At 35.0% G+C, this 72,089-nt stretch overlaps 1 protein-coding gene across 1 annotated transcript; it reads left to right on the top strand.

The window, feature by feature from the left end:
• The first annotated feature begins 26,660 nt into the window (after window positions 1-26,660).
• Window positions 26,661-64,219, top strand: LOC149556802 (calcium-dependent protein kinase 13-like). The gene is made up of 8 exons (XM_089831345.1): window positions 26,661-27,749; window positions 28,200-28,323; window positions 28,592-28,735; window positions 28,985-29,137; window positions 50,914-51,029; window positions 51,156-51,323; window positions 63,329-63,559; window positions 63,697-64,219. The coding sequence occupies exons 1-8, from the start codon at window positions 27,252-27,254 to the stop codon at window positions 63,856-63,858; spliced, it is 1,596 nt and encodes a 531-aa protein (XP_089687471.1). The 5' UTR covers window positions 26,661-27,251; the 3' UTR covers window positions 63,859-64,219.
• The last annotated feature ends 7,870 nt before the right edge of the window (window positions 64,220-72,089 follow it).

Raw genomic sequence — 72,089 nt, 5'->3', positions numbered from 1 at the left:
AGGCCTAGTCCTAGCACATCCAAGGCAAATGAAGTTGCATCATATGGTGATATCAACTTGGATGAGGTGATTGTGTTGTGAACATTTTATCATGCAACAATCACTATTGAACAAATGAGCATACTTTAGGATGCTCTTGCGAGAAAAAAAAACCAAGAACTACTCAGAAGGGAGCATAGGAAGAAGCAAGCATTGCAAGATATAAAGGAAATATTTCTTGATGCATTCAGCCTACCTACACCTACAAAAGACAAGCCTATCATGCGCAGTTGGCAAATATAGTAGACTAGGTAAATGATATAGACCTAGATTCAAATGTTAAACTACTTGAATGGTCTAAGAGGAAATTTCAAAACCAAGTCAATGAAAAGATATCAAGTGCCATTACACTTCATCAGGTTGAGTTAGCAACCAAGATTGACAATGTAAAGAAAGTTTTAGAGAACATTTTCTCACTTTACACCAAGTTGTGTGATACAACTCTATTCGCACAAGAAGTGCAACACCATATTGCAAATTTTGGGGGAGATATGAAGATGATAGGTACTACTGTACCCAATTCTCCAGCTCAGAGTCAAAAGCACTTCAAGAATTTGATGAATTCCCAAGGTCAGTTGGTAGCCCTGCATGCTCAAGATGAAAATATTTGGGCTACACTAATAAGCATCCAATCCATGTTGACCCCACATATTGACATATTACATAACAAACTAGCCTTTGTAGAAATAGTGGTGAAGAAAGATCCCCATCTTTCTAGACATGAAGGCTTAGTTCACCTTATTGAGTTAGCAATCCAAATCAAATCACTGGAGGTACCTAGTGATAACTAGGATGCAGTTTTGAAGATCATACTTGAGGTCCATAAACCTTTCTTGGACAAACACACTATATGTGTATAACCCTTTGACGTCAATGTTAAAAAGGAGGGAATAATAATTTTTTGGGTTAGGAGTAATAAGTTTTTGAGAGAGACAATGACTCCAAGGAAAGAATGAATACAACTTTGGGGGAGACCAAATAAAGGAGGAGTCAAAGACAAAAATAAAGTACAATACAATTCAAAATATGCATATTTTCTCAATAGGAGTATAGGTTCAAATTCAAAATAACACAATCAACTTAGGGGGAGTTATAATATTTTGAGGTATGATTGTTAAGTCAAGTTTTGCAAAATTTTGAAATTGTGTACATATGTTGAATAAAGATAGTGAGTATCTGAGTTATGCTCATAAGCTAAGATCCTTCATGCATGACCAAGTTTTTTTGCCACTCATGTCAAAGAGGGAGATTGTTAATCTTATATTGGTTTTGACATATGAGTGTTTATACACTTAAGTCATTTACAAGTTAGAACTCAGTTCATGTCGAACAAGTAATGCATGCCAAGCATAACATGTCAAATAGTGCATGTCGAGTGAGATACTTAGTATGTGTTGAGTAAGCAATTAATGTTAAGTCACTCAAGTGCTAAGTAGATAGATGATGTCGAGTGATTTAGATGTCAAGTAACCAATGGATGTCGAGTTGTTTAGATGTCGAGTTACAACATTGAAGTTGTAGTTGATGTTGAGCATTAGGGACTTCAAGTGTCTAGGAATACAATTTTGGCATAGTTTTTTTTAATGGCACAAACTACTATGTGAACCATTTTGGAGCTAACTTGAGGATTTTTTTGTGATCCTAGATGATAAAAATGAATCCCAATTGAGAATCTCTATGCATAACATGTAGCCAATCAAAAAAAGGGGAGGATTAAGTACCAATATGGGTGAACCATTATTTTTGATTCATACCTAACCCTAGGTCACCTAGGTCTTCTTAAGGAGGACAAACCCTAAACTTTTTAAGGAATGTGGAAGGAGTGAAGAGAGAAGTTTTCATGTGCAAAAATGAGCATTCATGGTGGCTAAGGTGTTGTGAATTGAGATACATTGTAGAATAAATTAGAAGAGACTAGAGAAAAGAGGTTAGAGGATAGAAGAGATACATTTGATCAAAGGAGGATCAAGAATATATGCAAAGATGTGATCTATTATCTAGTAGCAGAGTGCTAACCACAGGATCATTGCTGAGACATTCTAACAAGTGAATCAGTTAAATCTCCTAATAGAGTAGTCTTAACAGGCTATTGTAAATCCTTTAACAGGGTGCTTACTTCATTGTAAGTTAAAGTCCTTTTACTAGGCATAGTTCTAACAGGGTATTGAAATCCTTTAACAGGGTAAGATCTAATAATCTTGTAAGCCTTTAATAAGGCAGACCTTTCACAAGGTAGATCATGTTTCATGATAAAACATTATAACCTTCATTAGATACACTTTATTACTGCAGTAGTGGAGATTTGTGGGTGTCATCCTCAACCCACTTTTAACTTCACATTGGATGGTTTCTGGGTAACTAAATATCTTGTGTCATACATGTGTTGAATGTTATTTGCTTTCATACTATGGATGAATATGTTTAGCTAGTTATTTTAGTTTACATGCAAATTGTGAGATGGATGTGTGGTGAATGAATTTATGGTTAAAGTTTTGAAGGATTGATTCACCCCCCACTCCCCCTCCCAAAGTTTACTTTCCCTATTGTATTTCCAAGAAGTCAATCTGAATTGTTGTCTTGTTGGGCTTTCTAGGGAAATTAAATTCAATAAGACTAAATATTCAAATTTACATAAGAATTTAATAGTTCATACATCATTAAGGTGGTAACAATTTATCTCAAATGGATTTATTGTTTGTCTCTGAGGGTTACTTTAAAAATTATGAATGGTTGATAGAAAAATGATAAAGAATCCATTGATTAAGGCACTGGTCTATTGATTGCTGATTTGAGTCTTCATGCTAATTGCAAAAAGGACATATATCCAAGTAAAAAAGGTCATAAAATCTATTATATATTTATATATTACAACCATAAACATTTATCAACTTTTAAAATCCCTTAAAACACTCAAGTCCATAAAGTTATTTGTTTGAAAAAGCCTCTAGAGTGTGAGGTATAGACCCACCAGCCTTGGTTCTGCAGAGCCAGAATTGTAGAGGTTCGCATTCATTTAGAGTGGGACCTATCAATTGGAAAATTGCTATTAGGATTTCCCATAACTAGATCATCATTCCATAGGAAACCTAATCTGCTAATTTGGGCACCCGCACTATGAAGTTGATAGTTGCATCCATGTGGGATACAAATCAATAGTTAACAAAAGTTGATGTGACAACAAGATCAAAATAAAATAATAACATATTTAAAGTGAAATGAAGAAAATGTATAGCAATTGCCCTGGTAAATTTGGTTAACAATACAACTATATGTAAGTGACCATTATGTATTTTGTGACATAAGAGTTTGATATTAATGGATTGTAAGATCTATAGATGTTATGTAAGAGGCAATCTATGAGATGATCCAAGTTGCTCAAAATAAAACAAAAAAGGGCTCAAGCATATTGATGATTTCATTGTAAGGTTGCAAGGTGGTCATAATGCATTGTTGGTGCTTGGATTATGGTTTCTGTGTGACTTTGGAAGGAGTACCATAGTCACTCCAAAATTGAAGTATGCAAAAAATACTTCAAAAGCAATTCTCAATTGAATAAATCTTAAATAGATTACAGAAGAAGTATGATCATGAACTATGACATTGTTGCATATGCAAGGATTGGGTTTCCATGATATTATGAGATAAACATGCTGACCAAAATTAATTTCTTGTTGATTTTTTATAATCATTTTGCATTGGTCAAAATTTTGACCAACATTCAACGTCAATTTCAACCAAACTAGCATTGAATGTATGAAATCCTCAGCGAAACTTATTTTGCATTGATCAAAATTTTGACCAATATTCAACAATAGTTTTAGTAAGACTGGGGTCGAATGTTTGGCATTCTCATCAAAACTTATTTTGTATTGGTAAAATTTTTGACCAGCATTCAACATCAAATGTGTGGTGTCATCGTCGAACTTAATTTTGCATTGGTCAAAATTTTGACCAAATGTATGTCAATTTATTGATCAAACTAGTTGATCATCTAAGTTTTGACCAAAATATTGTGACAAGAGTTTTGGTTGATGTTTCAACCAATGTCTGTGGCAATTTTGACCAACTGCCATCAAAAAATGAGGACAATTTTACTAGTGGGAGAAATCGTAGCTAGGAGAGAGGGAGCCCAAACTAGCTTTGTGCAAGCTTGGAGATAAGGTTGGCACCATTTCCTTGTGGATCTATGTTATGTAAAAAGTTGTTCATAATGTATTTCATTCTTTGAGTAGTGTAAAAATAATAAGTCTTGTGAATGTGCTTTGTGATGTATTTTGGTGTGTGGAAGTATCTATGTGTTCATGTGGGCTTCTTGAGTTTTTCTCTTTCTTTGCTTTTGTGTATGGGTGTTTTCAAGGTGAGCCTCACCCTTGGGAGGGAAGAGAACCTTTTTAGGTGAATGGTGTATGGGAACGCATTTGGGTGGAAAGTCTCTCCTTGTAAAGGAGAGGCATGCCATATGGATGTTATGGGCCCCATATGCCACATTTTCTTGGAGGCCATAAGGGTTGTGAATGAAAGACTTGTGAAGGCATGTGAAAGTGTATGTGGAAGCCTTGTGAAGGCATGTGAAGGGGTATGTGTAGCCTTGTGAATGCACACACTATTATTCACTAAGTGGATTCCCCCCATTTGTTCATTTTCATCTCCACCCTTTGAATAAATCAGTAGTGATCCTAAGTGTAAGCCTTAGTTGTGAGTATTGTGTAGTTATGTGACATTGTGAATGTTTTGTAAAATTTGGTGTGTAATTATGTATGTGTAAATGGACACAAGATATGTGTTCCCCCACCTAACTAAGGTTCTCCTAGCTTGAGGGTGGCCTTGAAAAAGCATATCACTAGGAGATGAGCTTCCATGGGCATATTTGTATTTGCATTGAAGGTTACTTATGGAGTCCATAGAGCTTGGAAGTAAAGATTGTTGTTATCAGTTCTAATTTTGTGCAAGAAGGTTCAACCATTATGTTATGTAATGTACATGGGAGAGTCTTCCATTTAAGTGTACCCTATTGGAATCTTTAGAACAATTGAGAGGGTGGGGGAGAGGGGGTGGGTGAATCAGTTATTCAAGGTCCAAATGTACAAATAAAACTTTTCAGTACTTCAACTTATGCATGCATTGATCATTCAATATCTTAAGCTTTTCTATATTGTTATCCTAGATCAAAATAACTTTGCAAAAATGTAAAGATGAAATACCACAAAATAAATCACACATTTTCACAAAAGGATTTAACGTGGAAACCCAAATTTCAGAAAAACTACTAGTAACATGCTACCAATTTTCACTCTTCTAAAGTGAGCTCTGTAAGGAGACAACCCTGTTAAAGGTTACAATGCACACTGTTAAATATGACCTTCAATAAAGGATTTCAATCACCTTGTTAGGAGTTAGCCTTGTTACCATACTTTAGAACATTCCATTAGAATGCCACCCTGTTAAAGGATTTACTTATGACTATTAGGTCAACCTTAGTCTAAAGGATTTATCCAGACTGATACAATTATTAGAAAGTAACAAAAAGAGTTGATCTGATAATAAAACAACTCAATTGTAGATTACATATCTCACATTTAGTCCTCCATTCTGCTTGGTATTCATCCTCTCTAATTGCTTGTTCACCCTTCAAGCCTTCATTTCCTTAAGCCTCTTTCTTGGTATGTCAACTACAGACTCTTTCATTCGGCCACCAAATGAAGCAAAACCACAAGATACCTTGTCTCTCTTTGGTTTGCACTATGACACTTTGCTTATGGCCTGCTATCTCCTTAAATAGAGAATTTTGGTCTTTTTTTGCTTAACCACAATCGTCCATCTTAGGGTTAGGTATGATTCATTGAATCTACCCATCTTTTCATTTTGCTCCTCCTAGAAACTTACTCTACAATCCTCTTCAAATTCATCTCAAAATGGTTTATCTTGAATTTCGTGCCACCAACTCATCATACTTATCTTCCACACGCTTTACACAATTGAATAAATCAACTTTGTTGGCTCAGATTTGTCAAATCTTTGATCAAACTCATTTTTACTGGCACTTGATGATCCAGGTGGATCTTAAAGACCTTAAAAATTCAGCCCACTTAGAATCTCCCAAAATTGGCATCAATGCATAGAGCATGAAAAAATATTCATGATGCAACTTGAAGCATGTCAAAAGGGGTTTGTTTTCTTGAGATATGCTTGACAAAATAGGAGTAGTAGAGGTTGACCAAAAAGGTAAAATTTGACCATATCCAAAGTGTTCAATAATGGGTTTTAAATTAAAGAGCTCATTGAGAGCTTTCCAATGGTGTTCATTTCATCAAAAGTGGAGTTCATATGTGAAAGTTGCAGTCATTTGAAATTGGAGGAAAAATGCAAGTTTTGATGATGTCATCATGATATCATCATCCTTATTTTATGCTCATAATAATATAACAAGTTTTAAAATAACGTATACTCCTAAATATAATATGTGGTTAATATGAACCATATATTATTATGACTATTATTTTATAAAAAAGGGGATATATATTGTTATTTGTTAAGGGATTGGTTTATTTTGTACGGCTTAAAATTATAAAAGCCAAAAGGGAGGTTATTTACTTGGACATGATTTTGGATGGGTTATTATATTTTGGGTATTATAATGTAAGTCCAAAATTATAGGGGCCATTCTTTTCAAGGAAAGTAGTAAAATTTGGAGATTTGGGTTATTTGGTTATTTTAAATAAGGAAAATAGTAATTATATTGGTTATATGGTTTTAAGCCAAATATAGCCAATATCAAGTATAAAAGGAGAATTATTTTCCTTTGAAAGACAAGCCTAGAGAGGAGAAAACTCTAAGGAGAAAATTCTTGTAAGAAGATTGAGAGTATTCTTATTTCTTAAATTCTTGGAGAGTTATTTTACTCTTGATAAAGAGTTTTGAGGAAGTGGGAGTTTTTCTTATAAGTAAGCTAAATGGTCTCCTGAGATAAAAACTTGGTGAGTTCCTTGAAAGAGTTTTCATGACTTTTAAAGTCATTTTTGTAAAGGCTTAATGCCCATTGAGAGAGAGTTGTTGTTTTATTGCTTAGCATTGTAAAAAGTGGCAAAGGAGCTATGCACGAACATGTTGCTAGCAAGATCTTGTCATCGTAGTGTGGAAGCAAGAAGCAGATTGTAACTCCATGGAAGACTATGGTGATGCATGAGTTTTGCATCATAATAATGGCATCAATCTTGTGAGTTTGTAGATCCAGAGATGTAGCCAGAGTCTGGTGAACTCTGAAATCAAATCTTTTGTCTCTTGTTCTTTTTGATGAATGTTTTGTCTACTTAGTTATTTTTCACATTTCTAAGTATTATTTACTTAGTTCACAAGCAACATCAGTTACAATCTTTCTATTATATCTATATCCTAGTGAATCTTGAAATTCTAAGTGATTCATAACAAGAAGTTTACAAATCACTTGAGAATAACATGTTGTTTGCTCGGCAATCACTATCTTCTGATGCTCAGCTTCCACTCTTTTCTTAGTTAGGCTTGGTAGACACATTTCTTTACTTAGCCTTCTTCTAGTCTTTTCTCAAGTATCCTTTCATTATAGCCTTAAGTAGATAAACAATACACTATATCATCAAAGTCTTGCTTGGTCTTAGTGCTCCTTTTATACACCATATAACTCAACCTTTCTCTAGGTTCTCTTGTTATCTTTTCTTTTAAAATCCTCTTCATCAATCAATCAAATGATAGCATTCAAATGAAAGTAAGCAATTGTCTCACCAACAAGTATTAGGTTTTCCATTAGTGACAAAATAATGATTATTTCATGATAGGTTTCATCAATCTTCTATTTTTCAACAATCTCCCTCTTTGGCATTGATGGTAAACCAATACCAACAACAATGCCAAAAAAAAACTTAATACCTTTTACTAAAATCTCTCCCTCTGTCAATATGTGTTCCTTCCTCTATATATTCTGATCTTTTCCTTAGATTTCTCCCTCATCTAGTCTTGTCCCTCTTTGACAATCTTTCTCCTTCCTTCTCCGATCTCTCTGATATCTCCTTGATTTCTCTAATATCTTCCTCTTTGACAACAATGCCAAAGATTTGTCATCAATACATGCAGATATAATCAATATAGGTTTCCCTTTTTCACCTTGCATGTGACTGTAAATCTTTTTTTTTCAGCTCCTTCTTTACTTTAGGTAGGTCCTAAAGTAAGATCCACTACATCAAATTGCAAAGTATGTCATTCAACTCAGTTGATGCAGGGCACTACTCTTACTTCTTAAGTAGATTTGGATATGTGTATCACCCCTAACTTACCTCTAAGATATTCATGTGCATCCTTAGGTAAAGCATTTTTTAATATATCAGCTATTTGTTCTTTTGTATTCACATATTCCATTCTCACTTCTTTGTCTTGAACCAATTCTCTCAAGTAATGATACTTGATTTCAATGTGCTTTTCCTTTGTGTGCATCATAGGATTCTTAGATATGTTTATAACACTTGTATTATCATAGTAGAGTATCACAGGTTTAGTGATTTCTTCATTCATTCCTTTATGTTATGGTTTGATCCATACCACATTTCTAATTCACTGTAGTAGCCACATATTCAACTTTAGCAGTGGATTGTGAAATACAATTATGTTTCTTGCTAGTCTAAGAGATTAATCTTTTTCCAAAGAAAAAGGCTCCTCCAATTGTACTTTTCTTGTCATCAATGTTTCTAGCCCAATCAACATATGAATAGGCTCTCAATTCAAACTGGTCATTTTTCTTGTAGTATAGACCATAGTCTTCTATCCCTTTCAAGTATCTCATAATCCTTTTAACAACCCTTAAGTGATTCTGCTTAGGATTTGCAAAAAATCTTGCAATAATCCCAACATCTAGTATAATATTAGGTCTTCTATGAACTACATATTGCAATTTGTCAATCATGGACTTGTACAATGTTTGATTTACTTTAGCAGAATCACCAATTTTGGATAGTTTGTGTCCTGTCACCATAGAAGTACTAATTGGTTTTTGAATCTTCCATATCAAAAGTTTTTAAGATTTCCTTCACATACTTGGACTGAGTGATGTAAATACCATATTTCATTTGATATACTTGTAATCCAACAAAGAACTTTATTTCTCCAAACATAGACATCTCAAATTCTTCCATCATTTCATTTGAAAATGTCTTACACAATGTATTTTGTCCTCCAAATTTGATATCATCAACAAATATTTCAGCTAGTAAAATTACTTTACCTCCTTCTATCTTCAAGTACAAATTGGTGTTGTCATTAGTCTTCTCAAAACCAATCTTCACAAGATAGTTATGTAGTCTTACATACCATGCTCTGGGAGCTTGCTTCAAACCATATAAAACTTTGTGCAATCTACACACCATGTTATTATTTTTTAAGATCAAAAAATCCTTCAAGTTTTTCAATGTAAATCTCCTCTTCTAGCATACCATTCAAAATTGCTGACTTAACATCCATTTGATAAACTTTGAATCCATTGTGAGTAGAGTAAGCAAGCAGAGTTCTTACTCCTTCCAATCTTGCAACTAGGGCAAATGTTTCTACATGGTCAATTCCCTCTTCTTGTGCATACCCTTTGCAAATTAATCTTGTCTTATTCCTTGTAACTTCACCATTCTTATCCAGTTTGTTTCTATACACCCACTTGGTTCTGATAACATTCTTGTTCTTAGGTTTGGGTACTAGTGTCCAAGTTTTGTTCTTCTCAATCTGATCAATTTTTTCTTTCATGGCTTGATCCCAGTCTTCATTTTCTAATGCACCCTCCACTGATTTAGGCTCATGCATGCTTAACAAACATGTGTCATTTCTCAACCTATTCCTTGTCATTGGTCTATCTTGTTTATCTCCAATGATTTGTTCAACAAGGTGACATCTTCTGACATACTTTGACATCCTTGGCTCTATTCTCCTTTCTACAATGGGTCTTTCATGAAGTTCAAGTTATGATTCATTGTGCACTTCTCTATCAGGTAACTTGACATTCCTTTAATGTAATCTAATCTCAGTATCAAAATGTAACTCAACTTCAGATTACAACTCAGCTCCTGAATGCAACTTGACATCCATTGTATATGACTCAACAATCACTGATTCTTGTTGATTAGCAACTTATTTTGTAGAATTATCAGCATTATCAGACATGTCTTCATAGTAGTACATAAAGGTTTTATAATTCCCAGGTTTCGTCTTTTGTTCATCTTCATGTATTTCTATATATTCATCAAATTTTACATTTTACATTTCCACAACTTTGTTAGTGTTAGTATTTAAACACTTATAAGATTTTCTTCTTGTGGAATAACCTAGGAATATACCTTCTTTACTTTTAGCATCAAGTTTACCATTTTTATTGTCCTTAAGAATGTAACACTTGCTTTGAAATACCTTAAAATATTTGACATTGGGTGAGTATCCATACCATAATTCATAAGGTGTGAAATTTGTACCTTTCTTGACTTGTACTCGATTCAAGGTATAGATAGTTGTATTGATAGCTTCTCTCTAGTATTTTAAAGCAACATTCTTCTCCATCATCAATGTTCTAGCACAATCCATCACATATTCATTCCTCCTTTCAGCTATCCCATTTTGTGGAAGGATCCTAGCTGCAGAAGTTTGTCTCTTGATTCCTCTGTAATTGCAAAATTTATTGAATTCATTTGATGTAAACTCTCCACCTTTGTCAGATCTTAGATATTTCAAGATTTTACCAGTTTCCTTTTCAACTTTAGCTAGATACCACTTAAACATTTGAAAAGCATCAAATTTCTCTCTCAAAAACATAACTATCACCATTCTTGAGTAATCATCAACAAATAGGATAAAATACTTGTCACCTTTGTAGCTTTTCACATCAATTGGTCCACATAGATTAGTATGAACTAATTTCAAAATTTATTTTGAAGTATGAGTCTTACTCTTAAAACTAGACTTTGTCATATTGCCTAACTAACATTGTTTGCAAATCACATTATTAGGTTTCTTGAATTTTGGAAAACCTCTGGCTCTTTTCATCTTACTGATACTGACCAAATTGTCAAAATTTACATGACATAACCTTTTGTGCCATAGCCACAGATCATCAAATTGTACAACAAGACAAGTAGCATCATTCATGTCAAGAGAGAATAGAATACCTCTTGTCTGATCTCCACTTCCAATTAGTTTTTCATCAGTGTCATAGACCTTAGCCTTCCTGTCATCAAATTCAACTTTACATCCTAAACTATTCAACTATGACACACTCAAAAAATTATAGTTAAGTCCTTCCACATAGTAAGCATTATCACACATGATATTTTCTGTCAATCTTATTGATCCTTTTCCTTTTATTAGACAAGGTGCATCATTAACAAATCTAACACTATTTCCATTGTAATACTCAAGGGTAATGAACTTACTTTTGTCTCCAGTCATGTGATGTGAACATCCACTATCAATTATCCATCAGTCACTTGTGTTCACATAAGATATCAATGTGGTTGCCTCATCTTCATTAGAATCATCTTTCATAGCAACATAGACAACTTCATCATCATGATCACCAAATTCATCATTTGATTCTTCTTCAACAATGTAACAAGTTTTCTTTCCCTTGTCTTTGTAGCCTTTGTTACTCTCATCTTTTCTACCTTTGAATTTGTCATCATTGATATTATTCTTCTTCTCAATACACCTTGTTGCAATATGACCAACTTCATGACAGTTAAAACATATGATGGGTAACTTACCTTTGTATTTTCCTTTGCCTCTACGAAATCTCCTAGCTAATAATGCTTCCAATTCTTCTAGATCTTACTCATCTGTGTCACTATCACTAGCAACATGCTTGACCTTTTTCTTTCCTTTAGGATCTCTTAGTAGATTTAAAAATAGAATCAATATTCTCAAATTTGAAATTATCAAAATTGGAAAGTTTAAAAGTAGTGAGTCTACCAATCAGTCCTTCAAGGGTTAGATCACTACCACGACTATACCTCAGTTCTTGTATAGTAGAGACTCTAATAGCATAGATAAGCAACAGGGTTCTCAACACTTTGTTGATCACAATCTCATCTTCAATAATTCAACTTTCTCCTCTTATTGCATTTACAATATCTTTGATTCTTGCACAATATTGGACTATAGTCTCACCTTCTTGCATTCTCATTTCATCAAATTTTCCTCTTAGACTTTTTGCTTTGGCTCTCAGCACATTCTTGTCTCCTCCATAGATCTTTTTAAGGGCATCCCACATTCCTTTAGAAGTGGTACATGTTTTGATGTCTTCAAACTCTAAATAGCTTAGAGTAGATGCAATCTCCAACATTGGTTGATTGTTTTTTGCTTTTGTTTGAGTTGTTCAATAGTTAGGGCTCCAATTGCATCAACATGTTTAGTGGTAATAGTTGACTATGCATAATCCCCAAGTCCTCCTACATGTAACTTCATCAAACTTTTCTATGTAGGAAGGTTTTCCTTGTTTAACTTGGGCACCTCCTTTCTGTACATCTTGATCTTTAGCTTTAAGTACCTTCAAACTTTTTCCTTCACAAGCACCAAACACTTTGATACCAATTGTTGGAATGTTTAAAATAACTTGGGGGGGGGGGGGGGGGGGGGTTGTGAATCAATTATCCAAGGTCCAAATGTACAATTAAAACTTTTTAGTACTTCAACGTACACTTATGCATGCATTGATCATTCAATATCTTAAGCTTTTGCATATTGTTGTCCTAGGTCAAAATAACTTTGCAGAAATGTAAACATGAAATACCAAAAAAAAATCACACATTTTAACATAAGGATTTAACATGGAAACCCAATTTGGGAAAAAACACTAGTAATATGCTACCGATTTTCACTCTTCCGAAGTGAGCTCCATGAGGAGCCAACCCTATTAAAGGTTACAATGCACACTGTTAAATGTGACCTTCATTAAAGAATTTCAATTACCCTATTAGGAGTAAGCCTTGTTAGAGGTATTTAGAATATTCCATTAGTATGTCACCCTTTTAAATAATTTACTTATGATTGTTAGGTCAACCTTAGTCAAAAGGATTTAACCAGATTGATACAATTGTTAGAAAGTAACAACAAGACTTGATCTGATAATCAAACAACTCACTCATAGATTATAGATCTCACGTTCAGTCATCCATTCTACTTGGCATTCATCCTCTTCATCTCTAATAGCTTATTCACCCTTCAAGCCTTCATCTCCTTAAGCCTTCTTGCTTAGTATGCCAACTATAGACTCTTTCATTTGACCACCAAATGAAGCAATACCACAAGACATCTTGTCTCTCTTTGCTTCAAACTATGACACTTTGCTTCTAGCCTGCTATCTCCTTAAATAGAGAATTTAGGTCTTTTTCCACATAACCACAATTGTCCATCTTAGGGTTAGGTCAGATTCATTGAATCTACCCATCTTTCCATTTTGTTCCTTCTAGAAACTTCCTCTACAACCCTCTTCAAATTTGTCTCAAAATGGTTTATCTTGAATTATATGCCACCAACTCATCATATGTATCTTCCACACACTTCATACAATTCAAGAAATTAACTTTGTTAGCTCAGATTCATCGAATCTTCAATCAAACTCATTTTACTCGCATTCGACAATAACATGTTGTTTTCTCAACAATCAATATTTTCTGATGCTCGACTTCCACTATTTTCTTGGTCAGGCTTGGTAGACACATTTCTTTACTTAGCCTTCTTCTAGTCTTTTCTCAAGTATCCTTTCATTATAGCCTTAAGTAGATAAACAATACACTATATCATCAAAGTCTTGCTTGGTCTTAGTGCTCCTTTTATACACCATATAACTCAAATTTTCTCTTGTTATCCTTTCTTTTCAAATCCTCTTCATCAATCAATCAAATGATAGCATTCAGACCAAAGTAAACAATTGTCTCACCAACAAGTAGCAAGTTTGACATCAGTGACAAAATAATGATTATTTCATGTCGGTTTCATCAATCTTCTTCATATCAACAATCTCCCTTCAACAAACTTAGTGTTTTTTTGGCAAGGGTTAAAGAGTCTTGTTGCAGATTTATGTCAAAGAAATATAATAATGGTCGTGTTATTCCTTTTATTGAGATACATAGTTGCGGATTTATGACTATAAATGTTGGTTTGGGTTTACATTTAATAGTGGCTATAACTTGATGTTGTTGTAATGAAAAGGAAAGAAAATAAAGGATTTCTATTTTGAAAATGGGAAAATGTAAAGTGTAGATTTAAAATAGTTAAATTATATTACATAATAGATCTTTGTATTTTGAAAATTTGGAAAAAGTATAGAGTAAAAATTGATGGTTATGTTTAATGTTTATATATTATTGAATATCTTGTCAGGCATTCAAGTGATTGCTTATGTGTAGCATAGAAATTTAAAGCATAGAAAGTTAATTAGGAGAGAAGTGAAATTTTTGTTTAATTAATTTTTGTATTGCAAGAGAAAAGTTGAGAAAGGGAATGGAATCATGGATTGTATTTAAATTTCTCAAACTTGTAGTACTAAAACATTAGAAGTGGAAAAGGAAAAACTAGTGTTTTTGGCTCTTCAATCCTTTGGGCATTACACATATGATATCTTCTCTCCAATGTCAACTTGCACATCCACCTCTAGCTTCTATCTTCAAATTCTCTCACCTTTTTCAATCTCCATTATTTATGATAGAGGATGGGTTTCCTGCCATAAAATATGTAAGCAAGGTTTTATTGACATATCTACATTATCCATTATTTCATAGAAACTAAAAAAAGTGCCCAAGTTGTTTTCTATAAACTTGAATGTTTTAGGGTCCCTATATTTGATGGAGGAGCATCCTGCAATAGTCAACAATCATATATGCAGGAGCAATGAGCTTAGATATGTGTACCTATGGTTTGCACAGTTGGGGATGTGTTTGAGGTACATTTGGGAACCTTTTCCTAAGTGTGCATAAAGTTTGGAGTGATCATCTTGGATTTAGAGCCTTTTTGGTGGCTAATGGTAACATGTTCTTGATTTCCTAGACATACTTTGAAGATTGTATTCACAAGCTTTGATCCAAGGGAGTTGGCATGTGTGCTCTTGGATTTGGATTGCTAGATGGCACGTAGACCTATGCCTATGAGTGTGTACTTGTATTTTGTCTTATGAGTTAGTTATGATTGTAAACTTGGGGCTTGTCCTAAGTATTTAGTTATTTCATGTATTTAATGTATGTTGCCAAGCTAACTTGTGGCTTGAGAGTTTAGTTATGATTTTAAACTTGGGGCTTATCCTAAGTATTTAGTTATTTCATGTATTTAATGTTTGTTTCCTATCCAACTTGTGACTTGAGAGTTTATTTAATGTAGGGGTTTATTTAATTTAAGTCACTAGGCTGACTTGTGGCTTGGTTAAGTATAAGTAGAGGGTCTTGCAATGGCTAGAATCATTCAGTTCAAAATGGAGTAGCTAAGAGGAGTGAGGTTTACCAGAGCTAGTAGTTGAGTGTGGGCTTGGAAAATATGAAGGTTTCTCAGTGGCTTGTGAGCACAAGTTTAGATTCTTCTTGGGGTTTTCTACCAAATTGTGGATTTGGGCTAGCTAAAGGTTGAACCATGCAAGGTCTTGCAAAATTGTTATTGTAATTGCTTACATATTTGACCAAAACCCATAAGGCCTTACAATTAGGCATGTTGGATGTTAAACCATTTATTTTATTATGAGAATTGACATTATTTTGGATTTAAATCTTTGTTTTATTGTTTATATTCCACCATGTGGTTAATTTTTGGGGACTAGGACATCTCCTTTGGGGATCCTCCTGTCTTGTACTACATCAAGTGGTATTAGAGCTAGTTGATCTTGTCAATTTATTGCTTTGGATTTGCAAAGATCTTGGAAGATGCCTTCAAGAAGATTGGATCCTAGAGCTATTACAAATCTTTGTGATGCTATGTAGACTAAGATTTTAGAGAAGGTTAAAGTAGATTTTAGATCTGAGATGGAGCTGATGAAGATTAATATGATCATTGAGATCATGAGAGCTATAGATGGTATACCTAGGAATATACGTAATGAAGATGGATATGAGGAGTCTATTGAAGACTTTGAGGTTGTTGGATCTAGTGGAGAAGACATAACCAATCACATGGAGAGACCCATGGAAGATAGAGTTGGTCAATTGGATAGATCTAGAGCTTAGTTAAAATTGGAGCATAAGATGAATATTTCTAATTTCTCAGGTACTCTGAATCCTGAAGACCTGATTGATTGGATTAGTTAGTTGGAAGACTAATTTGATTTAGAGGATATTGGTGGCCCACTCAGAGTAAGGTTGGCAAAAAACTAAGCTAAAAGGACATACTACGTTGTGGTGGAAATAATTGCAAAGAGATAGATAAGAAGAAGGTGAAACAAAGATCACTAGGTGGAGATTGATGGTGAAAAAGTTGAAGACTAATTTCATTCTTGATGATTATAAGCTTGAGTTTTTTAAAAGATTACAAAATTTGAAGCAAAAAGATATGAATGTGAAGGATTATATTGAGGAGTTCTATAAGTTAACAAATCAGTCTAGACATGGAGAACTATCTAAGGAAAATGTGGCTAGATATATTAATGGTTTGATATTTAATACTCAAGATGAGATTGGCATGCTTAAAATTTATTCAATTGAGGATTCTTATTAGATGCTCTAAGGGAAGAAGAAAAGTTGAAGAGAATATATCAAGGTAATTCTTGAGGGAAGGAGAAGCAAGTGACAGATAAGAAGATTTTTGAGGATGAACCAAAAGTTGTTGAACAAAGGAATAAAATAGATAGGGGTACATTTAAAGGTACTTGTTTCAAGTGTGGTGAAGGACATAGATCTTTTGAATTTCCCAATGTTGATAGGAAGGTTGGTGATAAAAGAGCTTCTATTGTACATTACAAAGCCCTCCAAAAATAATCAACAAACTTACTATCTCCGTTAGAAATAATACTTCTTGATAATCCATATAGTCTAACAATCTCTTTAAAGAATATCTCAGCAACATGCTCGACATTTGAATATATCTTCTTACAAGGTATACAATGAGTCATCTTAGAAAGTCTATCCACAACAACTATAGGATCATACCCGTTCACTATTTTAGGCAATCCAAGAAGAAAATCCATATTGATGTCACTCCAAGGTTTCTCAGGAATAGAAATAGGTGTATACAAACTAGTATTCTGACTTGTTCCTTTTGCAACTTGACAAAATCCACAACTCTTTACAAACTTCTGAACGTCTTTATACATCTGAGGTCAACAATACTTTTCCTTTGACAAACTCAATGTCTTATCAATTCCAAAATGTCTAGCCAAATTCAACCTCATAGAACTCTTAGGAATACACAATTGAATACCTTTAAATAAAATACCTTCTTGAATAAAATATTCATCAAACTTACTTGGTTGTTCTATCAAACTAGGTGCTCTACACTCTCTCCACATCTTAGAAAAATTAGGATCAGTATCATACAACTCTTTCATCTCATCAAAACCAAGAACTTCAACTTTCATTTCGGTTAGCAAAGAATGTCTTCTACTTAATGCATCAACAACTTGATTAGTGACTCCACTCTTATGATTAATCACAAATGTAAAACTTTGCAAATACTTAACCCACTTCACATGTCTCTGATTGAAATTATGTTGACTTCCCAAGTACTGTAAAGCTTTATGATTAGTATGCAACACAACCTGCTTAGGAATCATATAATGTCTCCACCTCTTCAATGCTTGAACAATAGCATAAAACTCTTGATCATACACATAATACATCCTTTTAGCATCATTCAACTTCTCACTAAAGAAAGCAATAATTTTACCTTCTTGACTCAATATAGATCCTATTGCACTACCACTTGCATCACATTCAACTTGAAATACCTTATTGAAGTCAGGCAAAGCCAATATAGGTAATTCAACAACCTTTTGTTTCAAAGTCTCAAAACTGTTGTCAGCTCCATGTGTCAACTTGAGTTCTTATTTATCTCCTCTCATTGTCTCAGTCATAACATTACAAACATAACTAAAATTCCTTATAACCTTCCTATAAAAATTAGTCAAACCATGAAATGATATTACCTCACCCACATTCTCAGGTGTAGGCCACTTCAAAATTTCTTTAACCTTCTTAGGATCCATCTTCAAACCATCAGCTAAAATAAAAAATCCCAAATACATAATCTTCTCTTGCATAAAAGAACATTTCTTCAAATTAAATATCAACTTCTCCTCTTTCAATCTACACAATATTTGTCTATTATTCTCAAGATGTTCTTCCTTAGTCTTACTAAATATCATAATATCATCCAAATAAACAATCACAAACTTACCCAAAAATATTTTGAGAACTTCATTCATCAACCTCATGAAATTACTAGGTGTATTAGTCAAACCAAAAGGCATTACCAACCATTCATACAAACCATCTTTTGTCTTGAAAGCAATCTTCCATTCATCACCTTCTCTGATTCTGATCTAATGATAGCCACTCTTCAAATCAGTCTTGGTAAAATATTTTGCTCCACTCAAATAATCCATTATGTCATCCATCCCCGGCATAAGAAACCTATATTTCACTATGATCTTGTTAATAGCTCTAGAATTAGTACACATTCTCCATTCTCCATTCTTCTTAGGTGCTAATACGATAGGTACAACACATGGACTCAAAAATTTTCTAATCAAACCTTTTTACAATAACCTATGCACTTGTTTATTGAGTTCTTCATTCTCAGTAGATCTCAATCTATACGATGCTTTATTTGGAAAACTAGCTCTAGGAATCAAATCCATACAATGACTTATACTTCTTACTAGTGGTAAACCATCAGGTATATCCTCTGCAACAATATCTTTATACTCATTCAATAATTTTGTTATTTCTACTGGCACTTAGTCAATACTACCAGTTTCTGTTGTCACTCGGTTACCACTAGCTTCTGCTACTTAGTCATTACTTACTAGCACTCAATTAGCACTATTTTTTGATACTCAGTTGCTACTAGCACAACTTGGTCTCCTAGGAATTATAGCAAAACAAATTTGATTCTTCTTCATTTCCTTTTCAAATTGCTTTCCCATCTAGACTTTCAATCAAAGGCAACAATATTTTCTTTTTCCCATTCACCCAAAGAGTAAATTGATTCAATCTTCCATCATGTATAACATATCTATCATATTGCCAAGGTCTACCCAACAAAATATGACAACAATCCATAGGCATAATATCACACAAAACCTCATCAAAGTAATGTCCAAATTTGAACTTCACAAGGCATTATTCACTTACCAATATCTTATGCTCATCTTTGATCCATGAAACATGATAAGGTTTAGGATGCTCCAACCTCTGCAGCTACAACTTTGTAACCAATTCTTTTGATGCCAAATTTGTAGAACTTCCACTGTCAATGATCACCTTGCAACATTTTCCATCCATCTTACATTAGGTCTTGAAAAGACTTCTCCTTAGGATAGGTTCATCATCACTTCCCTTATTACATAAGGTTCTTCTCACCATCAACTTTTCTCCAACCTCGGGTCCACTAGGTGAAACCTTAGTGTCTCCTTGAACCACAACATTTCTGTTACCCTGCCCACTTTCAAAGGATCTATGCCCTTCTTTACCACATTTGAAACAATTACCATGAAAACCACCTCTAGAATAAGAATTACCTCTTCCTCGGTAGGAATCACCACTTTTCCACCCAGTCTTGCCTTTATCATCATTCTTCCATTTAGATTTTCCCTTATCTTGCATATAACTATCATATCTTCCACCTTCTCCATAAGATCTACCTCTGTCTCTCTGGAATCTATCACCTCTACCTCTTTGTCTTTGTTCATGCTTCTTTGTCAAGATTTCCTCAGCTTTCAACGCATATTGATATGTTTTCCCACACTTTCTAATTTCACAAAACTTATCTCATCTTGAATTCCAGATCTTAATCCATTTATGTACCTTGCAATTTTCTTAAGATCATTATCCACATGTCTAGATTTGATGTCCAATCTATAGAATTCCTTAGTCTACTCCTTCACAATCATGTCTCTTTGTCTCAAAATTTTCATCTTTCTCAACAAAATAACTTGGTAATCAACAGGAAGGAACTTATTCTTTACCTTGTGCACCATCTTTGCTCAAGTCTTGATCTTTTTCTTTCCTCTCCTTTGTCTACCAATTTGCAAATGCTCCCACCATAGTGAGGCATGCCCTTTCAACCTTGTAACTGCAATCTTCACCATCCTATTATCAAGAGTGTTTCCATACTCAAAGAACTTCTCCATTTTAGAGATCCAATCCAACACAACATTGGTATCCAATTTTCCATTATAAGGCTTCTACAACAAGCTTTGAATTTTCTCTAGACAACACTCTCAACAACCTTGCCTCATCTTGATCTTCTTCAGGCTCTGGATTAGGGTTTGGTGTTGCTGCTTCATCATCACTCACATCATGAAAATGTGCTCCTCTTCTTTGGGTTGTCTCTACAACATCTAATTTGGCTACAATTTTTCTCAATGTATCCAACACAACATTATCTACATGTCCTCTACCTTGAACCATCTTTACAATCAAGCTCCTGCAAAATCGTAACCCTCTGCAAGTTATAGGTCAAATTTGTAGATCTGCAACCCTACAACCCAAATCAACTTAGGGTTCTACACGATCCAATCTCCAAAAGGACGAACCTCTGCTACCACGTGACGTAGGGAAAGATTGAGATAACCAGGGCCAAAGGAACATCCAACTATTCAACCACCTATGAGAGTAAACAAAATGAAAATAAACACCAAACAACATCAAACTCAGGAGATAGAAGAAGAAATGCCTTCATATATTCATCAAATAATTTGATACATGCCCAGCTGTAAGGCCTTCTGGTTTACGTCAAACATTACAATCAAATTCAAACTTCAATGAACAAACTTCACATCTTAGCTTGCTTATGCTCCTACTGCTCTTCTACCATCTAAATTTCATACCTAAGACTCTACCAATGACCTCTTTAAATACATGTATGACCACAAGTCGACCTGTTGTAGTTAGAAAAAAAAACTCTCATATTAAATGCTAGAGTAAGCCACAAGTCGACTCATAATAGATACCTATCACTAAATTAAATGTAAAGGTAAGGTCCAACAGTAAATCACACACAAACAAATCAGAAAATGAAGAATCCAACAAAATGTTGCAACTCAACGAATTCAACAACACTCGACAACCAAAGAAACTTGACAACGCTCAGTAACCAAAGGAACTCGACAACCAAAGAATAACTTGGAAACTAAAGAAAGCTCGATGACCAAAGGATAACTAGACATCAACTGTTAACTTGATAGATATAGAGAATTCAACAACCACTACAAACTCGAAAACTACTGCAAACTTGACAGCAACTGCAAACTTGTCAACAACTAAGAAACTTAGCAATGCAAGACATTGCAACTCGACAACAGCAAGAAAGAAGGAAAATATGCAAGATAACAATGCGACCCAGGATGCTCTTGCATCAAGGTATTAGAAACTTATCAAAGGAGAAATCTGTTCAAGACTTGTTGTAAGTCTAGAGGCAATTGTTGGAATGTGATTGTGGATGGCGGTAGTACTGATAACCTAGTTGCTGAGGAGATGGTTCAAAAATTTGGTTTGAAGAAGGTGAGACATCCTTGTCCTTATAGGATCAAGAACATGCTTTGGAAGTGAGGGATTGGTGTCTTGTTGATTTTTTAGATTGGGCAGTATATTGATTTGTTGTGTGATATTGTGGACATGAATAGTTGTCACATATTATTTGGTAGACCTTGGCAATATGATTGCAGGGCAGTGCATGATTGTGTCAAGAATGTGTTTACTATTAAGAAGGGTGGTAGGAAGCATTCCCTAATTCCTTTGTATAATGAAGAACTTGGTTGGAGGAACTTGAGTTTTAGTAGGCAAGTTGAGTTGACGAATTCTCAAGGAGTTAGAGATCAATGTGGAAAGAAGACATGTTGCACACCAAAGATATATGTGAAGATGAAAGTTGCATGAAAAGAGTTACAAAAGTGGAACATAGGCAAAAGTGCACAAGTGGATAATGTGGAGGACATGTATATGAAGAACTAGTTCAAGGTTTGTGTGGTAAACCCCAAAAGATGTTCTTTTACTGTTAAAAACATCTTTTCTTCACACTTGGGGTGCTTGATGTAGGAGCATCCTAGGGTAGTCAACAATCCTATATGCATGAGAAATGAGCTCAGATTTGTGGACCTATGGTTCATGCAGTTGGGGATGTGTTCGGGGCACATTGGGGAACCTTGTCCTAAGTACGCATAAAGTTTGGAGTGATTTTCTTGGAGTTAGAGCCTCTTTAGTGGTTATTGGTAACATGTTCTTGATTTCCAGGATAGACTTTGGAGATTGTATTTGCGAGCTTCAATTCGAGGGAGTTGGCATGTGTGCTCTTGGATTTGGATCATTGGATGACATGTGGACCTATTCCTAAGAACATGTACTCTTATCTGGTCTTATGAGCTAGTTATGATTGCAAAGTTGGGGCTTGTCCTAAGTATTTAGTTATTTCATGTATTTAATATCTATTGCCAAGCGAACTTGTGGCTTGAGAGTTTATTTAATGTAACTTGCTAGTTCGACTTGTGGCTTGGTTTAGTATAAGTAGAGAATCTTATGATGTCTATAATCATTTAGTTCAACATGGAGTAGCTGAGAGGAGTGAGGTTTAGCAAAGCTATTAACTAAGCAATGGCTTGGAAAACAAGAAGTTTTCTTAGTGTCTTGCGAGCACAAGTTTAGATTCTTCTTGGGGTTTTCTACTAGATTGTGGATTTGGGCTAGCTAAAGGTTGGATCTTGCGTGATCTTGTAGAACTGTTATTGTAATTGCTTATGTATTTGGTCATAACCTAGAAGGCCTTACAACTAGGCATGTTGGATGTCAATCCATTGATTCTACTATGAGAATTGGCATTATTTTGGATCTAAATCTTTGTCTTATTATTTATATTTTGTTGTGTGGTTAATTACTTGGGGGCCAGGACATCTCCTTTGGGGATCCTCCTCCCTTGTATTACATCAATATTCTTGTCGGAGGCCCACTAGTTTAAGCCACATTATCACCTCTTTCAATTTTTCCGTTGTAGGATTAAAATTTGGGGACCAATCAATAAAATATAAACCCTTTCCTTCCAAAACAAAAGACTCACTATTAAAAATCCAATCCTTATCATGGGCGACTGAGAAGATGACCAAAAAGAAACCATTGGACAATGTTTTGATCGTGCAATCTTTTCCTAAATGACTTTCACACCATGTCCTAATTTTGTTGAAAGAGGGACACAACCCCACCCATTTGAAAAAGGATGCACAAGCTTTCAAAAAGTTTACTGATTCATCCGATTCCATATTGTCAATCAACACTATTATCACTAGTTCATGCACCACATTCAAATTTTGAATTGGTTGAGCCTCCTTGCTAAGTTTCATTGGCTTAGGGCACCAAAACTTCTTTTCAATATGTGAAAAATTAGTCTTCACATGTGTTTCCTGTAGAAGAGGAAAAAAAAAAAAACTTGAAAAACCCCATTTGCGATTTCAAGCCGCTCCTTCCTTCTATCCTCATTCTCCCTCCATCCTTTGCTTGATATTTCCACTCTTCTCTACCATTTGAATATAGATGGTTGCGTCTGCTAAAGGGTCATCGCACACACAAGCTGCGGCTATAATTCAATCCCCCATGTCTTCGAAAGCTATAGTTTTTCTCCCTCGTATATCTGCATTCTCGCTCCCCCTCCATTTTTTAGTATTTAAAATCTATTATTTGATATTAAATATATTTGATTAAAGATTAATAATATTATACTATTATATATAATTTAATAATATTATAATATAATTTAATAAAGATTAATGATATTATATTATTATATTTAATATCTTTTATATTGTGTTACTTCTAGTGTATAGATGAAATATATCAAAAATATTTATTTTAAACACTTATTTTCATTAAATTTTCTTGATATAATAGACACCTAAGGATACATCACTACATATTTATTTTATTTTATCTATTAGCCATATCTTCTTTTAATCTTAAATGGATCTAATTGTCATATTTTCCTTATCTCAAATGCATTAGTTGAAAGATTTCAGATATTTGATATGCTCTCAAATATATAGCGTAATAACAACATTAAGACAAACATTTGAACCACATTGTTTACAAACAAATCTATAATATAACAAGGGGCGCATGCGCCAAAGTTCTTGCCTTTATGATTTTATGGTTGATTGAAGTAGATTTTGGTTAAAATATAATGTATTTAATTTAATAAAATAAAAAATAAATAGTAATGAAAAATATAACATTATAGTGTTAAATAAATTAAATTACAAGTATAATTAGTATATTATTAAATTATATAACTGCAATGATGTATATTAATTAAAATAGTAAAAAAATATATAAATAAACATTATAGTATCATGCTAAATTAAAATTAGATGACATCCTAAAGAACATTTATCATACCAAAGATATTTATCAACTAATTATACATGAGATATAGATAAAATTGTATAATTTTTAAAAAAGAGAGTTAAATTGATTAATTTCAATTATTAAATTGTTTGATATACCTTGTTCAAGTGATAAATTCATCCAATTGCAGAAGCTGGACAATATTCTTAAGGTTAAATATAATGCATAAAAAAAAAACCATAAATTAATTTAAAAATAACATTTATGCTTTAAAAAAATCAAACACACTTATAATAAATAAAGTTGATAATATACCAAGCGAAATAATTTGAACTTTGTTAAAATTGATACAAAATTAATATTATGTATTTTAAAATATAAATTAAAAATATCAATATAGTAAAAATTATATATGTTAAATAAATTTATAAGCTAATAAAATTATATATATAAATAAAAAATAAAACAAAATGTATTAAAAGTATTGGTTTAGATATGTAAAAATAAAAATAATTAAATTCTAATTTAAACTTATATACAAATTAAAATTAAAATAGATATGAAATTAAACTATATAAAAAATAATTTTTGAAAATTGACAATTTTAAAAAGTTAAAATGTCTATATTTGATTAAAATATCTATATTTGAATAACATTTTACAAATTACAAAGATAAATATCAATTAAAACTAATTGTCTTTTAAAAAAAAAAAGTTTATCCATTTGTCACAAATGTGGAATAGATAAAATTGAAATTAATGCATTCATTAATAGAGGTGTTAGAAAAATGCTTATTAAAAAAAAAGTTTATCCACTTGTCACAAGAAAAGATAAGGTTGCAATTAATGCTTGCATTAATAGAGGTGTTGAAAAAAATAGTTGTATATTTTATGAAGAAAATTGAATTTTTTCATTGTCTTTTTCATCATGAACCAATAAAGTTTTAAAAAAGTTGTATTTTTCAATTTAAAAAAAAATGCAAATTAATAAACTTTTTGCAAACATTGGTATATCAATGAAATTTTTAGATTATAGAACTAATATGGAACTTGGTGATTCCATTAGTTTCCTACCAAAGGCAGGAACTAAAAAAATTTGCACCTTCTATATTGACAACTTAAAATATGTGCAATGAGGAAAGTTATCCATACCAATATTTGAATTATAGAACTTGAAGAAGTGATGAAGCATTTGGAGTATCACATTATATGTTTAAACATGTTATGCATGCTACTAGAGAACCATAAGTAGTTGGAAAAACTCCCTCAATGATTTGATGAATAAATATGATGTAATAAATAAGAAATAGAATATAACTATTTAATTTTAATACATAATTTATAAAAATTTAATAATAATTTACATATCTTTTAGAATTGAATTATTTCTTTTTTGTGGTTATTTTCTTTAATATTTTTTTTGATGTAAAATATAATTATTAATTTAATATTAAAATATATATTTAAGTTTTAAATATATTTAAACTAAATGATAAATTATTTAAATATAAAATATTCATAATAATAAATGATATAATTTACAAATTGTAACACTTATCAATTATACATATTACAAACACTATTATAAAATATAATTAAAAAATAATATTTCTTAATTTATTTTTACAAAAGTAAAATAATAGTAATAATTTGACTACATTTATTAAAAAATCAAAGTTTAAAAAAAATTAGAAATTCAAATACAAAGATATAACATATTGAAATTATATTGTTAGTAAGAATTAATATTGATTAGATATGTTGTGTGAGGTGGAAGATAAAATGATTTTAAAAAAATCTTATGAAGAAATGTGGAAAAGATAAAGTTGTAATTAATGTATTTATTAACGAAGTTAGAAAATATTTGTATTTTTGTATAAGAAAATTAATTTTCTCCCCCACAAAAAATAATAGTATGAACCAATAGAATGGATGAAAAATGTGATTTATAAAATAATGAAAAATTAGAAAATGATATAAACATTTGAAATTTTATATAATGTTTTAAATTCTTTGATTTGATTGGTCAGTGCTAATGCATATTAGAAGTGACATGAATGCATTCCTAGGCAGGAACTAATAAACCCAAAGAACGCACCTCGGAGTGTGGACGGGTTTTGCGATAAAATTGAGATCCCAAAAATTAAAACACGTTCCGTGATTGCTTCTCTATGACGATAGGATGGACAAATACAAAATTATTTCGAAATCTACAAGGAGGTATAGTCAATCTGATGTAAATGGCGACTGATTTTCAAAGTCCAATCGAATGTTCGCCCATTTGTCGTAATCCGGATTGGAACCCATCTAGTGAGCTCACATTTCGTTGAATATTTCAATCAGAAATCTATCAATGCGCCCACTTTATGGCTCTGCAAATTTGTGTTCTCGAAAGACCAAGTTACTAAATTTTGTGGGTCGTTGTTCAATGCGAATTTGAAGCCGCTCGCTCAAATTTTGTATAATATCTGTTGACATGGGCTACTGCCGTGGTCTTTTATTGGGTATCTGCTTTAACTTCAGTTTCAATTGAAATGGAGATGTACTAGGAGAGTAGTTTGGGAATGGGCGGCAGGGCGGCTCCTGTGTAGCTATTATTTTTCGTATTTTTCTCCGAGCTTGCCAGATTCGAACCCGTTATCTGCTGGCGTAACAACCCAATTTTGTTACAGGACGCCCCAGTTCTGCTTTTTATGAAACATGGGTAATTGCTGCACATCTGGGGGTGATAAGAACACTAATAAGAACAGGAAGAAGAAGAAGGATATCAAACCTTCGATTAATGGTCGCAAGGATAACAACAATAGGCCAATTTCTGTGTTAAAAGGGTGCTTGCAGCAGAGCATTGAGGAGAAATATGAATTGGGCAAAGTGCTTGGTCAAGGGGAATTTGGAATCACCTACTTTTGTACAGATAAAGATACTCAGGAATTACTCGCCTGTAAATCCATCTCCAAAAGCAAGTTGAAGAGTAAGGTCGATATTGAAGATGTACGAAGAGAAGTGGCGATCATGAAACATTTGCCCAAGCATTCCAACATTGTTTGTTTAAAGACAACTTGTGAAGATGACAAGGATGTTCATTTGGTCATGGAGCTCTGTGAGGGCGGGGAGCTCTTTGACCGGATTGTTGCCAGAGGACATTATACTGAGCGTGATGCTGCTTTACTAACACGAACAATTGTCGAAGTTGTGCAGGTAAATTCGCTTTACCTTGCCGAAAAACTAGGCCAGTCAATTCTCTTTGGGGCATTTATTGAATTTTGATATTAATAAATGTTTTTTGATTCTTGTATCGTGGTTGATATGTTCTTGCATTTCCTTCAATTTATTTTCACAAATTCTATTTAAAATTGAAGTTTTGCCTGCTGTTCATGTTCTTAGCAAATTTAAATGTTTATTTGTTTGTTTGATACAAACAAAATTAACCCAAACTAATACGTAATGGGCTTGAAATCAGAACAATCTTTTCCACTTAGACAGGTGAGGGGAATATTGTGGAGATATATACGCCCTTTGCTTCTCAGAGGGCGATGATCTCAATTTCGATTTTGCTGGCCTTCACATCTTGTGATAGAACACATGTTCAGAGATAATGATTTTATTTTTTATAACTCATTACTATAATAGTTTGGTTTTTGACTGCAGCTCTGCCACCAACATGGTGTGATCCACAGGGACCTTAAACCAGAGAATTTCCTGTTTGCAAACGCAAAAGAGAATGCACCTCTGAAGGCCATTGATTTTGGATTGTCTGTTTTTTTCAAGCCTGGTAATTTAGTGCCCTAGATACTTGGATGCACAACCTTTGTTCATGCAATAATGTTTACAGCGGCTACCATAGGAGTGCCGCATCTTTTCTTGTTTGTATGATCACTGTATAATATTTAATTATTGAAGTTCCAGTCTTTTCACAAGCCTTCAGATATAGTTTACACAGTGGAAGGTTTCTTGCTTTGCTACGAAATTTTAATTTTCAATCACCTTTGCTCGATAAGTTGCATAAGCTAGTGTGGTGTTTTGCTTTTTCTTTGTTTCAGGAGATAGATTTTCTGAGCTAGTTGGCAGTCCATACTACATGGCACCAGAGGTGCTAAAGCGAAATTATGGTCCCGAGGTAGATGTGTGGAGTGCTGGTGTCATTTTGTACATTTTGTTGTGTGGGGTGCCACCATTTTATGATGGTATGCGTTCTTGGAAATGATTGAACACAGCTTGACACATGTATCATCTGAATCTTATTGGGAAATGACAATGTTCCTTTCCTCTCCATTTCTGTTTTTAAATTTTTTTATAATTGGGCATTTTGATTATAAAATTAAAGCCTTATCTTGATTGATCAGTCTTACCATGTGGCTTAGTTCATTTTTGTCTTCTAAACTCTTTAAGTAGCGTGAATTTGAATTTGAAGGTTCTTAATTGCTTATTTGCAGAAACAGAGACAGGCGTTGCTCATGCCATCATTCGTGGGAATCCAGACTTTAAAAGAGATCCATGGCCACAAGTTTCCGAAAATGCAAAAAATTTGGTACGGCGGATGCTAGAGCCTGATCCAAAATCTCGGTTAACTGCTCAGCAAGTACTTGGTATGCTTAAAGTCTCGGACAAACTTAGCTAGGTCATTGTTCAATATTTTTGCATATGAATAGATTAGTTTCCAAGGCCTTAAGATCTATGCATTTTCACAGTTTTTGTTCAAATGGCTAAGCGAGTTCTTGGTTTATTTCAGTTTACAAGTTTTTTCGACGTCTTGTTTTAGATTGTATATCTACTTTTTTGTAAGGGTTTATGAGCTATATGGTTAAAGAACAAGTCAGAGTGTGACTCTATGTAAGCATTTAGACATAACTTTACCTTATGTATAATAAGGCATAATAACTGTTATGCATAATAATTGGTCTGCAATCTATCCATTTTCTTCTTTAGCTTTCTCATCTTGATTATGGATCACAGGGTGAGATCCGAAACATGGTGCAAAAAAGAGCACACAATATCCCAGAAATAACTATGGGCAAAAGTGTTATTGGTTCAGCTGAATAAGGATGTGTTTGGGCTTGAAAAGGGTGCATAGCAAGAAAGTGGTACCACTTGTTTGCTTGTAAGATACTTAGCTTTTTTCTTAATTTTGAGATGGGGGGTTTCATTTCTGAGACGTATTTAGATGACTATTTAGTATATATTTAAATTTTAAAATATAAATAGATTTAAAAAAACTTAACAAACTAAAAAATTCTGAAATGTTAAATTTTAATTAGTTAATAGGCTCTTTCAAACTTTTGGCATGGGGGATGTGATTTCTAAGGCAGATTTTTTTCGCAGAAGTTTTTGATATGAACAGCAGCAAAAAAAACAGGTGCTGGCCCGAGGTACAAATTAACAGCAGATTAGAAACCAATTAAGAGCCTATTAACTACAACTAGAGAAACTGAGAAGTTGAAGAAGATATACAACATCCAGTGTTAAAATATGATAGTGTTGGTCATTATGAAAGGATGAATCTGATAACTGTGTATGCAAGCATGTATACCAGTTCACCATGTGAACTGATATACATGCATGCACACACAAATATATATGATCTATGTAACTATCCTTTCCATCAGTGATCTGACTGTGCATATTTTGCCAAGTATGAAATCTGCAATTATCTCTTGGAATCATGCATTACCTTGCAAATCGATCAAGCATTGATAGAGTATATAATCATTGCTTTATAGAGATTGATTATGATTTGTTATCCAAACTAACACTAATAAGATTGGTGTCAAAATTAGTTAACTGCTAACACTCGATTAGGATCGGGGCTTTTGGAAACAATTCCTATTGAATCGTCATGTCTCTTTATACCAATCAGACATGACTGCCCTTTGGTAGGGTTATATGGATAGAATCGCAAGAGATAGGGACCATTGAAAATCATAAACAGTACAATCTCTGCCATCAAACTTCAGAAGAAAGCAAAATATAATCTTCAGAATTCATATCTCAAATCTGAACATAAATTTAATTTAGTGCATACACAATTTAGATTGCTGATACCTACACAATAAGACAATCAAGATCAGTAATCTGGAAGTTGATTAAATTACAGTCTGCTACTGAGTTTACCAGTACATTTACATGGTATCAGAGCCAAGTTAGTAAGATCAAAGGTAAACTTGAGAAATCAGACTACCTACTCTGATAAAGTACTGTCTTACTTCCATCACTCGGATTGACAAATCCAATCAGATTTGAGGATTGCCTTGAGGGTGCCAACAACTTCATAGCATGGAAATTGAGAATCATGATGATATTAGATGAGAACAAAGTAGATTCATATGTGAAAGATAAAAGGACAGAACTTGAGGATGAGCCAGAAAAATCCTAATGGATTGAAAATAACAAGAAAGCTATGAAATTGATAGTGGATTCTGTGAGAGACCACATAGTACCCATATTGGCAAATTAGACGACTGCATACCTCATGTTAAAATCTCTAGAGAACACCTTTGAGATAAATAATACAGGCAGAACCCTTGCACTCAAAACACAGTTGAATCACATAAGTATGAATAGAGGAGAATCTGTGAATGCCTTCTTCATGAGAATAATAGAATTAAGGGATCAACTATCAAACATTGGGTATGAGATAGAAAGCAAAGAATTATCCCTAATAGCTCTAAGCAGACTATCCAACTCATGGGAATCATTCAAACAAGGTATATGTGCAAGGTCAAAACTCCCAAAGTTAGATTGCCTAAGATCCATCTGTCTACAAGAAGAAGCTAGATAGTTACCAAAAGTAATCAAACAAAAATCTATAAATGAAGACCTTGACATTTTGAATTTCAACCATCATAAGAAAAGGAAGAAGAAGAACTTCAAAAGGAAGAAAATTTGTCATGGAAAAGGCAAGCAAAAGAGAGATGCTTCATAAGTCTAGTGTTTTGGATGTGATGAATATGGACATTATGCTGTCAAATGCCTTGACATACTTAAGAAACAAGCATCCTATGCTAAATTTAGGAAAACAAATACAAAAGAGGATCTTGAGAAGTTCCCATTCTATTAAGCACTATTAAATCATGTATCAAATAAAGTCAATACTTGGGTGATTGATAGTGGGTCATCTAGACATATCACTGGATTCAGAGAACATCTAGATACTATGGTTGAAGAAATTGAGGAAGAGGTAACCATCGGAGATGACTACGCACATCCTATAAAAGAAATGGGTACCTGTAACATCAAATTAGATTTGGGCATCACTATTCAACCTAGTAGCTACTTAGAAGATAATGGATAAAGAGTCACTTTCATAGATGGAAAAGTCTTGGCATGGCTAAAGAATGCTATTTTTAAGAAGGCTAAAGCAATAGGTATAAGACATGGATACTTATCAAACTCTGCATTGAGTCAAAACAAGCACTCATTCATGAAACCTATGACTTAATGAAATTTGGCATAGAAGATTAGGGTATATACATTTTTGAGCCCCAACATTTATGGAACAATTAGTGACAAGGCTTCCATAATGGAATATGTAAGGGGTGTGCTTTAGGGAAGAACACTAAAGGATCCTTCCAAAATAGTTTGAGAAAAACTAAAAATGTATTGGAATTAGTCCACTCAAACTTATGTGGACCTATCTCAACCCCATCTATGGGAGGGTCCCTATATTATGTAATTTTCGTGGATGATTTCTCTTGAAAGACCTGGATCTACATCTTGAAATGTAAAGAGTTAGAAGAGATTCTTAAGAAATTCAAAGAATTCAAGGCCCTAACAGAGAACTCATCTGGAAAGAAAGTTAAAACCCTAAGAATTGACAATGGAAAAGAATTCACTTAAAAAATCTTTAAAGAATTTTTTATTAATGCCAGGATTAAGAGGGAGTTCAGTATACCCTATAATCTTGAACAAAATGGAGTGGCTGAGAGGAAAAAGAACCATTGTGGAGGCTGCAAAGTCAATGATGTATGACCAAAATCTTGAAACTTCATTTTGGGTAGAAGCTTCAAGAACAATTGTCTACATACAAAATATATGTCCTCACTCACATCTTGATAATAAAATACCAGAAGAGGCCTTCACTGGGATAAAATTTTATATAAGCCATCTTAGGATATTTAGGTGTTTTATATATACATACATGTACCTAAAGAGAAAAGGGCAAAATTAGAACCTTCTGGGAGAAAAGGGAATTTTGTAAGTTATAGTGAAACTTCTAAAGGCTACAGGATATACTTACTTGAACAAGGCCAAGTAGAGCTGAGCAGAGATGTCACCTTTGAGGAAGACATTGCCTTCAAAAGTTCAAAGAGCTCAGATGATTTAGAAATTCAGGACTCAGTTGAGAACATGGAGGAAGAACGTACTTCTGAGCCTCAGAGGGAGTAACTAGAAGAAACTTCTAATGAAAACCAAACTGATCCTGAAATTTAGAGGGAGCAAAATCAAAACATTAACAAAAGGAAACAACCACTTTGGACTAGAAAGGTTTTTGAGGAAGCAAAAAACTTTGCTGCACCAAAAGGCACTTTTAGAGAGAGTAAGAGGTCTAACATATTATCAAACTACGTAGCTCTAATGAACAAGATTATAAACTCAGAACCTACTAGTGTAACTGAAGCTCTTAAACACCAATTATGGAAAGATGCTATGAAAGAAGAGTAGCAATCTATTTAAAAAAATTATGTGTGGGACATAGTACTTAGACCTGAAGGGAAATCCACTGTCTCCTCTAAATGGCTTTTCAAAATTAAACATGCTGTAGATGACAGTATAGAGAAACATAAGGCATATTTTGTTGCAAGAGGTTTCTCACAAAACGAAGGAATTGATTATGAGGAGACATTTGCACCTGTTGCTAGATATATGTCCATTAGAGCAGTTGTAGCCATTGCTCTAGCTAGGGGCTGGGAGATACATCAGATGGATGTAAAGATGACATTCTCGAATAAGACTATCAAATAGGAAGTCTATCTAGAACAACTTGACGGTTTTGTGATTCATGACGCAACATCCCATGTATGCAAATTGAAAAAATCCTTGTATGGACTCAAATAGGCTCCCAGAGCCTGGTGCGAGAGAGTTGAAAGCTACCTTACGAGACTAGGTTTCTCTAAGAATGATGTAGATTTAAATCTCTACTTTAAGATTATTAAAGGTGACATGTAAATATTTACTTCTAAATGTTAATGACTTGCTGAGTACAAGAGAAGATCACCCTATTGCTCAATGCAAGAAGGATTTGGCTTCAAAATTTGAAATGAAGGAGTTGGGTATCCTACACTATTGTGTCGGATTGGAAGTCTGGCATGAACCTTATGGTATCCTTCTAAATCAAGGAAAATATACCATTGATATTCTGAAAGATTTGGAATGCTAAACTATAGGCCTATGTCCACACCTATGGAGACAAACTTACATCAGTTGAAAGAGGCAACAATTGAATCCAGATTTGCAGATCCTACCCTCTATAGACAAATTATCGGATCTTTGATGTACTTGGTTAACACACAACTTGACATTTTCTATGCACTAAATGCCTTGAGTCAGTTTATGTGTGAACCACGTGAAATACACCTTGTTGCTGCTAAACACATTTTGAGGTGCCCATAGGGTACTATTGGATATGAGCTCAAATATAAGAATGTTGATCTAGGCTTACATGGGTACTCAGATTTAGATTGGGCCATAAGTGTGACTGATCAAAAGAGTACGTTTGGATCTTTTTGTTTGGGATCAGCCATGACCTCTTGGATAAGCAGGAAGCAATCTTCTGTAGCACAAAGTTCTACTGAAGCAGAATACATTGCAGCTGCCATGTGAGCTAGAGAAGCGGTATGGCTTCAAAAGTTGATTGTGGGATTATTTGGAAAATTCTTGAAACCTACTAGTATCCATTGTGACAATCAAAGTTGCATCAAGCTCTTAGTGAATCCTGTTTTCCATGATCGATCCAAGAATATAGAGATCCCTTATCACTACGTGAGGGATATGGTTAAAAGTAAAGCAATTTAGTTGGAATATATTTGTACAAATGATCAAACAACAGGCATCCTTACTAAGTCTCTCTCCAGAGTTAAAGTGGAGCACATTAGAAAGAAACTTGGTATGGTTGAAATGTAATTTATTGAGACTAAATCTCAAAACTTGTTCTATTTGTACTAATATATATATATATATATATATATATATATATATATATATATATATAAGATGTTTAATGTGTAAACTCTTTTGTCATATGTGTCTCTATGACTTTGTGGGCCTCCCTTGTGTATATTATTGAAAGGTGATGGTCTTTCTAATAATGTACACTTGTATTCAACATTGTAAGGTGGCAACTTTACAATGTTTACTATCATGACAAACATCATGCTGACTTGATATCTGTTGTGGATCAATTTTGTCTTTATGAGATAATCATGGTGGACATTATGTAATGTAATGTCTGTGGACATGCCATGACATGTTATGGTAGACATCATGTGATGTGGTGTCAGTGCACATACCATATCTGGGATATGCAAATATCACACTAGCTTGATATTTTGTATACTTTTTGATATCACGTGTTAGGTGATGTCTAAACCTATTTATACCTTGTTGTCTTCCCTAGCTAAGAGGGAGTGTTAAAATATGATAGTATTGGTCAGTATGAGAGGATGAATTTGATAACTATGTATGCATGCATGTATACCAGTTCACCATGTGAACTGATATACATGCACACACACGCAATCATATATATGATCTATGTAACTATCCTTTCCATCAGCAATTTGACTGTGCATATTTTGCCAAGTTTGAAATCTGCGATTATCTCTTGGATTGTGCATTACCTTGCAAAACGATTAAGCACTGATCGTGTATAGTTATTGCTTTATAGAGATCAATTATGATTTGTTATCCAAGCTAACACCGATGAGATCAGTGTTAAAATTAGTTAACTGCTAACACACGATTAGGATATGGGATTTTAGAAACAATTCATATTGAACCGTCATGTCTCCTTATACTGATCAGACATGACCACTTTTTGGTAGGGCTATACATACATCTGGATAGGATCGCAAGAGATAGGGACCACTGAAAATCATAAATAGTACTATCTCTGCCATCAAACTTCAAAAGAACGCAAAATGTAATCTTCATAATTCATATCTTAAATTTGAACATTAATTTAGTGCATACAAAATTGTGATTGTTGATGCCTGTGCAATAAGACAATCAAGATCAGTAATCTGGAGGTTGATTAAATTTAAATTACAGTTTTCTACTAAGTTTACCAGTACATTTACATCCAAAGTCTACTACTATCAGAAACAATTATCCAAAAAATAAACCACTAGCTATAGCCATATAACCAATCATTAGCTAATCTAAAACTAATATAATAAGTTTTGAATATAAAAGTTAAAACATGCCACACAGGTTGAAAATAGTAGTTGAATATAATAGTTTTGAATACCAACAACAGTTAAACAGAGTAACAGAGCTACTAGAGAAACTAAAAATGCAACCCCGTTGGGCTAGTAGATCCAACCAAAAAAGAACCACCCATAAACAACTTCATATGTCCCTCCCCAACCTCTTGGATAAGAGGATGTTAGTCCATTCCTTATTGAGGAACTTAAACAGGTCCCAATTGTCAGCTTCATCCAACATCTTCTCACTAAGCTACTTCTCTTGTATCATACAACGGGTGGAGGCAAAGGCGTGCATCACTTTTAGGAAAAACTTGCTAACATCATAAAGCTTGTTGTTCAGATTCGTGGTTTCCTCCTTTAGTTGTTTGACATCACCTTCCAAACTAGTAATTTGAAGGTTGAATTTACCTACAATTTCTCTCATTTCTTGGCAAACAAGGACATAAACCTTGGTTTTGCAAATCTTCAATTGGGTTATCCTTAGTCTGAACTTCCTCAATAGTGACTTTATCTAGATCTAACTTGGGAGGGGAGGGAGGATTGATAGAGGGGCTTGAGACATGTCTCTTTTGGGGCTTTTTGAGACCTTGTAGGACGTACCCCTTTTAAAGTCTTTTTCTGTCTTCAAACTCATCAATAAGCTCTTTGATAGCTTGTTTTCCTTTTTCTTTGGCATTCCAATTGGAGTGGCAGGGAGTTTCAACAATGTCAACCTTCGAATAAAAAATGTAGACCTTCATGGCTTTTTTTAGGTTTTGGAGCTCAAGGGTTGGGTTCTCAACTTTTTTCTTTTTAGACTTTATAGGGGATTTAGTAATAGGGGAGGCGTCAGTCAAAATAACATTTTTTAAAAGGTTTTTCACATGAAGTTTGCATCTAGACCCAGCGATAGGGAGGAGGCCTTGTTTGTGATTGGAACCAGAAGGCGACAACTTAGGTTGTTGCAGAATAATTTGCACATAAATGTTGGGAGGGGGAGCAAAGGGTCAACTGAAATTTATACAAACAAAACATTGGCTCGTGATGGAGGATGACATTATTCTTTCCCTTTACTTTTGCTTGTACAATTTCCGCAATGTTGCTTTCCATAGAGTGAAATAAAAAGGCCGGAATAGAAATATAAACCTTGTTCCTCAAATGGTTGAGGAAAGAAAGGTGATAGAAATGAATAACACCATAATGGCCTTCCAAAGTGAAAAAATTTCATATCATACACCTTTGACCAGATTTTGATAACTTTTTGTGTCTGAAGCCACTCCGCTTCTTGACTAGTTGCTTCTCAGGTGCTTGAAAGAACTTATTTAGGCTGGCTTAGTCCGAGATGTGGCTTGTGCGTTTACACTTTCTCCTCTCTATGGAGATGGCTTTCCCAATAATCTTCTCAAAGGAAATACCATTGATAGAGACTCTGTGCTCATTCTAGATTGAGATGAATTGATGAGAAACATGCTCATCATAACCAATTATACTCCCTATGAAAGGGAGAATACCCCCTCTCCATATAAGCATTACGATGGGATTGTTCTTGTATTTCTCGTCAATTTTATTAGGTTCAATTTTGTGCCTATCACCCCCATGGTCTGAGCAAAGAGCAAATGCAAAACCTTGGGCAAGAAAAGCACCCAAAAGCCAACCCAGCTAATAGAGAGCACAATGACAGAATGCTAGCATTGGCAGTGAGGAACTAAAGTGTTGATATAAATTAACATGCCCAAATTATCAATGTCCCAAGCCCTTAACCAATAGTGAGTGCATGGAGGCACATGCCATAAGTCATAATTGTTGAGGCAAAAATCAGAAAAGCCTTGCGAAAACCAAGTAAATCCAGCCTTTGACGTAGATTACCATAATCTATCTTTTTGATAAGGATAACCAATGATGATATATCCTTTATTGTGACATGTAATCACTGTAATTAGGCCAAGTAATCATAAGAAGTACAATGCCCAAAATGTGAACAAGCTAACATCTCACAATCAAGAATTTGAAATTTGAAAGGGCGATGTCCATGTGAAGATGTTTGGTGGGCCCAACAATGCCAAAGATGAGGCCAAAAACACTAGTGTGACTACACTTCATAGTGAACACAAAAGGGTTGTTACACTCTTCAAGCCTAATTAGGTGTTGAGCGGACCTTGGTAGTCAATTGATAGCGCGTCAGCATCGTAAGCCTTCTAACTGCAAACCAACAACTGCCATGGAATCAACCACTGAGTTCCCTTCTCTGTAAGTGTGCCTTTCTTGGGTCTCCCAAATCTAGAAAGGAGGCCTTTGATGTCTCTCAATATGCTATAAACAAACTTTCTAGCTAGCCTAGGACTTGCCCTTAACGACATCAATTATGACTATCAAATCCCTCTCCACTACAACTCTCCTAGTTCCAATAGAGAAAGCTACTTAAAGACCCCAAAGTAGGGCCATGCCTTCAACTTGATTAACTGTGTGGTTTTGGAGGGGGCCAACAAACGTAACTCTAACTTGACCACTGGAGTCCCTAAGAATTCCCCCCAACCTTAGTCTCTTTTTTAGCCGCACCATCAAAATTGAGCTTAATCTAGTTAGATTTGGGGAGAAGCCATTTGGTGGCCCTTCTAGCAAAAACTTTAATATTATCAAAATAATCAAACCCGTTTAAGAGGTTCCAATGCTTGGCAAACAAAATGTTAATAGCAGCTAGTGGACTACTTGGGCTCTTCAAGTTGGAGTTCGAGAGGTTCTTATAAAAAAGTTTGAGACTAAGGTGAAGCACAACATTCAAGGCTAATTCAGAGTCCCTAAAGATTCTGTTGTTTTATTCCTTCCAAATGAACCAACAAACATGGGGAGGAATTTGCCACCAAAGGAGTTGAATAAGGGGGCGTGACAAAGGAGAATGCAAATCCATGATGAATTGCTAAATGTTAGAATTTATAACCCATTGTAAGTTCACTTTAACAAAAACATGTTGCAAAACATAGAGGATACATCTATTGGCAAGGTTGAAGCCTCTCTTAGCAAGGTTGTCAAGAGTCTTTACCATGTAAATGAACTGACCAGAAGAAATTAACCTAGGTAAAAGTTGAGAATTCCAAACCTTGGTTGAGTAGATCAGATCACCCACTTCCTTGATGAAGAGAGAGTAGACAGACTTGACAGAGAAGGTTCTAAATTGTAGGGGACCAAATAACTTTGTTAGCATTATCAAATATAAGGAGTCTATTCTTTAGAAATAAATCCATCAGCTGCATGATATTCATCCTCAAATTAGGTCTACCAATCAATAGGGTAGGGAGGTCCAACCATTTGTCATGGTCCAAATAGTCAATGATCAAAGAACCAACCTAGGGGACAAGGATGTCCTTCAAGGGGTTAAACATACCAGTTTTAAGAGTAAAACTGCCCAGCCATTTATCCTCCTAGACCTTGGCGTTTTTTCCATTGCCAAGCTGCCAACTCGCTCCAAAAAGGAGGCTTCTACACTTGAGAATGTTATTCCAAGTCTTGGAGTCCTAGGGCAAGCCTCGAGTAGTAAAGAGTGCATTGAAGCTCCTCCTATTGAGGTATTTTGTCTACATAATTTTGCACCAATCAGCAACACCTAAAATAAGTTTCCAGACAACTTTGGTCATAAGGGCCTTATTCATGTTGGTTATTAGATGAATTCCAAGGCCACCCAGGTTTTTGGGGAGCCAAACTTTGTCCCAACAAACAAGAGGAAGTCTCTTCTTTTCATTATTACTAGACCATAAAACGGTGCGTTGGATCTTCTCCAGTTTGTCAGCTATCAACCTCGTAATCTTTAAAAGAGAGAAAGTAAAAAGGAACACCTATAAGAGTGGATGCAAGCAACTACAATTTTCTAAGACTACTGAGAAGTTTACCTTTCTACCCATTAAGTTCCTTTTGCGACCACTCCAAGATAGAGTACCAGAGCTCAACCTTGACATCTTTAACCATTAGAAGCAAGTCAATGTAGGAAGAGGGGAGGTTGGCAAACTGCCAACCCAAAATACTCAGAATTTTACGTAGGAGGTCCATGGTTGTGTTTAAGAAAATTCTCTTCTCATAATTGATACATTGCCCCGAGGCAACAATATATTAGATAAGGAGAGTTTTCCATTCTCTAGCCTCAATCATTGGAGAGATTCCAAAGGTGTCAACCACTAACTGCTGCAAGGTTGAGGGGGAAGGCAAGAAGCATGCTTAATGCCAAAAAGTCTACCTAAACTAACCAAGTTCATCATATTGCACCCTAAGACCTTTGCCACCATGATCAAAAGGTAACGGGACAGGTGATTTCCTTGTCTTAGCCCTTTATGAGGGGAGAATTCAATCTCGTGTTTCCCATTGACCAAACCGAGAACTTCACCATTTCCACACTCCCTTACTATGCTAACAACACCCTGGCTAAAGCCCAATATAATTAACAACTTGTATAGGAGAGCCCAATTGACTTTATCAAAGGAGATATCAAGTTTGAATGCCTTACCCGCTCCTTTACTCTGGTCCATAGAGTGGATGATTTCATGCGCTGTGATGGTCACATCAAGGATCTATCTTCTCGAGAGAAACCCCTTTTGATTTGGGTTGATAATCTTATTCAAAAGTGGTTTGATTCCAAAATTCTACCTAAACTAACCAAGTTCATCATATTGCACCCTAAGACCTTTGCCTCCATGATCAAAAGGTAACGGGACAGGTGATCTCCCTGTCTTAGCCCTTTATGAGGGGAGAATTCAATCTTGTGTTTCCCATTGACCAAATCGAGAACTTCACTGTTTCCACACTCCCTTACTATGCTAACAGCACCCTGGCTAAAGCCCAATATAATTAACACCTTGTATAGGAGAGCCCAATTGACTTTATCAAAGGAGATATCAAGTTTGAATGCCTTACCCGCTCCTTTACTCTGGTCCATAGAGTGGATGATTTCATGCGCTGTGATGGTCACATCAAGGATCTATCTTCTCGAGAGAAACCCCTTTTGATTTGGGTTGATAATCTTATTCAAAAGTGGTTTGATTCCAAAATCTTTGTAAGGATTGTGTAGAAGGTAGTACATAGACTTATGGGTCTAAAGTCATTCAGAGACTTTGGGGCATTGTGTTTAGGGACTAGGGCAATGTAGGTATCATTCAAGTGTCTCAAGAGTTTATGTGTTCTAACAAAGTCTCTAGCAGCCCTAGTACCATCATAACTAACATTGTCCCAAAAGCCTTGGAAGAGGGCTAAGAGGAAGCCATCCAAACCTAGGGACTTGTAAATAATTATAGCAAAAACTGCCACCTTCATCACCAATGACTTTGGATAGGAGGAGGTCGTTATCCTGAATAGTAATAGCTCGCGAGAGGTGGGTAAGGGGTTGGTCCCGGAGAGACGAGGCCCAATGATTGTGCTTAGCGAACAACTGAGAGAAGTAGTTTGAAGCTAGAGGGCGAAGTTTAACCAGGTTAAAGACCTCCACACCATTGTCATCCAATAAAGAATTTATCGTGTTCCTCCTTTTACTTGCTGCCGATCTTGTGAAAGAAGGCCGAGTTAAGATCTCCTTGCATGAGCCACTAAATGTGGGACCTTTATTTCCAGAAAACCTCTTCATTAGCCATATTGTTCTTCCATTTATTCCTGTAATCTTCCTCCTCTAAGTGCAGTGAGAAGTCACTCGATGCCATTTGCTATTGAAGCTCTTCAAGTTTCTCACTTAAGTCTTTTAATCTTGAAGATATCTCTAAAACTGTTTTTATTCCACCCTTTCACCTTTCCTTGATAATTTCAATCTTCTTTGTGATACATTACATAGCAGAACCCATAATTGGGGTAGACCACCTATCCTTCACCATATCCTCGAAACTCGAGTGGGAGGACCACATTATTTCATGCCTGAAGTGGTAGGGCCCGAACCCTGTCCATCCAACCATTTGAGGAGCAAAGGATTATGGTCAGAGGTAGTTCTTCTTGGTAGCACATAGAGGGAGGAGGAGGTGCCAAGGTCCCAAGAGGAGGAAATTAAAAAGCAGTCCAATCTAACTTGGATAAGGTGGAGACCTTTTCCGTTGTTGGACCATGTGAAAGGGTTGCTAATTAGCTCTAGATCAAAGAGCCCAATATTATGCACAGAGTCAGGAAGATTTGCCATGCTGTCACTGTACTCCATCAGGCCCCCTAATTTCTGTTAATTTGATTAGATCGTTTTGATGGAGATAGAACTAAATATACTTGCAAAATTATTGACTGATTATATTATAATTCTGGTATAATTTTGTGTTCTTCTTTTGCAGGGACTGCTACTATAATGATGGCAGATATATAAGTCTATAAATAATGGACTGTGAGTAAGATGTATTTCTGATTTAATTCTGAAGACTGGGATTCTGCATTGCCAATTTTATTGATGATTATCCCAGCCTTTGAATAGCATATAAGTATCAATGTGAAAGGGCTCATGTCTCTAAACTCCCATCGAAACAATAACAAACTGCCTGATAACAATTACAGATAGCAGATACTGATCAGAGCATTAACGTAACCAATACACAATTAATGTGATTGGTATTTCATTTGCAACTAATACATAATTTGATCAGTATTTAGATTATAACCGATATATAAATGATGATTGGTATTTTGGCATTTGATAATATGTAAATATAAGTTGATGATAATATATATATATATATATATATATTCAATCAGAACTTCATAATTGGATTTATCATCAGTCATGTATATTATCATATATTATATTATATTTACTTATAGAGTTTGCTTCAATTTACTATGAGGCTAACATTTCAACACTCCCTCTTTAGTATGGAGGGAATTGAAGCAAACATAATACAAGATTAAACACCACCTTAAGTGTGGTCTATAATAGATTTTTGTCATGGTGTTTGGCAAGATCTGGCCCAAAGGACCATAACAAATTTATTTTCATGGTGTTCGGCAAAATCTGGCCCGAAGAACCATGATGAGTTGATTTTCATGGTGCCCAGCAAAATCTAGCTCGAAGAACCATGATGAGTTGGTTATCAAGGTGTCTGACAAAATCTGGCCCGAAGAACCATGATAGCACTTGCTCCAACACATTTGGAAATGCAGTCTTGACATCCATTCGATGTATCTTCCATCCTTTGGATATTGCAATTGCAATAATTGTCCTTACTGAAGTGTATCGAGCAACTGGAGCAAATGTTTCCTCATAATCAATACCTGCCTTTTGAGACAAACCTCGAGCAACAAATCTTGCTTTATGTTTTTCAATATCACCATTTGAAGTATATCTGATTTTGTATAACCACTTTGATGAAACAACTGATTTGTCTTTTGGCCTAGGTACAATATCCCAAACATCATTTTGTAATATGGATTGATATTTTTTGACCATAGCATCTTTCGATGCTTGACAAGATAGGGCTTCTTCAACAGTTGATGGTTCAGATTTTGTAAGCATAGTTACTAGTGCAGTGTAACAAGATTTATTTATGGTTTTCTTGATCTCTCTGGAGATTTCATCTGGTTCAACGTGATTTTCTTCAATCATTTTCCTTGCCCATAATGGCATTCTCTTGATATTAGAGATGTCTCTTTTTTAGTGTCTGGTAATAGTTCATACTCTTCTGATATGTTCTCCCTCTGATTTTCAATTTGTAGATTCTCATCTAATTTTGTCATGGGCTCATCTTCTGTACTAGTGGAATTTTGATTAAAGAAAAATTAAAATACGATGATATTTAATTAATTGGATAGCTTTAAGGCATTGTTTTCTTCAAATTTGACATCTCTTCTGATTCAACTGATCTTTGCCCAGGTATAAACTCTATACCCTTTGGTGTTTTAACTGTACCCAACAAATACTCCTTTCTTCCTGGATGGTTCTAACTTCTAACTTGGTTCTCTTTTCTTTAGGTATGTGAATGGAAACGGGGCAACCGAATATTCTGAGATGACTTAGGTCAAGTTTAATTCTTGTAAAGGCTTCTTCAAGGGTTATGTTTTCAAGGATTGAGTGTGGGAATCTGTTTTGAATATATACAACAGTATTAGTGGCCTCAACTTAGAATGAGAAGTGTAAATTTTGGTCATGTAGCATAGCTTTTGCTGCTTCAACAATGGTGCTGTTTTTTCTTTCTGCCACCCCATTCTGTTGAGCATTATAAGGTATAGTATACTCCCTCTTAATCCCAATAGAGGTGTAGAAGTCTTTGAAATTTTCAGAGGTGTATTCATCCCCATTGTCTGATCTTAGAGTTTTTGTTCCTTTTTTGACGTTTGGTTTTCCACAATTGTTTTGAACTCTTTAAATTTTAATAGAACTTCATTTGGTTCTTTGACTTTTAGAAAGTAAATCTAGGTTTTCCTAGAAAAATCATCAATAAAGATTATGTAGTATGAGTATCCTCCTAGAGAAAGTGTACGCATAAGTCGTCATAAATCAATGTGGACTAGTTCTAGAACTGATTTAGATTTGTGTTCGCTTGGAGTAAAAGGTCTTTTAACATTCTTTCCTAGAGCACATCCTTTACAAATGCCTATATGGTTTGAATTTAAGTTAGGTGTTCGGGTGGTGATTTTTTCTATATTTGGTAGTGTACTGAATCCAATATGTTCGAGCCTTCTATGCCAAATTTCATTAGGGTTTGTTACTTCATGATTTAGGGCTTGCTTTTGGATGTTACATAGTTTATATAAGGTTCCATCTCTGGACCCTATGGTGATAACATTCTTGAGATTAGAGTTTTTAGGCCAATACAAAATTTTGTCTTCGTTAAGGACTACAAAATTGGGTAGTTTCTTGTTAATAGTTATATTGACACAAAATCTGGCAAAAGCTAGTAGAGATTTGGTCAGAGTAACAATGTCTACAGAAATATAGTAACCAAAAGAGTCAACAATCCACTTGGAAATTTGTTCATCTTAAAACTCAAGGGGTAGATCAAGCAAATGAACCCACACATGGGCCATCTTACTTAGCTTTGTTGAGGGGTCAAACCCTAGTTTCCACTTGGAAAGAGTTAGGAAGTGCTTACCAAAAACATAAGAACCAGAGAGGATCAAAGATAGTTCCTCGTGAGCAGCAAATCTGAAGAGAAACAACCCAGCCAACATGGCTGAGACTGCAACATTTCCCTTGAGTTTCCATTGAACTCCCGTCCACTTCTTGACCATGTCAATGGATGGGCAGAAGTTTAAAAATCTCCCAACAATGGCCGAGTTCAAATTAGCCATTGTTCTCCCAACCACAAAGTCGGGGAGAGAAATCTCAGTGCCATCATAAGTAGATACAAAATCCACCAAAATATATTCCAGCTCATTGAGAGCCCCCACCCTGCACCTTTCTAGTCCGCCTTGGAGGGGGATTTCTGTGGCAAATCTTCAGGGGGATGCCTATTTAAATTATAAGTTAAAATAATATTAAATGTTTTCAATATTAGGCAAAGTCAAAACAAAAAAGAAGCTGAAAATCTAAAAGTAAATAAAATATGCCGAATTTGCAAAGATTTAAAGTAAGTCAAGGCTTGTGTTGCACAAGCTCTATATTCTAATTTGTTTAGGGATCCAGCTAGGAGAGATCCAAAACACCAATTTCAAAGCTAATTCCAAAATTATCATCTGTTGGCATCCTTGAAATTGACAGTGATGTCAAAATGTAATGTCCCCTTTTTGGGATTGCCCTAAATCTTGCACTAAATCAACAAATTCCATTAAAATAAGAAATGCAAGACACTTAAAGATATAACTTTACCAATCAAAATGCCTTTTATCAAGATAAGTTCGGATTTAGGTGCTGCAACCATATTAATTTCAAACAATAATGGTTACACACACATACATATAAATCTCAATTATTTCTAACAGGGTCAGTAATCGTACATACGAGTACAAATATATAATCATTGCAATTCATTAGATAGGTCATGCAACATTCTCATTCAATTTTAGCAGTCAATCATAATAGAGTTTCAATGAAAGAACATGATAGGTTAGCCCAAGACTGGACACCCACCTTCTTGGCCCAAGTAGCATGCACATTGGACATCCAACATGGGGTGCTTGTAGCTGCCCTCCCTATTCATCCTCTTGTGCTTTCTCCAACAATCAATCATCGTAGAGATTGGAAAGGAAATTGCAACAGGCTGCCGAAAGTCCTTCTATCTATGCCCAAGAGCAGACACTTACTCTCTTGGCCCCAAGTGGAAGGCACATTGGACATCCAGAATGGGGTGGCCAATCTAGATGGTGATCTTGTATCTGTTCCCCTTCCTTGCATTTTCTTCTCTTCCTTGTATGATTACTTACTGGGTTATAAACAGATTAATGTTTTAGAATAAAATTTCACACTATGCCACACACATACGAAATTACATGTTAGATAGTGTCTTCATAATGCGTACGCTAAGTGTGCATCTCATGCATACGACAAATGGATAAGATCACTATTGTTTGGAAGATATAGAAATCCCTGATCTGATCTATATGTTTGATTGCTGAAGACTGTTCTATTCTCTTATGGTGCTTACTGGATTGTTTTTCCTTTGATGGTTCGATCTATTTATTGGATGGTTGGACAATGTTTGCTTCCTTATGAGAATAGAAGCTCCTTTTGAAATGATTGCTTGATTTGATGCATTGGTGAATGATGATTGAATCAATGCTGAATTGATAACTTAATGACTGAATTCTCGGAATGATCTCTTCTTCATATTTTACTGGTGAAAGAGTCACCACCCTTCATTGGCACCTTTAGAGAATAATACATTATCTGATTTATCTTCCAAATCTTTTGGATTCCTTTATTTCTGAGTGTCATTCTAAATCTCTACTGTAAAAATTTGTGATCTGACTTGAGGCCTCTCCAAATGATTTGATCTCCTTGTTATATCTTAGAATCAGGAGGGAGTCTCGTCTTTTCACTATTTGTACCCTTTCAAAGAGTCACAACTATTTATCCTTATTGCTATCTTTTGAAAACAGTTTTTTATTATATATTTCCTCAAGTCACTTTATTTTCCACCCTTCATTCCAAGTTCATGATTGATTCACTCCTTTTATACCTTTGATTCTTCAGTAGTAATGATTATTTATGTCATGCCCTTTGACCATTCAATAAACTTAATTAATTTTATATTTATTTAATTATATTATATTTTTTATTAGTATTTATTTACCTTTTAATTTATTATTAAAACCTATTTCAAAAGGGGATATGACAGACCACTCCACCCAAGATTGCTTGTCCTCGAGCAATCAAAAAGTAGGATACTTTCTTAGATATACTAGGATCCCTGCATGCGTATTTGCATTTGCGTATGTTCCATTGGTTGGCTTCACCACTTTTGGCATGGTGAAGTTGAGATCAGAGTTGAGCAACACAAGTTGGAGGATGTTCTTCTTGGCAAACTTCTATTTGGCATCCTTTTATTGCATCGAGATTTCAAACAGAGCTCACAGAGGAGTTCTTGAATGTGTACATGGTGTCAAGTACACACGGTCTAACTTGAGACCCTCATGTGCATGACCTCTTTCAGATGCACAATTCATTGTCACATGTGTTAGACAGTGTTTATGATGGTTCAGCTTGCACAGTTTTGGAAAAGTATACTTTAAAAATCTTCCAAGTTGCTTCCCTATGAGTTGTTTTGTCCTGTGACACCAGTTGTTGGTATTGATTTGGTTCCACAGGTATTAACAGTTACTTTGTTGTTGGTGTTACAAGAGCTAGTTGGTATAAATGGGGACATTATATAGTTCTTCCCCTGGGAACTAGGTTCAGTAATGTGTTATTTTGTTTGTGAGATTGGTTGGGGAGAAGCAATTTCAGGGAGGGCGGACTGTAATATCCCCTTTTTGGGATGATATGGTTTATTATCGAGTTAACCTATTATTGGCCCTCATAGGCTAAGACTAAGGGTTAGACGGTACTAGTTGGCAATGCATGAGGCTTAATCCCATTCTGTTGGTCAGAAGTGTTTAGGATCACTCTTCGTTTAGTTCGGTTTCAACCACTTACTATTTAGAGTAAGTGACTATATTAGGAAAATTTAGGGTTACTATTTATAGTATGGCATGCGAGCAGGCTATAATTACAATGCATAGTTTGATTAGAGAATGAGGGATTTTACTATTTATTGTAAGTCTCTGATAGAGTGGGACCCTTACTTTTTTAGTAAGGCAGTTGGGTGCATAGTGGACACAATGGTCGACTTGTAGGTTCGGATGAAATTGAGAAATAATGATTATTTGTGGAGATATGTAATTATTAATAAAGTATTTTTTACTTTATTAATAAAGTGCAGTAATAATATAAGGTATTAAAAATTTACTTTATGTGCAATGAGGCCATGATGTTTAAAGTGCATTAATTAGTTATAACTTGGAGGCTAAATATTAAGATATTTTAATAAAATCATGCCCCCACATTTAATATTTCTTTAAATGATATTGAATGATAAAGAAGTCTTTTGAAGGTATCAATCAGCTTTGAGAAGTTTATAAAAGGGTTCAAAAGGAAAACCGAACTTATTATTATTGATCATTTTAACACTTGGTTTGGTGCTTTGGCACTTTGGAGGCGAGACCTAGGGTTTTGCTGCAAATTGGTCTTGTAGAGCGCAACTTCTCTTTGATTCAATCTTTCCAAGGGTGTGAAAGATTATCTGAGGTTAGCTAATTGGTGGCTTTATTTCAGTTTGTGCTTGATTGGAGTTGTTTTTTCAACATTTCAGAGGTTATTTAGAGAATATTAGAAGTTATTGAAGATAAGTATTATTAAATACCCTCTTTGCTCGTTGTGCCTTCTTCATTAGCACATGGGAATCATTAGTGTGTAGATTGGAAGTGATAATCTATAGAAAAGTCCAAGAGTTTGATGAATTAATTGCTGTCTTATACTGGACAGAGTTTGATGATATTCTTTCTGCTGTATGACTGGTGCAAGCTTTATGCTTCATTCTGGCAACCATGAATGTCAGAGGGTTTCAAGGCATATCTTGCCTGTAAATTCATAAATTGTAACTCCTAGATTTTTTGGGTACTGTTGATTTAGATAATAGGGGATATTTTATGAACTAGGTTGTCAATTATTTGTGAAAATACTAAGAATCTAAGATACATAAAAATCTAGAATTTTCAGCTATATATTCTCTATGTAATGCCTAGTTTTTGATTTGAAAATTATTATTGCAATATCTTTTATTTTGCTGCATCAAACATTGCAAATATTTAAAAAAGCATAGAACAAGACAAGATGGATACGACTAAAACAAGATAAAATGATTTTAAAGTACTTGTGAATCTGAATTTGCTTGAAAAATCTCTTCGAATCTGCTTTGAATCCACAAGAAATCAATCTACATCACTACAAATGACGACCTTTCTCCTCCAAAACCTTTCTAACATCTCCAAATCCGCTTTGGCAAACAAAAAAATCAATTTTGGCCTTTTGCTGGGCTGTCACAGACTAGTACTGGTCGTGGGCGATAGTTGGACTTCTTGCAATAACTTACCGACATATCGCAGAGAAGTAGTGAATTTGTTGACAATATTTTGATCATTTTTCTGTGATATGAAACTGCGATAATTTGACATGTTTTCTCGCGGCATGAAACTCAGCACGATATTTTCACTTATCAGTGATAAGTCTGCGTCAGTTTAACTTTAATCTATGCATAAACGTATTGGTCACATGTGGGTCAGTAGCTCAGTGGTAGGGCATCCCTCTTGGATATAGTCCATGAAAAGTATTCAACATGGTGTCAAATCCAGATCAAGCCTGACCACCTGCAATGTGCTCAAGGGGCAGCATTGGAGAATGAGCCACACCTAGACTGTAGATGGGCTGGTCAGCAGTGGGCTAGTAGCTTAGTGGTATAACAGCTTAGCACCAACTGTGTTGTCCCAGGTTTGAGTCCTAGCTAGTCCATGAAAAAGTTTCAATATGGCTTATGATGGCAACCTTGAATTCCATTTACATATGAAGTCTAATAATGTAGTGTTTTCAAATGATTGCTTCCTTTTCCATGGTTGGGAGATTTTTCCCTTTTTGTAAAGAGTAATAGTTGCTTCTTTTTAGAAGTAGTGCTCAGTGCAATAAAATAATTAATATTTAATTTTTCCTTTTTTCTGTATTTAACGTTTTCAGAGATTTTTTTTGAACATTTATGATGTCCTACATATGATTTAGTTTTGAGTTCCATTTCTTATGTTCCTATGGGAATATTAGTATCCATTATTTCCTTTCCAAAAAAGCTTCAGATTTGAATTGTGTCTGGTCAGCTATATGAAACAGTGTTTGCCTTCACCTGTCTTTTTTTACTTGTGCACTTGTTACTTTTGTTGGATTTTGCTTTTCTGTCATGAATCTCAGGTTGGCTTAAAAACTAGTTAAATATTTTTTATATCTTCAACCAGATAGAATCCAATGAAAAATCTGGTGGGCTGGACTTCTTGTCAGGGATAGAAGAAATCTCTTTATCAATTGTAAGATTATCAGCCAACTCAAAACCCAGAACTACAAGAGAGAAGATCGGAAAAGCTACTTCTAGATTTTAGAAAATGGAATGTTTATTGATTCTCTTATATTTAGAATTGTCAGAAAACGTGAACTTTCAAAATTCTCATTTATTTTCCTGTGGTAAATGCTGCATTATTGTTTTTGTAGTTAAGTGAAAATACTGTAATTTCTTCTAAAGTCATGGAAAATATTACATTACTATTGTTGATTTTTCCCCTAAACTGTTCTTGATGATTAAAAGCGGAGTTCTATCTGAGATTAAGCTGAATATTATGTCTGTATAATGTCTTTCACAGCCAGACCACAGATCTAATTTGTATATATTTCAATGTTCTGTTTTATGTGATCGTGCAATCTAGCACTAAACTAAGTGCCTTGCGATTTGCAATCTTGGCTAGCCAGTTGTGTTTGAGCATCAATATTACCTTATTTGCTTTTATGTTATCATGCACAGAACACCCTTGGTTACAAAATGCTAAAAAGGCTCCAAATGTTCCCCTTGGTGACGTAGTGAAGACAAGACTTACGCAATTTTCTATGATGAACAAGTTCAAAAAGAGAGCTTTGAGGGTTAGTTCAAAAGCTTGACTACAGTATCTTGCTGTTGTTACTTGTCCATAAAAGTTCCGAATAATAACTATGTTGCATTAGTATTTTCTGGGTGTGCAACTCTCTTGAATCTGAGTTTGTCAATAGGTTATGGCTGAATACTTATCTGTTGAAGAAACGAAGAACATGAAAGATTTATTTCAGAAAATGGACACTGATAACAGTGGCACAATTTCATATGAGAAGATGAAGGAAGGTCTCCATAAGCTTGGTTACCAGATGACCGACTCAGAAGTGCAAATATTAATTGATGCTGTGAGTATTTCATTGACATGTCTTGTCCAACTTATTAATTTACATTGATGTACATTACAAGAATAAGCTATGCTGTATATAATGTGATCTCATATGATAATGCATCTTTTGCATGTGTGCCTTCTTTCATTGTTAAAAAAGACAGAATGTTATATAATGCTGAAGATTTTTTTCACAAGTACACATAATTATGAAGCAAAGATATTTGCTATCTGAGTTTTACGTAAGTATAGAACTTCTGTTTATAGAAACAAACTCAAAGTGAGGACATAGAAGCAATTCTTTTCTTGTGAAGGATAATATTAGTCCGAATTATCTTATTCATTTATCTATAGCTTAGAACATGAAACAAGAAATTTCTGGTGAGTGGACAAAATATTAGCAAACTATTCTTGTATGTTCTATATTGTGAGGATTATAAATGCTAAATTATACAGTTATACTATTTATTAATCAATATAAATAGCAGAATGCAGTAGTAGATATTGTGTGTACTCAGACTCGATATGTGGTAGAAGTAATTATACATATTCATCTGGGCATGTGATGGTTGCAAGAACCATGATTTGGTAGCTGGGCTATCTCTTCTGTCATTGGCATATTGGATATGTTCATTCTGCATAAAGTTTTTTCCTAAGATGTTGTCATTGGAGAAATATTTCTAAAATATCAAAGCTTTAAATTTCCTAAATCAAGGAGTAATGAGGACTCGAATATGCTACAATAAAACATGTATGTATATTGTGATATTGGTATATAAAGATAAATTTGAGAATTTCCATCAACTATGCTACGGTTGTATCATTTATTTTTTATTTTTTATTGGAAGTAGTAGAAAATGTTCTATGATTTTTTCCCCTTGTGGTTGCTTCACCATGTTGAAGTTCATATACATATAATTGGAGGGTTCTACATTGTTCCTTGAGGAACGTAAATTTGATTGCAAGACTACATTTCTATTATTAGGGAATGCAACTAAGAGATATTAAATTTATTTGGCTGGTTGATTTTGGCTTTGATGCATAATATTTAGCAACTAATGTGTCCGACGAATTTCTGTATAACAAACACTTTCTGCTGTACATGGATGCATCTTTAATGACAGAGGATTGTATTCTTCATAAAGAAGGCAAAATCTCAAATGTTGATGGGGGCATATATGATTTATTTCAAATGGTGGTGGGGACATATTTTAGGCTTGTCTGTATCATCTTGTTGGAAGAATATGTGACAAGTATTTAGAATGTACAGGAAATATTGACTCATTAGAAAAGCTTATGGCAACCCCCTATTTTTTTTGCCGAATAAGCCAAGTTTTTTTGCAATCAATGTCATTTCGCAACCCTTTAACTATTTGGGTGAAACTGGCTAGCTTTGGATTTGAATGCCTTTTGCCTTTGAAACTTGTGAAAAATAGTGAATATGGCCAAGTATAATAGTAAATTGATCTTCTAGAAAGAATGCCTATCAAATTTTGAACTTTTTGAGATACTTGCTATTTTTAGAAATTTCTATTTTTGGTATGCCTATATTTAGTAAATTTCATTGTGTCCGGTTGGCCTAATTTTGTGTTTCAAAAAAATTAGTATTTTTAGTAAGACTACATTTGGCAAGTCTATTTTGGCAACAACCAAGGTCTAGCTGGTAAAGAGACAAAATGATATCCAGTTCTATATTCGGAAGAATGAGCAAACGAGGCAGTTCATTAGAAAATAGTTGGGTGCTTCGTTTGTTCCATTTATTGATGACCAGAATCTTGCCACGACACCCGCCACGATGGGCTCTAGGATTGGGGGCCGAGTAATATGCGACATTCATCCCATTCTTGACCATCCATTCCATTGGGTTCGGTAGGGATAGGTAGGATCGGGGAGGGAGATGGATGCATGGTACGCCTCGGCTGGGCCAAACATCCTTGAAATATTCAAAAGTTGAAATGCATGAAAAACATCAAAAAAATGGTTACGTTTGAAGAACATCTAGAAAAGGAAAGGAGATGAAATTTCACTTAGAGTGGAGAAAACCCTCTTCCACCCTCAAAGTGCACTTAGGGGAGAGTTCTCTCAGTTCAAGGAATTTCTTCATAATGGAAAAATTCTTCTCCATTCTCCATTTGCACCCAGGGAGAGGAATTCCTAGAATAGTCCAAGGGAAAAAGAGCAAAGCTTTGCAATGTTTTCAAGATGTGTAGGAAGAAAATTAGAAGATAGTAAAATTGAATCAAGCATTCAAGTGGATGAAGATTGTGCCTATATCACACTTCAATAAGCTATTGGAGTTAAGATGAAATAAGTGATAGAAGACCTTCATGAAATGACAATTCATACTCAATGCTTGGAAGCATCAGAACTTGAGGATCAAATGGTTATTGCAAGTGAAGAAAGACAATTGAAGGGCAGAGAAACATTCTAGTACCTTTCATGAAGGAGAAAATTCTGATCAATGTTTGATCTTGCAACAAAAGGAGTATCCAAAAGGAAAAATACTTGACAAGTGTGTGCATTCACCTATTGCTAAGATGCATTAGTTGTTGAGTGCCTTGGGACTAGATGAAATATCAAATTATGGATAGGGCAGCACAATGCAAGCATAATTGGACAACCAATTTGAATTGGTGCTAATTCCACTACTCAAGATCCAAGAAGAGCTTTTAGAAGAAATTACACAAGAACAGATACTAGGTGATGAGCAAATTGCTATGATAGAAGAAGAATATGAAGAGAAATTCAAAATTTTGCTACGCCCATCACTAATGGTACAAGAAGAATTAGCAAGTGGAGTGTTCCACATTCCCAAATTTCTAGTTGAACCTAGTATTCTTTATAGCAAACCCACTATGAAATTTGAGGATGTTCTACATATCTAAAATACGAGTGGGATGGTATATCACTAGCCTTGTCTTTTTGAAGAGAGCGAAACACCAATTTGTCTCTTTCCTTACTCTTGGTTTTGAATTTTATGAATTTGATTATGGAAATTTCAGAAGAAACTGTTTATGGATTGATAATGGTTTGGAGGAGTTACTCTAGTTGCTAATCTTTCCTAAGATGTTGATTGAGTTTGAGGTTTGTGTTGTGAAGGATTTCTTTTCAGAGTGTAAGGATGAATTCACAAGGCTGCAAACTAAGACTAGTGCCATGTTGCTCTTGCATATCTTGAAAATCATGTTAGTAGTTGTGTATATTTTGGTCTTTTGAGTCTTGTGCATTCAAAATTTTATTTTGTTAGAGTAGGTTTCCTTTTAGTTTTAGTTTGTTTTAGAGGATTCCCGTTTTGTGAGAAAGGTGGTACATCTCAAGCACATTCTAGCATTAGTACTTAGTTATGTTAAATCTATTTATTGGATAGCATTTATGAAGTGGTTTAGAATTTGAGGTTCTTTTCCAGCTTTATCGTTTGGTTGGGATGTGTCCTTGATTTGGAAGTATAATCATTTATTGTGTCTTAACATTTGATCTTGTGATTACTATATCTTACAAACATACTTTATTTTTTTGAATGATTGAAGTTTCTTAAGGGGTAGTTGTGGTTGATGAAAAATCTAGTGTCTTACTTTAGTGCCACTATAATCCCTCCCTCTTTTGTGAGCTTCATTGCTTATGGGCCAAAGTGAAAAATGTGAACAAAGTAGCATCAAGAAAAAGTAAAGTTCATGATAGGAAAACAAGTTGTTTTGGGTAGTGGGTATGCTCCCCATTGATCCTGAATTCGACTCTCAGACCTTTAAAGTTGAAAATATCCAATATTTGGCTTTGGGTGTGCAGATATCTCTACAGACATTGATTGAGAATTTGCCAAAAATAGAGCAATCTCCATGGGAAGATTATAATGATAACCTTGTTGGAGCTATAGATGCCTAGCTGGTAGTGAGGCTCTATCCAAGATGCTTTTGGAGTAAGATGCATGATGTAGCTCATCACAATCAATCCTAGGAATTTTTGGTGGTCTTGTTAGGTGGGACTAAACACATTTGCACACACAGAGGTGGTTGCGAACAAAGGTGTTTTGATCTAGTTCTTGACTCTTCTCCCTTTTCAGTCCACCTCCTAGTCTTTTGATAGGTTGGAGGGAATTTTCTAAAGTTTGTTGTCCGCAATTTTGTATTTGCAAAATTGGGACAACCCTACAAAAAATTTTTGTAGTTTAAATTATCTAAAGGTGATTTCTTAGTTGTTTGATTTGTTTTGGGTTTTGCTTCCACTCTAGGATTGTTGCATTTTCAATTTTTCTCATTTTGAACTATTTTAGGCCTCAATCAAAGTTGTATTTCAAGAGTTATTGAGGAATTAAGTACATTGTAGGTGGGCTTTTTAAGCCCGACTGCATGTTTTTATTTCTTGTTTAAGATCTTGCATAAGCGGGCTTTTTGTTGGTCTTTACATGACATCTTAGGTATAATTTTCTTGCAATTGGGAATTAAAACTCCACTGAACACATTTGCAAGGAAATATGCTAAGTTACCATGGTTTGTCCTTGGACCCCCCAAACTTGCAAAAGTTCAAACTGGTTTGAAGTTTGCATCCGATTCACAATTTGATTCGGGCAGGGTTCCAATTTTTGCCCGTTGGTTCGATTTGGTTTGAACCAAGTTCAAACTCGGGCGAACTAGGCCAAAAAAAGCAAACCAAGTTTGAACTCCGTTCGAACTACATGCTTTCTGAGCCCTGCGAACGACAATAAAGTGCTTGTTTTGCAAAATAAATAAGTTTTTGGTATCCACTATTCGAAAAGGTTGTTATGAAATGCTTTTAGTGGCCTCGCATTGTCATTTTTTGAAGAATTTGATGCCAATACCATTGGCATTAGCTCAATTGCTGAGTTATCTAATGTTAGAGAAGAAGAAGATGAAGAAGAAGAAGATGAAGATTGAAGAACTAAGAAAATTAATAGATTTTTAATCCATTAGTTGAACAATGAACATGAAACAATGATACTTGAACTTGATGCTATGAATTAATTTTAATGTTTTGAATCTTTGATGTTGAACTATATGATGGTATGGTCACTATGATTGCAAGTTTATGGTGTTTTTGTTGTTTAAATATGTTCATGCTATTATGCTACATTCTATTATTAATTCGTGCTTCATTAATATTAATATATATATATATATATATATATATATATTATAATTTTTAGATGTTTTTGTATAACGAACCCAAACCCCTTTCCAAAATTTTGATGAACTTGCGAACCGGTTTTCAAACTTCAAACTTGGAACTGAACCCGAACCTGTAACTTAGGAAATATGTGAATTTTTTTTAAAGATTTAATGTGTTGGTAGACTTCGAAGTCTCATTACATGTTTACTCTTTATAAAGTTTAAATGCTTCTAATGGTACATGAGAAACACATCTTTGAAACAAAATGACGTTTTTAATCGAATTTATACCATTGGTGGGTTTTTTTAAGTTCACTTATAAGGTACTGGTTATGTATTAAACATTTTTTGACTTGCGTATGCAGTTAAAAACCCCATCAGTAGTTAAGGGTGGCAATTTTTGTTAGCATTGCATGTACAAAACCCCTTCATATGTAATAAATAACTTGTAGTTGCTCCTCAAAAGCACTTGTTTAGGGGTGTTTTAAAACTTGTCTTTTAAAATGTAATTGATCTCTATAAACAAGTCGCTACCATAAAGCTACATTTTAACATGTTTTTATGTGTTAAAAGCCCGTCATTATTCATGGTAAAGATAGGGAGGTGATTTTCTTGTGTATTACATATTACATGTGCAATGTTATGGTTAAATACTTCATGTTTTAGTCTTGCAAAAGCCTTTTTTAGTCTTTACAAGTTGTGTGAAGTATGAATACACCTTTCTAAAGCACGTCGGTTCTTGCAATACCATTTTTTGATATGTTTTAGCTTTTGAAAAGCCTGTTGTTACCAATGTGGCAATACAAATAGTGATTTTGATGCAAACTCCTTGCTAAAACACATCGGTATTTGTTTTCAAGTATTTTTATGCTTGTAACATCTCGTACAAAGCTCTTATAGGGAAAAATATGGCCGCGTTTTGCAAAAGAGGAGCTATTTGACTTTATATTTTGCTTCCTAAAGTCCATCTAGGGAAGAAATGTTAGCATTCTACTTCTTATCACTCAAAACAACTGCCTCTTTTGAATGTTATTCTCAAGCATTCTTTTTCTCATTCATGGCCATCTGTCAAGGATTCGAAGAGTACTAAGTTCCCACTTAGTTTCACAGTTTTCCAGTTATGTTTGATTTAGTTGTCTAGCGCCTTGTTATATCTGTAGATTTGATACACTTTTTGCAAGCGATTTTGAATCTATTCCTTGTGTTGAAGACATTTTGAGGAGCCATTTGATAAAGACACATTGGCATAATAAAGAATGCAAAGTTCAAAGGTGGGAAAATTCAAAAGGAGAGTTTCCATTGATAGAGCAACGAATGCAACAAAGGATCAACGAAAATACAAATGATGAGCAACTTTGTATTAGACTGAGATGGTGAAAGAAGTTCCAGTTTGTGAAAAGTGCAGTCATGCACTTTATGAGCAGGAAATGGGAGGAGATTCATTCATCATGAAAGACATCACATCGATTATTATTGTTTATGAGCTATCATGTGGAAAGGAATGACACTATCAAAGATAGTTATAAAGAATAAGAGGACTATACTCATTGTTTTATCACAATTAAAAAAACAAATCAATGGATTTGTCAATATTAGACGGAAGATGTTTGTTAATAGTGGGGTTCATTAATTAGACAATCAAACCCAACAACAAGAATGTGCAATTTTGTTGACAAATCATTACAAAAATGAAAGAGAATGCAATCCAAGGATCATAGAAGGTCAAAACTATAATATGCTATGGTTATGAGGCAAACCTAAGGGAGAACCTTGATACTCAGTTACATTGATTGTTTTAAAAACAATATTTTTTTAGTATAAATTCATGGGTAACATAAAAAACCAAGGAGTAACTGTAACATATGCACAATTGTAACAAAGATGTATGGTGCTCTTCCAAGCTTGAAGATCATGAAGCTTTCAATAGCCTATGTTGTTGTTTCTACGTTTCAATCTTCCCACCTCGGCTATGAAGAGAGATCTTCCCCCACTTGCAAGTGTTAGGAATAGCAATCCACACAACAAAACTAAGAGGGGTGTGGCAATCGGTTGTGTGCTATATTTATAAAATTTATACTTTTCAACCAAATCACCAATGAAAGATTAGTAGCGCAAAACAAGACGAACAAGATATAAACCAACACCATCAGATACAAGATTTTTGTTCTCAAGGAAAACCCTATTAAAGGAAAAACCTAGGTGGGGATGATACCCACAAGATCATGAACTAGCATAATAATGTCCCTGTTATGAGACCTAACCCTATTAGGAGTTGATACAATACATCTAGTACATCTATGCTTGTTAAGGACACAACCCTTCTTAAAAGCTTTTTCACCCTTGTTAGGAGTTGATGAAACAAAAGATTCACTCCTTGAGCACACTACTCGAAGGGTGAACATTAAAGGCACCTTCAAAGACACATTGTTTGAAAGGAGAAGGTTAAATCCATGTTCAAGGATGAATTGATTGATGACAACTCAATTGCCTTTACAGTTCCATTGAAGTGTGTAAGGAATAATCATAGATTCCACTCATACCTCTATCAAAGCATTTGACCAATCCTCCATCTTTTCTTTGATATCCAACACCAAGGCTTGCATCTATATTCACATATTATTCTGATATCAAAAACCATACATTACAACAAAGGAATTACTTTCCTTTATACAGGCTACATCAAGCAATTAGGACGGCCTGTTAGGACTTCCCCAATGTACAAATAATTATATCAACCAATGCTTAGGTACAGCTCACATGGTACCTAATACAAGTTTATAACAATTACAATCATTGAAACACGTGCCATGATCCTTAATTAACGATCACCAATCCATATTACATGCTACACCACCTAATCGGTTCCAAAAAACAAGTATGCAATTGCTAGCATTAGACACAATATGACCCAATCAAGCCATAAATTCTATTGTATCCTCTAATCCATGTCTTCTATCATGCATGATGCTCACATACCAACACCCCATCTCACAAGCAACTTTTACTCAAAGCATAGTAACCATCGCTGGCATATTTCCCTATCATTGGCCTACAAAAAGTCTTTAGCAAAACAATTGTAACTCTCACAGATCAACACATTAGACCATGCGACCTTAAACATAAGGTCTACACTCTCTCATTATCATAAAACCGTACTCGTATACTTAGGTTTGTCATACATTGTTTGTACTGCTTTGTCCATCTATTGTAACATTCAGAATCTTAGACTGTCTGAAGCAATCAACACATATTTGATATATATGTTGACATCAATGACAAAACCAGAATGTCAACATCCCAAACAACAACAATTCCAACCAATTTCTAACAAGTGCTTCCCCTCATGTAGCAAATTTATGTTGTAGCTATGGATCTTCAAAAATTTGATCATCCAATTTATCGTGTTCTTTCCAACATGTACTCGGGTTCCTAAATCCTGATTATGGATTCCATAGTTGCAGAAGTGCATCAAGAAGGAACAACCACATGAATAATCGAGGATGATGTAAAGGGTTCGTGCCTTGTCAGACACTTAGTTTATTTTCATCTTGCATTTTGTAATTGACAAATTACATGTAATTGGGAAACAAGTTGTAATTGCAAGTGATCTCTTCACCTACAAAGTCATTGCATCTAATCCAACTGCAAGTCAAAGTTATTCTATTCTTATTGCTTCTAGATTTTGATTGCATGTCCATTTTTGTGCCAAAGTTGGACACAATCAAAATCCAGAAGCAATAAGAATACTATTATGGATTGTGGAAAGCTACTAGCAATGAAATCAACATTAGTTAGGACTTGTATTTTGAATAAGTCAAAGTTGGTTAGGGAATGGGTCAAGTTTGTTGGGTTTCTTCCACCTTTCTCCATAGTCCCTCACCTATAAATAAATGTGCATTCTCATTGTAATTTCATCTTTTGGCAATGCAAGAAAACTTTGCTAGTTTGTATATGAACTCCAAGACTTTGAGCTTTGAGGTAGATTAAATTGCTTTCAATAAAAGAATTAGGTTCTTTGAGACTTTATGTCAGTCCAAACTGTGAAGTGAGGATATCTTCTTGAGTTGATTGTGAGTTTTATGCTTTGTTCAAAAGGGATTTGAACTCAATCTTGTAGGCTTTGAGCTGCATATTGTGTTCGGACTCATAGTTTGTTTCCAAATTTGGTCTTGTAGACTCTATGCTACTTCTCAAACTAGAAGCTATTGTAGAACATACCGATGAGGAGGTAGTTTGCAAAATTTGTATTGCTTTTGTTTTCACAGATTGTGTATGCAAGGTGAAACACATGCTGGAGACTTTGAGCTTTCATGAGATTCTTGGTTACATAAAATGTTGGTATGCTGAAGGTTATTCTTATGCATAATCTTCTGTTTATCAAAATTATTGCTCCAACAGATAGTTTGTAAGTGAAATAAACTATTGCTTTAAAATTGTATTGTAATAGTAATATGATATCTATTCTAAAATAAGAGAATAGGTTGAATGTATTGCGCTGATTTAGCTTAGTGTAAATAAATAGTTAAGTGTTTTGTTGATTCTAGTAGCAAGAAGAGCAGGGAGCCTTCCTTGAGAAATAGGAGAGACTTTGTCTCACATGCTATGGTTGGAACCACTGGTTTGGAGTTGATCCTTAAAAACTGTTGGTTGCAAACTATCCATAGTTTTGTAAGTTGTGGTCACTGTGACTTACAAAATTGCCACTCTTTGGCCCTAACTAGTTTCAAGACTCCTTTGTGAAGCTCTTGAAGAGTGCATGTGAGATGTGGTGGTTGCAAATAAACATTTGCACACCTCTCACATCGCTGACCACTTCTCTAATCCAATGAATCTTCCCCATGTCCTTGAGTGCATTGTTCATGGCACGCACACAACATGGAGTCCGCCAAATATGTTTTGAGGCTGCCTTGATAAGCTTTCATGTAGTGCTGCAAACATGTACTGCATCTGTCAGTACTTGAACCACATTTTGTGGCCCAACCTCCTCAATAGCCCCCATATATTTTGAGGCTCTTACAAAAATTAACATGGATCTGCACCTTTTCCTTTCCAAAGAGGAAGTGTGCTTTAACTCTAGTAGTGCTTCCAAACCCTTTCATATTACAAATGTTGCATCTCTATTTCCTAGTGCCACCACTAGCTGGTATTGGGGCTATTATTCTTGTTGCAAATTGTCTGAGTGGAGACTTGAGATCATAAAGACCCGTAGAAAACCATGCCAATAGCCTAGAGGGGCCATTTGTAGCAATTGGTGCACTAGCCATGGAACTAGTTTGGCCTTTTAGATCAGCCCCATGCTCACCCCCCTCAACCTCATGTTTAGGTTCATAATCTGATTGACTTGCACATGAGAATGAATTTTCATCTCATCCTCCCTCATATTATGTCTATGAGAGCTCATTGTGACTGCATTATGCAAAATGAAAATAAATTCAATAAGCACCTAGTTTTAGTCTACATTTCAAAACTAAAAGTCTAAATTTTATTTCCATCTTTTCCTAATTTCAAATTGTGACACAAAATTTAAAAATCTTCAATTGTGAGGACAAAACTGAACATAAAGTTTAATTTAGAAAATGAAATAAGAAAAAGTGAAAAAATGAAAATGAAGAAACATTGAAACAACAAAAACAATTACAATTGAAAATTAGAAAATCAAACAAAAAATCCCTACTCTGTGCTTGTAAACTCTCTTCAAGAAAGCATGGAATCTTCCTCTTCTTCTTTCTCCATGTCATTCCTCTTTCAATTACACTCACTCCATTCACTCTAATGACTCTTTTCTCTTGTTTTTACTCTTCTCTATCCGCTGTAGCGAACAATGAGCAATGCAATTGTGAGTAAAAATGAAGCTCCGAGGGGCCTAGATAGGACCCACCTCAAAGCAGGGTTTGACTGGAACCCAAAAAACTCATTTGAAAACTTACAATTTTAAAAGAATAAATCACTTTATGGGCTGTCTGGCAATGGGGAATGAGCAGATGTTCCCAAGATGGTCAAGGGATGCCTGGGCATCCTCATGTCATCCCAGGGTTGTCGTGCTGTCCCTGCTTTCTGGCAGTGTATGGGTTGTGCTTGGGCATTGGGAGGGGGTATGCCCTGCCCCCTTTACCCTGTCCCACAAATGCAGGGGTTCAGGAGGTGGGATACATCCTTCTGTTTCATAATTTCATTGCTTTAAACCATTCTAGTCTCAGAAACACTTATTTCACTTCCTTTGTATTTATTTATTAGTAAACCTTACAGATTCTCTTCATTCATTTTGTGCCAACTTTATTAAGATTGCTAATCATTTTTATTCTTTGGAGAAGATGACTTGGTAGATGCAGTTTGATTAGGTGAGAATAAGAAGGTACTGATTTGATCTTGGGGGCGTGGTGCAGGAGTTGTATTGTTGCAATGGAAGATTGATTCATTTGATGAACATACCTGAATGGTTTTTCTTCTTCAGTTTGTATGTTAGAGCTTTGAAGAGTGGGATATTTTTTCAGTTCTTTGTTAATGGAACTCATTTGCAAAATGTTACCAATTTAATGACACTTTTGACCCTTTTAATGGAGGAGAGTATTTTTGTAACCAAATAATGCATTTAGTATGTTGAATAGTAGGCAGCCTGCTTGAAAGTTATTGCAATATATTCTTTCTGAGAAGCTTGAAAACCAGTAATTTAATTGTTTAACAATTGTTGAATAAGACTTTAAAATTGTGTTTCTTGGCTATTTCTTGAAAATTTTAAATGGTTGTGGGTCAGTTTCTGTAATAGCCCAATTAACAAAATAACAGCAATATTTGTTTCATTTTATCATATATCTATTTTGCACCTGTTGAGTCAATTGCCTGTTCTTGGTAATTTTTAGACGTGTAAAACCTTTCAGAAGAAGTATTATAGTGAATGTCCTTGCAGGCAGATGCTGATGGTAATGGCACCCTGGATTATGGAGAATTTGTTGCAGCTTCAATTCATTTTCAGGGAATGGAAAACGATGATTACTTGCATAAAGCGTTTCAATACTTTGACAATGATGGCAGTGGATACATTGAAATCGAGGAATTTAAAGAAACCCTAGCCATTGATTATGGTTCAAATAATGCAGATGTAGTCACTGACATTTTTCATGAAGTGGATGTAGATAAGGTAAAACCTGTTGAATTGCCTTTGATGATATTCATGAGAGTTTGGGGGACTTATCTTTGGCCAAATGGCTGTTATAAAACACGAATGCATTTGAAGCTCAATTATGTTTCTAATAGGATTCTTTTGCCCATATGCAGGATGGGCGCATTAGTTATGAGGAGTTTGCATTGATGATGAAAACTGGTACAGACTGGAGGAAAGCATCGAGACAGTATTCACGAGGGAGGTTTAACAATCTCAGCCTAAAATTGATGAAGGATGGATCATTGTTGAATAGAGAAAACCATGAAAAGAGATAATTATCTTTGGAAGGAGTCTATTTTATCAATGCTAATTGTTCAGGAGCAGGGAAATATCTAATGAAGGCCACAAAACAATTATCATCATTTTTTTTTTCACAGTTCTCTCATCTTCTGGATGGTGGTATCTCTGTTTCATAGCTTCTAAAAGCTGGGTTGTTGTGATGTTATAGTGAGTATTCTCCATTTCTCCAATGTAACCAGGTTTGAGTAAGAATGCTTTTTAAATTTTTTATTATGAATATTCATGCCTCGAACTGTTGATGGGAAGCTTCCTATTTAATATCAATGTTTGTCATAGTCTGTAAAACTTCCGAAACTAGTAGTTTAAATGCACTGAAAGAAGAGTTTCCCTTGTTCATTTTTGGGCGACCTGGACCATTTATGGCTGAACATTTTGATACTTCTCTTTTTGTGGCAAATTTATTTGAATGAAGTTAGTCTGACAACAGTAATAGCCTTTCACCCTGCTGACATCATAATAGGTATAACAGAGAAAGGAGTAAGTGTTTGACACGTTGTAATGTCTTTCTCATGGTCATTATATATTTAGCTTTCAGTCTATCCATTTTCATATTGGCAATGTGATTGCCGCCAAGTTTTCATGCCTGGCAATAGTTCTTCGGCTGATTAGGCTAGTACAATGGGCGTAGCATATGGTACAGTGAAAATATTAAGGACACTGTTTGAGATTTTGTAAAGGTTTTTGACTAGGAAGAATACATATCTGTTCGTGTTTATGATTTTATCGAGGCTTGGCATTAATGGTGCTTTAATATACTCTCTAAAATAAATAGGAAAAATACTCCAACCAATTATATTTCTGTGGCCTTAGGTAGATATCCATCCATTCGTTGCGTTTAATAATTGGAGTGGATAAAGATTTAGCCGATTAACGTATTCTCTCTCTTCACTCGTCGCTAACCAGCACACTAAAACACATGTTTTTAAAAGACGAAGAGTAAAAACAACCAAGTATCCCCTTTGTAAGGCATACATTTTAGTTTGCTGTTTAGACGTTTCCAATTTGATTGGCAGTAGAATGGCCCCTTGGATATCAATATGATCAGGAGCTAGCCTTCAAAAAATCGAAATCTTGAGAGCCCATTTTCTTTGGCGGACTGTGAGCCTTCAAGTAATGCTTTTCCAAACATATATTAAATTCAATCAAAACATTGTATTTGTAAAGTAATGCTTGAAGTGTGAATGAAAAATATAGAACAAGAAGATAAAATAAATACACAAACACAAGATTTATCGTGGTTCATGACAATTTGTGGCTACATCCACACTGAGTGTAATGCCCCGCCTGGAGATCCTTGGAAACAAGGATGAAATACAAGTCAAGATTTTTTTTTTTTTTTTTAAACAAGTATGAATGCACATGACAACATCATACAGGGATCACAAAGATCGCAACGTAAGACTTCACCACAATCCCAGCAACCAACGAATCTCCAAACGCCACTACCAAACTGACACATACAAACAAGCCAACAATGACAACGCACAAGATGAGGGCTCAAGAAACGACCACTCATCAACAAAACACCAAGTTGGGGTAGAATGCAAAACCCTAAAATTTGGCTAAGCCTGAAATCCTGAAGTCCTGAAAATTGGCTAAGTCTGGATTTTTGAAGCCCTGAAATTTCTTAGAATCTTTATCTTATCTTCGAGAGGTCTGAAACCTATCTCAAAAGATTCGTCGTATATATTAAAAGATATCTTAAGTATAAGGAATTAAATACTTATACTTAAACGATATATTTTAAACCTCGAAGAATGAACTACAAAAAGACACAACTGAAATTCAAATTGCGCCGCTAAGGGATTGAAGAACACCTAAGAGGGTACCCCGAACCATCCCTAAAAAGTTTGGATCGGACCGAAAAGTGCCTGTTGCCCACCCGCACAGGTTTCATAAAAAATTGTGCCACACTTTATCAGCACTGTGCGATACTTTACCAGTATCGTGCGACATTTCTCCAGAAAGAGGGTGACACAATCAAGTGTTGGGCGATACTTCTCCAAAGGGATTTGAGGGTGTGCGATACTTTAAAGTATCGTACGACATTCCTCAAATGGGCGTGCAACACTATATTGTATCGCACCATGCTGACACATGGTTGCCTAGGGAAAAAGCAAGAAAACTCTAAGGACAAACAACAAGCTAAAACATAGAAAAATTGAGTTCAAAACCTCCATACTGGGGAGTATCGAATCCACATAGATCGAGGAGCGAACACTCGAGTGCAAAATCAACAAGATGTCAAGATCAAGAAGGAGATACATCTATCCATCTAAAACTACAACAGAAAAGAACGTACTGAAAGCAACATCACAATGAACAGAGATAATATCACAATAACAAAACAACCAAATTAAGAACGTGGTTCCTCCCAACCGTCAATAGCATCATAAGACCATCATGGATCTTAGCCATCCCCCGTGCGTAACATCCCAAGCCACCGATCGGATCGTCAGTACTGTCGTAATAGGGATGTCACTACTAAACATGCTACCAATATAAGCATAAGAAAATCTAACATGCTACTAATAAAGTATCAGATAATCCTACAAGTAGATAACATCACCTATTACATGCTGAACATCGTAATAAGAAAATCTAACATGCTAAACCAATAAGCAATAGATAATCTAATACAACAATGCACATCATCTAGGCATATGCTAAACATCATAATATGGGAATGCGTCAAATAAACTAACATCATCTAAACATGATATCTAAGCATTTCAATGAAAGCATAAATCACAAGGAAGCATACTCCGAAACCCAAAGCATCAAGTGAAAACATCCAGCCACGGTCGCACTAGGACAAGAAATCGTCTCTGTTCACCGATCCCTAGCAGTGGTGAAGGTAGCTACGCCTCCCAACCATGTGGAACCCATAAGTCCACACCTGTCATGTTGATGGAGATAATGATCCAACCACAAACACACATAAAGCACAACATCCAAGGCTAACACTCACACCAGACAGTATGATGGCTGTACCCAAGAACCTAAGACAATGAAAGGAGTACAGGTCTTGGTTAGACACTCAATAGGCTACTAAGTAGGCGCTGACATCATGGAGAGTCACTTGGCATTGAAAAGCCCAAGCTTGGATCGTGTGTTTCAACTCCTCAACGGAGGGCTCCACACACACATTTTATTATCTTAAGTTTTATTACCAGTCACACATTTTCTTTAATTATCACTTATTTAAAACTTCCTTTGCCAACCCTATGGGATTGAGGTCACCAGGCTGCGAGATAGAAGCCCCCTCCATATGTTACCCTACCCTACCCATGCTCATCCTACGACAAGTGCTCGTGGGCATGCATACTCCTATCCCAACCCAATGATCATAACTTTTGGGAGTACCACAGAAGATCGGGCCTCGCAAGTCACCTGAAAAATGTAAGCGCATGTACTTGTGTGTGGCGCACCACCATCACGAAGATCACAACACAAGGACATGATGAGAACACAATGCAAAGAAAACACCCAACTGAAAGCAACACAGGAAGGATGGATTCTACACGAATTCCAAAGCCAATAAAACCATACATCATGAAATCACTCAACCAGCCTCAATCCGAGAGTATGGATTCTACACGAATCCCAATGATGCAATAAGACCAAACATTATGAACTTACTCATCCGTCCTCAATTCGAGAGTATGGATTCTACACGAATCCTAGCACTCATGAAACAAAAGCAAAAGTCTAAAAGAAACAATAAGACTAGGTATAAAATCACTCAATCGAACACGTCGTTGGGAATACGAATGCAACACGCATCCCAATGCAACATAAAAGTGCAATAGTGGTCTAACTGATATCCAAACGAATCATCCAAGTCCACGACCCACATTGTGCTGAGAAAATCCGAGAAAACAGGGCGACACGCAAAGACGAGGTAAAAATTCTAAAATTTAGAAAAATTTCAAAATTAAAACCCATTTCGCCTTTGGGTTCAAAAACTCCAAAAATAAAAGGAATCGGACATGGTATGCAAAAACCACCAATATAACGGCCCAAAAACCCAAACCCTCATCTCGAAAAACAGGGAAATGTTCGTACTCACCCAACCGGGTAGAATTAACATACAGAAACGGAGGGGAACACTAGTTCTCAACCTCCAAGCAAACGGCTACCAAAAATAGAAGTAGAAACAATAAAATGAGAAAACCCTACCTCATAGCCAAAAGGGCAAAATGAGAATCTGAACCAGAAAATAAAACGCCTGTAGAAGTGGCCAAAAATCACGGCAATTCAAGGTTTCCCTGAGCTGGATCCAACGAGCTCAACCCCGCAACGATCTCACACCCGTAGCTCCCACAACAAACAAAACAATAAAACCTCATGAAGAGGATTTTGGGTTTTACTCTCCAACTTTCTAATTCAAAAGTGAGAAGTGAGGAATTAAATTCATTTTTTGATACTTATTCGCTTTTCAAGTGAATAATCAATTAGAGCAAATAACTAGCCAACCTAGTTAAACCCTGAATCGACCCAAACGAAATCAAGCTATTCCTATAAATATGAATTCATCTATGGCAAAGCTGCCAGAAATTAAAATAAATCAATTAAAAGCTCGAAAATCCAAAAACACAGAAATTTTCTTAACAACTTTCGTGACAATGTGAAACTCTAAATGCACAGACACGCTCACTGGTCTAAATCACATAATGCAAATGAGTTCGGATTTAATAATCACTAAAAGGTTTAATTTAAACATTTAATTAAGGATACGTCGACCATACAAGGACAACATTGGTAAAAATATGAAAGGCTGAATCACTAACTCCATGTGCCACTGTCGGGGATATAAATCCTGCACACTAAACAACACGATCAAGTGCAATTGCATATAATAACATAGCCGAAGCAATAAATGCATTAAATCACCTAATTTAACCATTTATTAATTTATATTAAATAAATCTATTTACATCACTCACGTTCGCATAAAGTATAACACCGCAGGAATGAAGTAAATAACCATAGCATTAAATCCATCACCTAACATAATTAGAGGTATGTCCAAATACTAGATAACCAGATATCATCATAAAACACACTGTCATCTCAAAATGGCATCATCATGCAATATGATTAACTGAACATCATAGTAGTCTAATAACTATGATACTGAAATCAAAGTATAACATTTGACCTTCAGGTCATCTCAAATGTAAAACATCACATAAGTAACATATATCTTACAGATCAAAATATAGCAAGGTAAATGCCGTAGGACATAATCGAATAATCCAACCTGAACAATCTATTTCTAATTACTTAAGCATTTAATAATGATTGTTTAAAGAATCAACAAAAAGGCACTTAAAACACAGAAGCGAACATAGTCATAAACATGACTACCCACTGCTATAGGAACCTAGTCTAGTGTAGCATGGTAATAGTACATAGTGCAATCTTTGCACACATCTCAGGGTAATCGTGGAACAACCTCATGATACCACATCGATCCTGGTAAGCACTGACACAAACCTCAGTGAACCAAAAATCACAATCTCATAGATAAGTTAAAAGCATAATCAAAGCAACTGATACAGAAACGTAAATCCAAACACCTCGACAGTGTAGACCACTTAGGGTCACAATCATGATCCAACACAACAAAAGATCAACAAGGTTGCATCCATTAGGATGACTTACAGAAGTCAAATGGGAGAGGCACTACACCGAGCAGGAGAAATTTCTTATTGTTTTAAATCTTATTTTTACATCATAGCTGTAGTTTCAACTTGTCGAATACAACATAAATAATAAGCCTCCAATAATGTACATTTATAGAGACTCATCAGAGTTGAAATCATTAGGATTGGAGGGAAAGATAATAAAAAACAATAATAAAACATGATGGCTATTGGGCTTCACACATACACCCAACACACTCACACTTGGAGTCCAAATTTTATAATGTTTGAGACTCCCTTTCATTCCCCTACTGTTATGTCTTTACAATGCCTACGGAAGCTCGAGAAAACTCAAACTTCTCTAGTGGAACTATCTTGGTGAGTGCATCAGCTAGATTATCCTTGGTGTTAATTTTTGATGTGCAAGATCATTGCATTCTCACCTTGTATCATTTAGTTTCTATCCACATCATTTAATTTATCAATCTAGGGTGGTGTCCAAGGTTTTGAATCTCTTGTTCTATGGTGCATCTTGCAAGGGTTGCATAGTTTGGTTCATTTGAGAGCTAACATCTCATAACCTTTGCACGTCATAGATAGAGAGCTATAAGCCGGCTCTTGAGACTCCCTCTTCCATGGGTTCTCTCAAGAATAATGGTTTATAGAAGTGTGACACTTTTATGCACACATTTTTGGCGCCCACCATGGGGCTTGAATCAAGTTTTTAGTTCCTTTTGTTTTCATTTATCATTTCTAATTTTTTAACAGCAGCATATTGGATCTAATCAAGTGGTTTTGTAGAGTTCTCACTTTGGTTTTAAGGCTAACCCATATGTAGATTGGTTTGAAGGCCAAAACCCTAGGTTTTTAAAGATTTGATCATATCTCTTAAACCACTTGGAGTTTGGTTTTAATTTTTTTTTTGCAAGTTGACTATGTGTCTGAGATGTCTCAGTCCAATTTTCAAATCATTTCGACTTGATTTGCGTTAGTTATGAATTTTTCTTTGTTTTTCATAAAAAGTCATTTCTGGTCGCAAATTAGCGAATTTTTCGAAAAAATTGCAAATCAGCAATTTTTTTGAAAAAACTTACATTTTTAGAAAGCTTTTTGAATTCTACAGGGGGTACTTTCTTTGTGTTTTGAATTTTGAGGTCATATTAAGGATCAAAAACTCGATTTGATAAATCTGGTCTGTTTTGACATAATGGGTCCCTAGGGCACAAATGAAGAGATTTTTTTGAATTTCTTGCATTTTTGGGAAGCCCTCTGATTTTTAGTAGGTGCCTCTTCTTTTCATTTCTATTTTTTGAATTCGAAATCATAGGGAAAAAAAGTCTAATCTTGTTGACTACGTCCAAAGCAAAAAGTAAAAATGAGAGCATTTGTGATTAACTTGCACTTTCTTTGCATACACTTGGTTGGAAGATAACTTGAATCTTTGAGGCAACTAACCACTTTCTTTGCAGGTCTTACTTGGTTATTATGCCCTAACCTTGGTTTTTTTGTAGGGAGTTTCTCATTTTCATTGCTAAAAAGAACGCATGTCAAAGCTTCAAATGCACAAGGGCTACTAACAATTGTTTGCAGGGTTGCCCAATGCATAAAAACCAAACTTTCTTGTATTTTTTTTTATTCCACGAGCGGAATTCTACTAGTTGATTTCATTTCTTAGGCACATTAAACTTGCGATTGAAGTTCTTTGGTGATAGGAGAGTATATATGCTCTTCACCCTTGCGGTGAATTAGAAATCTTGACCCAACTTTGAATTTCGAAAGCAAGCGGATAATTGAATCTTCTTGGTGTGTTTGGGGGAAGCAATTGAGGTAGGAGAGTATGCTCTTCACCCTTGAGGTGAATCAGAAATCTTGACCCTTGAGAGTTGATCGATTTTGTGGTAGTTAGGATCCTTTAGAGGGCTTGCTCTCGGACAACTTGAGAGGAATGACCCAAGTGGGGACAAGCAAATTACTCCGCTCTTCCAACCCACTATAAACTCAAGGCTATCAAGGACAAAAAACCTTGGTAGATGTAATGTTTGTCTCTGCTTAGTGTGATCGCTTATGGGATTTTGACCATAAGGAGATCACTAGGAAACAATGCTTAAGGTGCTCTTATAACCGTGAGGTCTATTACCCATTGCAAGGTGGGGTGTCCCTTAATTGGGTGCAAGAGGAACATTACGAATGGAAGCCCTTTCTAAACACCCTAGGTTAGTAGCTACCCTATTTTGCCACTCAACTTCTTGGTGCGAGGATCGGTCCTAGTGGACTACTCGGATCACCCCAAGATTTTACACTCACCATTTGTGTTCCCTTGGTTGTGCTTATGGAACTTCCATGACAAAGCCAATATCTCTTATGGGCAACCACTTGGTGACGTGAAGGAGCATCAAGTGTGGGCCAAGTTGTCGAGTAATGAACTGCGACTTTTAGGTAGATATTGCTTGATGTGTTCTTGAATGTGCTAGACCTATAGAAATATTTTGAATGCACATATGACGATAGTTCTAGGGCTTTCTTTTAAGACCTCACATATGCTAGTATCATGCAAG

This window comes from Cupressus sempervirens, chromosome 5 (assembly GCF_028749045.1).
Source record: "Cupressus sempervirens isolate cs-2001-9-10 chromosome 5, ASM2874904v1, whole genome shotgun sequence".
In the NCBI taxonomy this organism is placed as follows: Eukaryota; Viridiplantae; Streptophyta; class Pinopsida; order Cupressales; family Cupressaceae; genus Cupressus; species Cupressus sempervirens.
This window is presented reverse-complemented; position numbering and strand designations above follow the sequence as displayed.

What these genes read in the sequence shown, in the direction of transcription:
- LOC149556802 (XM_089831345.1), top strand. Translation starts at nt 27,252, where the DNA reads ATGGGTAATTGCTGCACATCTGGGGGTGATAAGAACACTAATAAGAAC. An exon ending in CAATTGTCGAAGTTGTGCAG is followed by an intron (nt 27,750 to 28,199) that starts GTAAATTCGCTT and finishes TTTTGACTGCAG; the next exon opens with CTCTGCCACCAACATGGTGT. An exon ending in GTCTGTTTTTTTCAAGCCTG is followed by an intron (nt 28,324 to 28,591) that starts GTAATTTAGTGC and finishes TCTTTGTTTCAG; the next exon opens with GAGATAGATTTTCTGAGCTA.